Raw genomic sequence first — 72,089 nt, 5'->3', positions numbered from 1 at the left:
CATAACTGTCATTAACTGCAACTAGATTCAGACCCACGTACATTTGAGGAAATCAGTATTAATGCTCTGGCTGAGGTTATTGACACAGTAAGTTATCTGGTGTCACACAACACTTGGTCTCAGCTGTATGAGGAACTATGCTGATCAACAACGTGTAATCATCACCCACATGTCATCAGACAGTTCCTGGCAACTTTTTTCCCAGCTAGGGCTGGATGTGGACTGATGACATGCCTGGTTTTTGCTCCCTATCTCTTGGAAAGCCACTTCTATGGACAGTTGATGGAACTGCTAGTGACGTTTCTATTTCTAATTTTCCTTTTTGTTCCTTTCCAGGTTTACTTAGCTGAAGTTTTGTAAAGTTGTTGAGTAGGCACAGGAATGAGAGATACCCTTATGTTCCAGCACCCTGCCCAATCACCTGCAGAGCTTTAAGTGATATTACACTGTAATTACATTAGCTGCAGTATTGGATGCTCATTATCATGCCTTAATTGTGCAATAATTTTGATCAATGCGTAACTTCCTTGGTGCTGACTCTTGTGATTGCAAAACAAAAACACAGTTTAGGAGTTGTTACACGTACATCTGTTCAGTGATTCCTCCAGTGCCTTTGGTTGTACAGACACACGTGTTTGTGTGTGTGAAAGACAAAGTGTGAGCCGTCTGGGAAGCTGCCTGCCAAAATGTTACCTGCTTGCAGCTGGAGAGAACTGGCAAAGGAGCCCTGGCTAATCTTTGGTTTAAGAAGTCACCTCTGTCAATCATCAGCACGTGATCAAATCGTCACCTCGAAGGCAGTCAGTAGGATGGATGCCTGTGCCCACACCTCGGTTACTGCAGTGTGAAATCTGGCATTTTGCCTTTGCTGTCTGCTCCCGAGTGGCTGCAGCTTGGAGGACGGACTTGAGACGGAAGACCTGTGTTTCTTACTGTAAGCCCTGCTATGGGTGCAGAATGGCGGAGGAAGGCAGCACCAAGCTGTCGCAGAAAGATCTGGCAGAGCTTATTTGTCAATTCCTGTGTTCTCCCCGGGGAAAACACTCTGTCTATTATGTGCTATGCTCATATCCAGGCAAAAACACTGATAAGCAAAGAGGGGAACGGGTGGTAATGAGGAATAAATGAGGGTAGGCACTGCAATAGGATAGTCACAGGACACTGGCCTTGAAAGGAGGAGAGAGCTAAGCATGAGAATCAGCCAAGAATGGTTTACACGCCTTTAAAGGTGAAACACCAGGTGGATGCACTAATTCTCACCTGTTGCAGCTTCTCTGCAGAAAGTTAATGGTACCTGCTCAGTTACAGGATATTCGGTGGCAAGAGAATGTAAATGTAACCTAAAAAACGTCCTTTCCCTCAGAACAGCATCTCACTACAGCTCAGTATAATGTTTGAAAGAGGAGCACCATCCTTGATTAAAACATCCCGCTTCCCCTTAAACTAAAGAGCCAACACTCATTTCTCAATCTACTTATTAGAGCTGAGAGAAATTCAGTATATCCTTTGTATGATAAATGCTGACCTGTTTTGAAGCAAATCATCATTCCAGACTGGAATGAATGTTTACAATGAAAGTATAAAACTTTAAAAGGGAAAAAGAAAGTTTGGAAAATGGATGGTTGTTTTGTTTTTTTTTTTCAATTTCAACTTTGTAACGTGATAAATCATATCCTTACGTGTCGTGCATTATAATGAGCAGCACACATTTCAAAATGAGAACTAATTACAAAACAAGAACAAACAAATCCTGCAATGAGCTGTTAAGGCTGAAAATCTTCCAGCACAGTGTTTTCAAACAGCTGTAGTGCTAAATTGCCTGTTCCCTTGATAGAAAAGAACAGAGAGAAAACTCCTCCTAGAGAGTTCAACCAGCACAGCCTCAGGTAAAGTGCAACCACCAGAAAGAAAGTGAGAGAGACATAGCTATAGAAAACAGGCTGTTCAAACGCATGGACTTGCATCCAGGTGCATAGGAGTTACTTGAGAAGTGGTATCCAGCAAACCAAATGGATCCACAAAGGAAATCTTTTTAGGGAGGATGTTACTGATATGCATCAAAAGACAAAAATAACGACGAGAAGACATTATCTTCTTAATCCAGGAAACAGATCTTTTCTAGGTCTGTATTGACAACGATCACTTCTCTGCTGGAGGGATTTGGTCTTTAGACATCAGATGTATCTGTTCGCCATCATACGTTAGGATAAGCCCCGTGTCGGATTCCCTGTTGCAATGGCCCAGCTTACTGCAGGGCAAAAGTCTGAACATCTTCCCTCACTCCAGAGTACCTGATGGATGCTGCTCAGACACCACACCTTTGCTTGTGCCATGATGATTTGTTCATGCGTCCATGCTCTAGAAAATACCAACAAAAGTGTGAACAAGCTTGGTGGAGAACACTGAACCAGATAAATGAGGAAGAATTAATAATGCTAACACTTAGAGTGAAATTTAATTGTTTGCAGATACCTGAGCTGAAATAGCTTACATCAAATACTGAAAGAGAGGAAAATCAAATCTTTCATCTCTATTGTTTCACTTGGCAGGACCTTAGTTTTCAGCACAGGCTAATGTGACAGGAAATCAATGTAATGACATCCTGGAAGATCATTTTCTTTACAACAACAACAACAACAAAGAGGAATGTACAAGGAATGTACAAGGAATGAAGGCTAAATTTTGCACTAGGACTGTTTGATTCATGTGCTGCACAGGTTGTATTCTTTTAACTCTTCCTTGAAATCCTGACCCCTTTCAGGTCTTGTAATTCTGTCTTCTCACAGCGCTCTCAATAATTTTCCGGTCTGCCTTATGGGCTCATCATCTGCCCTTCAGGGGCAAGCCTCCAAGGAGGTTCACAGGATTCATCCTTCTGCTTCTCTTTCCCTGGGTATTCCCACACCCAATCACAGGATCCCCCCCTTTTTTTTTTTTATTATTATTATTTGACATTGATGACTCAACAGATCATCCCCACTATTCTGGGTCTGTCTCAACACTACACTGTCCCACAGCTCAGCCCATCCTTAGCTCAGCCCATCCTTGACATTACCCTTTCAATTTCCAGCAAGGACATTAACATCGCCAATCCCAGTCCTTGATTAATTTTTGTTCCATGGAGGTGTTGAGAATCTCTTCTACTATTGACAAAAACAACATTATAATTACCCAAGCCAAAAAATCCATTGATTGTGTTCAGATTAATTTTCTAGGAAAGCAAACAACAGGAAAATCTCATGTTTATTTCCTTTGTTGAACTTCTACGATCAGTCTTTATTATGTGCCTATATCACATCTTACCCATTAGAAACAGATCTCAGTTGAAAAAAATTCTGTTATTTAGAAAATGCAAATTTTCTGAACTTTTTATGTGAAATTAAAATTTCAGCATAAACGTGATCAAGTGGATCATTTCACTGTTTCTTTTCATTTTGCTAAGTTGAAGGAATTAATCTGAGCTATCACTTATGATGTCTGTATTATGTTTCATATAATTGTAAGGCTATATTTATATACTGTAATAAAAGCAATGTACATTACTGCATTATGACAATATCAAAAGGATTCTTGTCCAGATGAAAGGAAAAATGATCTGTTATTACCTCCTAATACATTTTCATATTTCCAAGTCAGTCTTCTCCCACCCTTATGATTTTGTCCATATTGTCAGTACTTTGCCTACACATTCCAATGCCCAGCCAGGACAGATGGCAAGGTCTTGGAGTTCCTTATGGTATGAAAATTCAGTTTTATGACCACATTAAATTACAGTCTTTTCTTTGACCTAACTTTCTGATATTTTGTCCTCTCAGCTTTCCTTAGACCCTCTGTCTACAATATCTTTGTGGCTAATTGCTCTGATTTCCTAACTTGTCTAATGGGGGTTATGAAGGACCCCTATGTTGGCTCCTCCTGTAACCCATCAAAGATTCAGTTTTTCCTCATTATCTCTAAGGACATTAGAGCTTAGATCTTTTTTTAACTTAGCTGTTTTATTAACTCATTGTTGCAGGAGCTGCAACATGTCTCCTGATGGTCTTCTCACCATCTCTGTCTCTATTTTACCTTCACTTTTTCTTTTTCTCCAGCCCTTATGCATAAGATTGTCACTCCAGCGCTGGCAAAAATATCCCAGGCTACTTTTGAGATCTCTTAAATTTCAGACCTTTGCCTTTAGGCATTTACTAGAGCATGGATGGATAACAAAAATCTCACATGCACCAAGCAAATAAAAACACATGACTGGGAACATATTTTGAGGTAGTCTTTAGTTATGCGATTACATTAACCCCCAGAGTCATACTTTGTTCTGTGCACAGAACATAGTGATAACTGAGAAAGAAGACAGCCAATATGTTGGTTTTGTCTTCCTGTTCAGAGACTGGCAGCAAGTCTATCCTTGAACCTTACTCAACCCTGTTCTAAAGATAAAACTAAAAATACCAGATTGGGTTCTTCTCTTATGTTCATTACTGTGTCTTCTGAGAGTTTTGCAAACACTTAGGAGCTAATTTTCAAAATGTTACTATTTTTGGCATCATACTAATTTGAAAGATATTTGATGCACAAAATTAAAGCCAAATATTTCCTCCAATTTTTGGGTGCTGAATTCAAGTTGCCCTGTTGTGTCAATAACTGCAGTTGAGATCCCAAAGTAATAAGATTTCTAGCACAGACTTACTGTGCCCCAGTGATAAAGGAGTTGGTTCCTCTCTGATTTGTAGGGGTAGCACTAGAGAGCTGGCACCAGAACCACGGGTTAAGGACAGGGACATGTCTCTTCCAATGAAGATGTCTTCCAGATGCTGGAAGCATTCTGATATGCAGAACATATGGGGTTATATCCATGAATCTCACTTATAATGCGAAGGTTTTACTATACTGAAAGTGAAAGATTGCCAACACCTTGGCACTTGTTATTTGCTATATATAACTTTGGTCAAGACCTTGAAATTTAGGGGAAGGCGAACTTTACTCATAGCATACAGTGCAACGAGTAGAATTTGGAAGAAATACTCCTTTCTGCCCTCTGCAAGAGTCCTTTTGTTCTAGTCAGTTTACTGAACCCAGATGGGTGATGAATACATATCCTGAGGCATGTTTTCTAACATACCTGAGGCTTCCAGTCCAATAAGTAAAGTGATCCACAAGCAATTCCCACTGGATAGGATTTTTAACAGCTTGGAAGTGATTTAGGGTCCAAGTGCCATGAACAAGTTGAGTGGAGAAGCTGTTGCAGTTCCTCCATTGTCAGAAGGTTTCAAGACTGGATTGGATAAAGCTGTGAGCAACTAGGCCTGACCTCATAGCTGATCCTGCTTTGAATAGGGTATTAGGGTATACATTTTAATTCTTTATAATTTGTGGGGAAACACACTTTTGTAGACAGTCAGAAGCTAACCTTCTACTTGGAACCAACCTTGTAAGAAACTGTTCCTCTTCAATGACTACAAGGCTAAACCGACTATTGTAACTACTTTCCTCAGATATATTTTCATCCTCCTCCTACCCAGTGTAGCATAGATTTGAGATTAGACTCTTTCTCTCTTTAGCTTCTGTGTCAGTATTTTGGTGCTGGACTTCAGAAACCACTACAGAAATCCTCGTTCCCCAACAGTCCCTAAACAAACAGCATCATTGTATATTTGGAATTAGGTTTCTTTGTGGAAAGCTAGAAGCAGCTGCCAGCCTTATATTCCTGGGGAAAAGAACTGGGATGCTATTTGTGGATTTGTATTCTCCTGTCTTCAATAGATCTTAATGGATTATACACAAAATTTGGACCCAGGCGCACCACTTTTTCTTCTATTTATAGAACTAGAGCTCTATATTCTCTTCTTTCAAATCACAATTTGAAGAATACTCTAAAGAGGAAGTCCCAGAGAAAAGTTTTCTTTTTTTATGCTTTTCATTTGGTTTTCTCTGGAGGAGGTCCCACTGTCTAGTCTCCCCAGTTGATAACTCTGGACGAAATTTTCCTGAACTTCAGTGCCATTTTACAACCCCTCAAGAAAGCTGAATGACTTCGTACAGTTCTAGTCCTTTGTTATCATGAGTGTAACTACCCTGCTGTGTTTAATTGCAGTAACTGATGAAAATAGCCAATTTGCAACTTCTTGAGAGAACAATAAAAGGAATGAAAAGACTAATGACAACAGCCAAGTTTTGTGGCCCAGGGAAAGGAGGGCAACATCATTTTCCCATATTCAAAGTTGGACAACATGAATCCAATTTTCTTCCTTTCATCATCAGCAAATAATTCGGATGTTTTCCATCCCTTAATTGTGCCTTTGTTTCTGTGACGAGGGGAAATCATTATCATGATGATCTGTTGCCTAACTTTTCTCCACATCTGCAGAGTGTTTCACCAAGTAGGCCATTTGCCCATTTGCAGGCTAATGAACAAGCGGCATTTTGGATTCTTGAGATGAAGTATATACCAGGAGGTTGGGAAATATCACATTTCAGAAAGCAGCCTGGGTTGGACTAGGAGAAAGATTTTATAGATCCTGCTAGAATCGGGGTGAATGATGACAGATAATCTTCCTGTGTAAATCTTCGTGAAAATATTGCCTGCTTTTATGACTATGAGACCTTTTTCTTTCAGAGTTCACAATAGGCCATTGCACCATTCCCTGTTTGACACAAAAGCCTTGAAGAACTCACTTAGTTGTCACTCTCTTAAGGCAGAGAGCCACCCCCAACAACTCTTTCAACAGCCAGCATTAACAACATAATGTTTCAATGACATCTGCACTTGTAGCAACCAAAGCAACAGACCTCTCCAGGCTTAATTTCCCTCACTAAGGCTTTCACACACAATAGCCTTCCATTTATCTACTCTGGGACAAAAAGAGCTGGCTCAAGGTCAAATTTCAGTGAGTTGAACTCCGTAGCCCTTTGCTCTCTACCCTCAGAGCTGCTGGAGAGCCTCAGGAGCCCACAGTCTCAAAAAAGGAACAAGCCTCAGGAAGTTAGCTGCTAGACTGGGCTTTAGGGTGTTGAAGCCAGTCATATCCACCCAACCCAGACTGCAGGAAAGGGAACATGGGGCTACACTAAGCCACGGGCGAGCCAGAGCACAGGCTGAGGGTTTGCAGTCTGGTGGAAGGGTAAAACAGGTCTTCACTGTGGTAAGGAAATGTGCTTATGGAGGTACAGTGGGCACAGGGAAAGCAAAGCCCCTGGTAGCTCTCTGATCCTTTCCTGGTCAATGTGGGGATTACATACTCGATCACAGCCTCTTTTACAGTTTAGCAACAAAGCAACTTCTTTGGGTATGTGTTATGGCTGCGGGCCAAGACAGATCTTCAGTGAGAAAGTCCCTTTCAATCTTATTCTCTTATATACCCATAAGCACTTCCATATTGCAATCAATATTGCGCGTTGCAAATAAATCACTAAGTAGGTGTGCATCATTACACTAAATGGGAGGGATCAGTTCTTTCTGTGGACCAGAGAGATATAGGGATATAGAAACACAAGGTCCTCTCTGGGATTGCTTAACACAGATAGAATTTAGTCCTTCTTTTAAATTCTTTTCAAACCTGAATCAAAACTCATCATGGTAAAAAACAAGGAAATAAACAAACCCTCTGTGCATGGTATTGTTCCATGTTCTCTTTTGGGTGGCAGGTGGTTTTGAAGTCATAATTACATGAATTAAGAGTTCAAAGTGGCAAACATTTAAAAGCATGGTCTTCATCTCTGCATGCCTTTCATTTGTTCTTTAGCCCTGGGATATAAAAGAGTATTACCTGCAAGACAATACTATGCCAGACTACTGCATGTGGCTTTGCATCTGGGGTTACACATACTGATCTCACGTTCTGATATTCTCTACAGGATATTGCAAATATTTCCTTCCAGGTTTTTAATATGCTAGGATATCTTGTATATTATTTTTTTCCCTCTTTATAGACCTTGGTGTGTGTTCTTTCATCTTGGAGGCTTGGATTGACATTTCAGCCAGGAGGGAAAAGTCATGGGAAGTCATTCATTTCACAAGAGAGAAAACTAATTTCCTACTATTTTAAATTCGTGAGACTGTTTCCAAGAAATGTACCAACCGACCTCCAATTTTTCAGGCAGCAACAACTGTTTTCAGGCACGCCTGATCTCAGATTTGCATCTTCATCAGTATTTGAACCCGGATGCTTCTCTACTGAATCACTGCCATACAACGAAGAGAGCTACTTTGCTCATGTAGCTAATAGGCTGTTATCCTGTAGCAAACTGATCATTAGAAGTAAACACGCTATTCTCTCTGATCATCTGCACTCTGAATACATCCACCCTGTTAAATCTGTGAGTACTTACCTTTGAATTTAGAAATGGCGACTTTAAGATCCTAGTTAGCAAGCTTTATAAGAGAAAAGAGAATCAGATCTCAAGCTTTAATTTGAAGATGATTTTCACTAAAAAAAAAACCCTTAAAAAAATAATTATAATTTGAATGTGTCTTCCTGCATTTAGAAAAAAATTAACAGCTATCTGAAATATCATAACACACAGAAATATGAATTTGAACACCTAGAAATATGAATTTGGTGGTATTGTGTTGTATTTCTGCCCTGTGGCTCCTAGCAGTGATGGGAACACTTTAAGCATACAGACTTCTGATGCAGCAATGCCCATTTTGGGGTGTTTTACTCTAGCACCACTAGTAGCATGAAAAACATGATCACATCTCCCACTTTGTAAGGCTTGATGAATCTCCTGGGGATGTGTGATAGAAAGAGTATGATCAGGAAAGAATTATTTATTGTCTTGCTCATTGCAAGAATTAGGGGCTGACCAGTGAAACTGTCAGATCAAGCAAAGAGAAGTAGTTTCTCAGGCAGCATGCAAGTGATACATATATCTCTTTCCCACATAATACTGTCAAGTCAAAAAAGCCCTTGTAAGGCAATGAAGAAACTCAGACCAAATGAAGTGGTGACTGGCTGCTAAACACTAAAATCTCCACGTGACTTATGCATGGAGCAACCTGCCAGAAGGTGAGAGGAAGAATTACTCTTATTTTCCTGTTTATTATATCAAAACAGCCATTCCTGTCTTTTGCTGGTGAAAGTATGCTGTCTAGCTAGACCATCAGTTCATTAAATACTTGTATTTTCTAAGATAATTAATTTTGTCCCATGTGAGTGTCTCATTCTGTCAGGGGCAAAGCACTCTCGGTTTGTGACAGAGATCTTCAGCAACCACTGATGGGAAGTGTAGGACATCCATGACCACTGAGCAACTGTAACCAACTGTTATGCTGAGAGGGATAGTGGTGAGGAGGCCAAACTTTCATCGCCATGACTGCAAAACACATGAAAAATATTCCAAAGCATAAAAGAGTGGGAAAGAAATGAGGCTGAGGAAAACGAAGCCCTAGTTCCTCAGTCACTAGAAACTATATCATAAACATTACCATTAATTAGCAATACTTAAGAGTCTTGGTAGTGAATCATCTTGTCAGTAGCTTTAGTGGGCTGAATGGCTGAATGGTGACAGATCTTAAATCTGAGCACCTCCACCTGTTTGCAGTTGTTCCATCCAGATTTTACTGGGCTGCAGCTCCTGGCAGTGTACCTTTGCTGTGGAAAAACAGCAGCATTCTCCCTTCAGGGCCATCAATACTAGGTCTTTTAAGCAGCATTATATTAATTTTAAATAATTTTTTTAAAAGTCTACAAAGTAAATAATAAAAAACAACACAGAAGAAATCAATGTTTGGGGACAAGCTAATTAGCCAAGAGAGAAGCAGCTTTGTGTATGTGTAGCCACAACCGGAAGAATGCACACACATCCATGAACACACACGAATAAATGTCAACTGTTTAAGGATTAGAGTGTAAAGAAATGATACTTGATAGTGCACCAGACTGCAAAACTTGTCATAACCCTGTGAAAACCACTTACACTTTAATGGCTGAAAAGAATAAAACTGACAAAAGAATAAATTCCCTGTGCACTCTGACATCAGAATAAATTTCCTATAGAAATAGTTCTGTTTTCCTCATTGACTTCCAAAAGGCCACCAAATAGGATGACTTTCAAGGTATCTGTGCTTGGTTTGGTAGGGCAGTATATCTTGCCTTAAAGAAGGCTGGAGAAATGTTTTCCAGTGAGAGCTTAAAAGCTGAGGATAAGAAGTGAGCAAGAAAATGCTGTCACCACTGGCAGAACAAGTAGGATACTTGGCGCGGAGAATTTTGGTTGTCAAGTGCCTTGGGTAAAATCTACATATTTAGGAGCTGGAATGGGAGTTTATTAACACCTTAGTAGCAGAAGGGACCATGCTGTTTATTGAAATGGAAATCATTCTGTGGATGCTGGATCCCAAAAAATTTGCTGTGTACACCCTCAAATACCATAAAGCAGCCTCCTCAATGCACTGTAACAAGCTAAACTTGATGCATTTAAATATTTTAAAAGACCAAAACCTACGTAAATAACAAGGTTCCTAAGGAAGCAAGCAGGAGAGACTGAGGACATTGCATTTGGACTTTTCAACAATTGGAAATTTGTAAAGTGGAAAATGGCCAGATGTGGCTCGTGCCCTAAGGAAGAAGGTGACCTCTCCTTTCCACCTGTTCCTCAAAATCCATTGTTCTTTGGTGTATGATATGGATTTAAGGTCTTAATAATATGATGGGAGGAATAAAGGACATCTTTAGTTAGAAAAGAATACTCTTCAAATCATTAAACATTGACATTCCCATTAACCTAAGCTCACCTAAGTCAGTAGAGGGATAATTAATATAATCCCTATATCTAAGGATAAGAGTCATGTCTTCCTAAGGTCTAACATAGGTAATAGGGCAGATGAATGAAGTCCATAAAACACCCAGTTCTGTCTATTTACTATAGAAGAAGTCAAGGGTGACAAGCTCAGCAGTAGATTTTGTATTACAGACATCTAAACGTAAGTGAGATGAATGACACGGTAAATGCCCTAACAGTGAGGACGCTTATTATTCTTACATGGAATATTTGACCATGGAAAGGGGGAGAAACCTGCCCATTGATACTTTTAAGCAAGAATGGATACAATATCCTACAAGCAACAACGCTACAGACATCTACTGTACCAGGTTTCCTTGATCTCTAATTTTTATTACGTTATCAATGCAGGTGATACAGTATGTTGGCATTATCAGACAGAATCACAGAATCACTAGGTTGGAAAGGACCTTCAAGATCATCAAGTCCAACCATTAATCCAGCGCCACCATGCCCCCTAAACCATGTCCTGAAGCACCACATCCACACGTTTTTTGAACACTTCCAGAGATGGCGACTCCACCACCTCCCTGGGCAGCCTGTGCCAATGCCTGACCACTCTCTCAGTGAAGAAATTTTTCCTGATATCCAATCTAAACCTCCCCTGGCGCAACTTGAGGCCATTTCCTCTCGTCCTATCACTAGTTACTTGGGAGAAGAGGCCAACACCCTCGTCGCCACAACCCCCTTTCAGGTAGTTGTAGAGAGCGATAAGGTCTCCTCTCAGCCTCCTCTTCTCCAGACTAAACAACCCCAGTTCCCTCAGCTGCTCCTCATAAGACTTGTGCTCCAGACCCCTCACCAGCTTTGTTGCCCTTCTCTAGACACGCTCCAGCACCTCAACATCTTTCTTGCAGGGAGGGGCCCAAAACTGAACACAGGATTCGAGGTGCGGCCTCACTAGTGCCAAGTACAGGGGTACAGTCACTGCCCTACTCCTGCTGGCCACACTAGTGCTGATACAGGCCAGGACGCTGTTGGCCTTCTTGGCCACCTGGGCACACTGCCGGCTCATATTCAGCCGGCTGTCAACCAGCACCCCCAGGTCCTTTTCTGCTGGGCAGCTCTCCAGCCACTCCTCCCCAAGCCTGTAGCGTTGCATGGGGTTGTTGTGGCCAAAGTGCAGGACCCTGCACTTGGCCTTATTAAACCTCATACAGTTGGCCTCTGCCCATCAATCCAGCCTGTCCAGATCCCTCTGCAGAGCCCTCCTACCCTCCAGCAGATCAACACTCCCACCCAGCTTGGTGTCATCTGCAAACTTACTGAGGGAGCACTCGATCCCCTCATCCAGATCATGTATAAAGATATTGAACAAGACCGGCCCCAGAACTGAGCCCTGGGGAACACCGCTTGTGACCGGCCGCCAGCCGGATTTAACGCCGTTCACCACAACTCTCTGGGCTCGGCCCTCCAGCCAGTTCCTCACCCAGCGAAGAGTAAACCTGCCTAAATAACTCTAAATATGAGTCTTACATGCATTCTTCATATTTCCATCATTCTTGTGTTAACTCCCTCAACTGACCCAATGCTGACAAGACCTGAGTAAATGCCATAATACAGTGTCACTGCACACTTAAGTGAAGCAGCAGTAAAAACGCATGAAGTCATGCTTATACTTGCAACTCCTCCTTCATCATCATGAGCCCTTGAACCTTTCTAGCATCCTGAAGATCTGAGTGGGGCTTACTGCGACATCCTGCTAGATGTGAATGTATCCTTCCTAAGCAATCTTACATGAATTATCTGTCTTTAAATCTTGTCTTCCTTTCCTTCACACGTTCCCTGACACAGGTAGCAGACCTGCAGGCAAAGAGAAGTAGTAACAAAGCAGGAGGTTTCAGTGTTGTTTTCGCCAGAACTGCAAGTCCCTTTTCCAGATAAAAGATGCAGAGCCAGCACATCAACACCTGCATGGCTCCAGGGCTCTCCACCTGCAGTGTCATTTATTCTCCAGTCTCATTGACATTAAGAGCACTGCCAAAAGACAAACTAAAGGCATAAAGCAGCCTTCAAGGAATTAATCAACTCTTCTTTCATCAACCTTTTTTTCTTGTTTTTTCTAGCTACAGGTATTACACCTTCATTCATCTATCTATTCCTGCCAGAGTCAGGATGCTCATGTACCATGCAATCATGTATTACTATAGAATGACTGTATTGACACCATGAGTCAGGGGATGAAATTTGTTTTTGAGTGTGCCAGGAGACTAGTCTTCTGTTTCTGCATCCAACAGATGTCAGGTGAGTCTAAAATGTGCCTCAACTTCCCTATTTTACCAAAAGAAATTTCTTTCACAAGTCCTCTGATGTTGTCAAAAGCTGTGTCAGTGCTACTGGAGCTGCTAAATTTGCACTTGTAATAGTATGATGCACGTCGTGTTTCAAAGAGTTGGGTAATGGGCATTACGTTATCTGGACAATTACATGGTCCAGATGAACTGGGACTACCTGATCAACTAATTAGTGTGAGGAACTAACTGATGAAGGCATGTTGAAGATTGCAAGGGTCCTAGGACCTCACACATGTTTTGAAATCTGACTTTTTTACAAAGCAAATATTTTCATCTTTCTTGGGATGGGGACACTTGAGGCCATGCCATGAAGTGTAGTGCTGACCCTGAACTTGCTCCAAACATATGAGTACATGCAAACTATGGTATTTCAAGTCCAGTGAAGGTCATCAGGCCCAAAGGCTGTATGGGTAAACCCAGAACTGATGAAAGCATTTCACTGTCCTCCCATATAGCTCTGGAGTATCCTACTAATCCCATCCTTTCTTCCCATCCCTATTGCAAACTCACAGTCCCCTCTGTAACTTTCCGACTTTTTTCCCAATAAAAAAAATTAATAGAGTGATACAGGCATTTTGGTTGCTCTTTGGTGACTCTAAGGCGATTGCTGGAGAAAATGCTTGACCCTTAAAGCAGTTCTAATGTCTGCTGTGAGGTGGTCCTCAAAGGATCTAACATGGCCCATCCATGGGTTCCCATTCTGGTGCCAGCTCAGATAGGGTTGGTCTGCAGAAGCTCTGCTCTATCCTTCATTAAATGCCCCCTGGCTGGCATGTTCAAAACAAAAGGGCAATGACACAAGGAACAATAGCTCTCCTAGAGCCCCAATTTCAATCTCCTATTCCATCCACTTGATTCCACTCTTTTGTGCTCATTTGACTGATTCTCAGCTCCCACCTGTGCAAAGTGCAATGGAAAACTTTTCCTCCCATAACCTCTTACAGGTTGCCTACAGGCAATGTGTCAGGGTTCACAGACTGGAAAACAATGACTTTTCAAAACTTGGTAAAACTGTTGTGTGAGTTACATAGCCACTTTAAAATTTCAGATGTTAGGTGAAGGAGGCAAAAAAAGTACATACTGGAAACAGATGGAGATAAGTGAATATTTCTTTTCACTGTGAGGCAGCTTAATCTGTAGTTTCTGAGAGCTTTTTCCCCATAACTCTTTTAACAGTTTTGGAAGTTCCATCGAAATCAGGAAGATTGTTTCTGGCTGTCCACCACAAAAGTTCATACCATGACCAAAAGAACAACTGTAGTATAGTGATAAACCAGACAGTCAGGCAGAACGACTGGTAAGACCCCAAGTCACAGTGAACGCCACGGTGAACCCAGAACTGTGCCAGGGGACTCTAGCTGACTAGGACAGTCTCCAAGAATTTCTGAGAAGACCCCAAAGGCTGGCACTGGCCAGATCTGCTCCCACTAGGGAAGAGTTTTGAATGAGGCAAATGTTTCTTAGATATTTGGACACAACTGCACCACTGACTTTGGGACCGGAGAACAATCATGGGACCAGAGAATGGCTCCAAGACCGTTTTATTTACAAGTATAGATACAACTCATGAGTCTAATGTTAACTCTTATTCCTATCTCTGAGAATGCCCAGAGAATGACAGAAAAGTGAGGACTCACGCTTCACTGTCCTCTGATTGGCAAACGAAGCTCCACTCCCAAATTATTCAGCAATATTTGTTTTCAGTGGGGATGACAGGAGGAAATATGCTTTTATGCAGTCTCACGAATAGCTGTGGTCAAGGTTACAGCCAGGACCAGGGCAGATCTCTGTATGACACACGTCCACATGCATCCTTACTGCGCTTCGGCATCCAGCAGCCAGCTGACTGTGAGTGACGCTCCGGGGAAGGAGAGGGAAAGCCTGTCTTGCTGACTCTGTGCCAGCAGCTGTTGCCTTTCTAGAGTCAAATGCATGGGCTGCAAACTGCTCTTCCCTCTGAGGTGTTTGGGGGGTAGCAGAGCTCAGCTCTTGAGCTCAAGTCTGTTTCAGACCATGACAAATTTGTTCCCTGAATCCATACTCTTTTTAATCTAAATGTCAGGTAGGAAATTAAAGCCCTGCTGAAATGGAGTGTATTACCAGCATTTTATTAGATCACAAACAATTTAATAACCAGATAGAGGGAGAAGGTCATTTTGTTGTCAGTCCAGCTTATCTCATAAATTAGGCATCAGGTTTTTCACAAAAGCATCTCTCAGCAAATAAAATTATCTGGTTTGACGAAGGACCTCTCTTCGTGGAAAACAGATAACACAGATGAAAGAGGGAACCCTGTAATAAAATTATTATCCAGGAATGTATGAAAGGGCATGGATTCTTTAAAAATACTTATCACACATTTGCCCTATTAACAGTAAGTAAATGCCAAAGTAGCACAGGACACACCTTCTTGATGAATTAATGTGAAATAGTTTCAAGGTCAGTAAATAAAAGGGATAGCAAACAAAAAATATTGATTATAAATAGTGTAGCTCTTAGTGACCTCACTGGCTGAAAAGGGAAGAAACCCAGAGCATTATCTCTTCACTAGAAATATTTATGGCCCAGAAATGACAGTCTTCTGAGTAGGTGCAGGGCAGTGAGTGATGCGTACCACCATGGCATTGATTTCAATGTGTCATGCCGCAAAGCTGTTTCTGGGGTGGGGGAGAGGAGCGATGAAGCAAAAGTATGACTACAGAAAATTTTTTTCAGAGAATATGAAGGTCTGGTGTTGCTCAGATTTGTCTGCCTGAAGCTCTCTCATGCACAGGGGTTTCTACCCCCCTGCCTGTCTCAAGCTGCCTTCCGTTTTTTGCCTCATTAGAGTGAAGTTAGACTAGAGCATTGAGTGTCCTGCTGACACTTGAGCGCAAGGTGTGGTGCTTTGTCCCCGGAGAGGTGCTGCAAGACAAATGTGGCACCGGCAGCAGAAGGAACTTCCTGCATGACAGCTCACTTGTGCTGCCACCATGGAGTTGAGAAACCACCATGGTGAGGATAGGAAAGGGCCTTTCCCTCTTGTGACAGCAGTTGACTTGCATCTCTTTTCCCTTTTTCTCTGCATAATGTGACATCAATCTCTCCTCAAAACGTACACGTGCAAATCTTCTACCCCTTCTTCATGTGGGCCTGGGAATGCAGCAAGCCAATGGCCTTCAGAAAATGAAGAACTGGAACAAAATTCTGCAGAAAAGGAATGTTTAAAATCACTGCTACCCTCCGATATAGTGGTCTCTGAACTTAGTATGCAAACCAATGTTTCTTCTCGAAATCTCTTGATGACTGTGTCTGAGAGCCAGGTCTGGTCCATGTGCCAGAGTTCACAGCTCCCCTAGCAATACTTGTGGAACAGCCCATCCATCTTATTATTCTGCTTCACTCAAAATTATTTTGATTAATGCCTACTCTGATGTGATTCTATCTGCCTGAACTCAAGCTCTGAGAGGAAGCACCACACCTGGTAATCTAAGGTCTATTTTTCTTCATGCAGTAAAGCTGGGATAACCTCACCTGATATTCTTCTGTTAATGAAGTGCCTCTATTCCCCTTTTTAATTCTGCAGTGTATAGCTGATGAGTCTGGCCTAACGATCACTTAAAGCAGATAAAACAGACACGGGCAGTGTAAGAACTGTTTAGGAAAAAGCTGGAGAAGCTTTCCAGTGCAATGATTCCAACGGTGTGAAATCAGTCTATTTCCAAACACTTCGACCCTTTCCCTGTGCAGCCCAACGTGAGAGATAAATGTATTCTGGGTAAGCTGTTTAACTTCTGGTTGTGAGGAATAAAACAGCAGAAAGCATTTTTTTTTTTTTGACAGAGAAAGAGTGGGAGTAAGGACAAAGAGTATTTTTGTTCTGGTTTTGATAAGGGCATAAAAACTGGTTAGTGAAGAAACAGGAATACTTAACTGACACCTTTTGCTTTGGGTAGTGGACTTCTGTTTTTTCTTCTGGCTGAGAAGCCAGAAGCTGGCGCTACAAATAGCAATGTGTTTCTAATGGGGTTCCAGTGCTATTGACCCAACGTCATCCAATTTTTGTGCTGTTAATAAACTACAGCCTTGTTCCTGATAATAGTTTAGCCATTATGCATGGATTGATGGAGTGCAAAATCCTAGATAATTTGTTTTTAGAATATGGGGTCTCTTAATGTGGATAACATTAGACAAGGACAGGCTTTTTATTGCCAAATGCAAAGTGATATGCTTTCACTGAATCATAGAATGGTTTGTGTTGGAAGGGACCTTAAAGATCGTCATCCTGATCATTCTCAGGACATGAAATGGTTGGCCATCTCAACACGAAAGGAAAGCTGTGTCTCAGGAGAGATTTATGGGCCACTCAAGATTAAAAAGAAGAAAAACTCACAACATGGTATTTTAGCTGAACATTTAATCCAATGCTTGGGTTTATTTACTGTCTTTATTAGACAGTATCTAGATTATCTAGATAATTATCTAGACAGACTATCTAGATTATTTTAGCATTGGTGTCAGCACGGCTGTAGACCTCAATAAGATCTTATAAACCTGTTGCTGATGAAGTGTGTCATTAAGCAAAAGACTTGTAAGAGGAAAGTAAAGGTTAGGACAGGACACTCATGCTACGTAGTCTGGACCCATTGGTAAGTGGAGTACATTTAAACATGTGCTTTAAGGCCATCAAATACAAAATCCTATACGTGGGCAGAACAAATGCAACCCTTACTGACTCGACAGGGGTCAGTACAATTTCCCTAGAAAGGTTGAAACAGTATTTCTGGGGGAAAAAAAAAAAAAAAAAAAAAGATGATCTGTTATAAACAAAAACCTGGAACAAAATTGAGTTCCTAATTAGATGTTATGGCCAAAAGGTAACATAGCCCATGGGTTTATTCAGAAAACTTTGCTGAGCTGGGGTTAACAGAAGACTGCGCCAGGGGAGGGTTAGATTGGATATTAGGAAAGATTTCTTCACCGAGAGGGTGGTCAGGCATTGGAACAGGCTGCCCAGGGAGGTGGTGGAGTCGCCATCTCTGGAAGTGTTCAAAAAACGTGTAGATGTGGTGCTTCAGGACATGGTTTAGGGAACATGGTGGCATTGGGTTGATGGTTGGACTTGATGATCTTGAAGGTCCTTTCCAACCTTAGTGATTCTGTGATTTTTTACCTATATGCTATGAAACTGCAGGCACTGGGATGCCACAACAGTTCTGGAGTGCCAGCCACTTATAAAGGATGTGCAAATCACGGAGAAGGTGCACGGAAGGGTCACAAGGTATTGCTCTCAAAGTGAAGGTCTTTAAGTACCAGTTAGCTTATTGCAAAGATGGTGAGAACTGACTTGATGGTACTGGGGAGAAAACAACAGACTCTACAGGGGCTATTTAAACCAGTGGAAAAATCCACGATAATTTTCATGTCAGACAAGTTCAACAGAGGGATATGCTTCTTATTAAAAGGTGAGAAGGATTTGTTCCAGTGGTTAAGCCACCACAGAAAGTAATGGAATTTTCATTTCTTGATATCTTTTCAAAAAAGTGTACAGCTTTCCTATGAGACAGTGCTGTAGCCAAACACCCATGGTTTCTTTTCTGTAGGAGCAACTTGGTAAAAGGCTGTGTACTGTATGATATGAGAGGTCAGGTTATGTTGCCAGTGTACTCTTTTTGGCATTAAAATCTCTGCATCTAAAAATCCTTGTGTGATCCAGGGCTACAGACTCTACATGCCACGGAGAGTGGTGCAGCGGAAGGAAACATACCCGGAGGCTAATCTTGTGTAAAGCAATACCTGTTCTCCCCCATGTTATCACCTTGGGAGGTGATCACACAACTTTACTCACCGGGGTTTACTCACTTTTTCATTTCTTGCTTACTTTTTGAAATTTTTTCTTTTCTTTTTACTTTTTTAAAAATGAATTTTTAATTAATTTCTCTGTTGGATATAGCCATAAAAATGGTAGACATTAAGGTACATAAGCAGATGGCTAGGCTCTGGTCTGAGGTTAAGCTAGCCAAACAGGTTGTGTAAAAATTTGGACATGACATGAGAAATTGGAAAGCATAACATATAACAGAATGAGAAGCCGATAAAAGTTACAAGTAGCACTGTGAGAAATGGCCAGGATTCACAGGTGGAGTTATGTGAAAGACAACCAAACTTAATCACTACTTGGAGGGGAATACTGGGGACCTTTAGCTCTTGCAAGGCCAGAAGTGCCTAGATGACCACATAAGTAATATTAAATAAAGCTTGGATTACATAGGTAACAGTATCAGAAATACCGAATTTCGGAATGGCTATAGCAAAACTGGGACAAATGATGAAAAAATAATTAAGAGTGAGTTGTTTATCTAGGAGTGCACAAGGGCAGAGAGAAGGAGGGGTCAGGATGGATGGGAAAGGGAAAGTACGGGAGAATGGAGAGGAGATGAGGGTAAAGGGCTGGCTGCATGGAAGTGGTTCAATAATCCTGCCTGGCCAAGTCCACCACCTGAACAATGTTGTCTGTCCTATTGTGTATCAAAGTCTACTGACTATTGTCCTGTGTGAACGTGCATATGTGGGAGCAGGTCAATGGAGAGACCGTAGGTCTAGGAGCTGAGTACTAGAGAAAACAGGGGTCTGAGAGTCTGTGTTTTGTGGGGTTGTTTCAAGGGGATTCAGCTGGGACACCAGGTGCCCACCTTCAGATTTCATCTGGAATGGGAAATGTAAAGACTAAAATCCTGTAAAAATGGTAATTCCCCTGTTCTGAGCATGAAATCAAGTAGACTAAGAGAAATCCTAATCGGGTTTTTTTTTTCACAGCTCCTCTGAGGAAAAATTCAAATAAATCCAGCCATGGGGTCTCCTACAGCTAGTTATTACTGCAAATAAGCTTCAAATCAGATGCCAATATCCCAACCCTGACAGTTTTTGAGAACTTTAATCCATTAAGAAATTAGGTAATTTCTCAAATTGACACCATGCCAAGATCCAGTGTCTGGTCTTGCATAATATTGGGAAAGATTGCATTCTGACCGGTCCCAAGAACCATCTAATTAAAGGCTAATCAAAGTAATACTGATGAAAGTTTTTTAGTTTGCTCTACAACTTTTGGTAGCACTTTGACTTCAGCACGGTGCCAATAGTGGAGCTGGTTAATTACTGGGGCTTATTGCTGCAGATGTTTGATGGAAATGGAAGGCAGAACTGCTAGATTTATGAAATACTCTTTCATTGTTGTTGAAAGACAAATACAGAAAACCATACGGAAAATATAGACAGGTGATATTTAATAAAATAGCCTTTTCAGAGATCTAAATATCCATTGCTGTGGAGGTAATGGTTAACAGGATAAAGAATTCAATCCATCTCAATTTATGCACTTAGGCAGAGCTATATCCCTGTTGTTATTTACCTGCTGAAATTTATCTTCTTATTTGCCTTCTTATTGATACATAAATCTCTCTCTACTGTTTTTCTAAAGCACTTGGAATCCTGTGATCTGAGTGCTTAGCGTCTGCTTTTGAGATCATCCTGTACAAAAGGAGACACAGAGGCCGTGGAGGCAATGGCTGGGCGGTAAAGCTCCATGGTGCCAATGGAGATGAACCTTGCAGAGGTAGCTCTGAGAGTTTTTTTAAACTTAGGATCCACAGGATGAAAATAGGGTGTGAATCCTGGGTCACTGTGTTCAGTCCTTTCTATGGCAGACACTTACAACACAGAAAGCTATCCAAAACTAGCAAGCACCAGCAGAAAACTGGGAGTTTGGGGCTGGAAATCTATGGGGAAGCCTTGTTCTAATAATCAAAAACATGTGCTGTGCAGTGCCCTCAGGTTGGCTTTCTGGTTTTATCTATCTCCGTTTTCTTATGAAGTTATTTGTCTGCATATGGATTCATTTATTCATTTTGGGGTTTTTTCTGAGACATTTACCACCTCAGCAATTGTATTCTCCTGTGAGCTCATGACAGTGTTTTTCTTCTGTTTAAATCACTCTTTTCCTCTACAGAAAGCAACCATTTACCCCCCACAAGTACAGCAGAAGGCGGAGAGGAATTTTTTGCTATGCCTATTTGTTTAAACAAGTTGCTTCACATATCAACAGAAAAGGCTCTACTGTGTGGTGAATGGGGTGAGTAGATGAAGCCATCAGGTGTCTCAAAGGGGTTTTGTAGCAGCAAAAGTACTACATAGAGTGACATGAGGTCCTTAGCTCACTGTGGCACACTATGGCAGGCTACAGTATCGACCTTCAAAACAACAATTTTGTGCATCTGTCTCTCAAAAGCTAACCAAAAAGAGGCCTAGGTTCTTCATAAAAGGTTTATTGTTGTTATTATTGCCCGCTACAGCTTCCCCCTTGAGGACCTCTTTATCACTCAACCCAGGCAGCAGATTAATTTTCTCTTAAACGCAAAATCTGATGACATTTTTTCCATAAATCGAGACACTATCAGGGGATTTACTCCAGAGCAGTAGCTCTCAGCCCTGACTTTACAGCGATTTCAGTTTAGAAAGGTTTCCAACGGAAGCTGTCCCTGTCCCCAAAATCTTTCTGTTGCTGGAAGGCAGTGCCAGCGAAATAATTCTGTCTGACAATTCCTCCACAGCTGGTTTTAGGGTGAGAAATGAGAACAGATGGAGTAGCTGTGGCAGAAACAATCTCCAAGGTGGAAAACTCATGTCGTCTTAGTGTGAGCTGATGAACTGAAGCTGGTGTCTGTGTCAGATTTTTCTCTCCTGCATAAGTGGAATCAAGCAGGGGATATTAAATATGCAGTTTTTCCAAGGGAAATATCAAAGTACCGAACAAATAAGATAGAGGAATGGATTTGGATGATGTGTTAAATATCAGTTTTAGGTAGGCTCCTAGCATGTATACTAGAGAGAACTGTGTGCATTTAACACTGATGTCCCCAATCAATTTGAAGCCTCAGCATTATTGTTAGTGTCCATCCCTGTTTGTAGAGAGTGGGGCTACATAAATGCTTTATTGAGCACGTACGTTTTACAAGACAAAATCCTCTTGCTTTCTGAAACATTATATTTGATAAAACAGAGATGATGGACAAGTTTCCAATAATTCAATCTTTAGCTTTCATTGTTCTGAAGAGTAAATTCTCCTTCAGGGATTCGTTCAGCAGAGACAACAAGAACAGCTGGGGAATATCATGGCAATCTCCCATCTCCATGTGAGGAGGACCATGTTTGCAATATCACAGTCCTTACCCAGAAGGAGCAAAGTGCCCAGGACAAGGAATTATCCAGCCTGCCAGCCTGCAGAAATCAATGAACCCAAGCATAGTTTCAAAATTACATTGTTTATGGTGAACTCCATTAATGCCCCATGTATTTTCATCCTACCTCATACAAAAGATGGCACACAGCTGTATTACCCCGGGAAGGAAAAGCTAGCATCCTTACCGCCGTATAGTCATTTCCATTTTGTTTTTGTTTCCCCCAATAGATACTGATTTCCCACACTTCCCTGGGTTATGAGTGCTGGAAGACCTAAAAAGAGAAAGAGATGCAGCCAAGCAGCAAAGGAAAGCTATTCTCTTTACCTGGCTCTTTACCTCTGTCCCATGAGGGCATCCCCGTGTTTGAAGGGCTGGCCTTCAATTTATTCTTATCAACTGGCTACGTCACTGTGAGTAGATGTGGTGGGTTGACCCCGGCTAGGTGCCAGGTGCCCACCAAAGCTGCTCTATCACTCCCCTCTTCAGGTAGACAGGGGAGAGAAAATATAATGACACACTTGTGGGTTGAGATGAGGACAGGGAGAGCTCAGTCAGCAATTACCATCAGGGGCAAAATAGACCTGACTTGGGGAAATTAATTTAACTTATTAGCAGTCAAAATCAGTAGGGCAAAAGTAAAAAAATAAATCTTAAAACACCTTCCCCCCACCCCCTCCTTCTTCCCAGGCTCAACTTTACTCCTGATTTTCTTTACCTCCTCCCCCCGAGCGGCGCAGGGGGATGGGGAATGGGGGTTGTGGTCAGTCCATCACACACTGTCTCTGCCGCTCCTTCCTCCTCAGGGGGAGGACTCCTCACCCTCTGCCCTGCTCCAGCCTGGGGTCCCTCCCACGGGACACAGTCCTGCATGGACTTCTCCAACGTGAGTCCTTCCCACGGGCTGCAGTTCTTCACGAGCTGCTCCAGCCTGGGTCCCCCCACGGGTGCCGTCCTTCAGGAACAGGCTGCTCCAGCCCGGGTCCCCCCACGGGCGCCATCCCGAGAGAGAGAGACCTTAAGCCAATTTGGGGTCAAAATATCACAGCTATTTCAGAATTAAGTGGAGGGATTAACTCCACCACAAACAAAAAAAGAAAAAAAAAGGAAGTGCCTGCAGTTATAAAGATTTTTTAATTTTTCTGGTTGTTGGAGTAGGATAAATGTTTTATTCTGGATATAATTACTGTTTTAATAGATAAAGTTAAAGGAGGTTGTTAAGGAGAGGCATCTGGTGAGACAAAAAACCCCACAGTCAACCCCCTAAATAAAATTATTTTTACAAGCACGTTGTAAAGAGCTAGAAAAAAAGAAAAGATGCAGTAGAATGAGCATTGCCTAGAATATCACCGAAGGCACAAGCAAAATGTCTGGGATACACTCTTAAGTGCAAAGCAATTATCATTGATTTTATGTTTCAATTATCTCAGACTCATTTGCTCCCTTATGCCTTTAAAAAAAATATATTAGGTGAAAGTCTTTTGGGATTTCATGCATCCTGAAATCAACTAATGTCTTTAACAAGCCTCTTCCCTACAGAACCGCTAGCATGAGAAAATCTCAAAAGACCTGAAGAAGGGAAAAGTAGTCTTGTTAGAGAAATTGGTCAAAGAACATAGCCCACTCACATGCAAAACTAAGCAATTTGGAAATTAAATAAATCAGTGCTATGTGTAAATTAAAGCAGCAATACAGGTTCAGATTTAACCGCTTTCTGCATATGCTGCAAATGACACTTCTCTAGAAGGATTTGGGTGGGCTGGTAGAACAGTGACGGTAAGAGAGCAGGCAGCTTGCAGGGGTGCTAATTGCAACACCTTAATTGCTTTATCTTTGTGATTTCTGTTAGTGTGCCAAATAAGCCAAACCTGCCGATGGTCATGTTCTTGGCTGCTGAAATCAAACATGGGCCCAGCTCTTCAGTCACGTGGCCTTGTTTGTCAAAGATAGCAACCCATCTCTGTGAACTGCGTTTAATTAGATTTTGTGATTCCCACTTGAAGAAGACCAAATGAAAAAATTTTATATAAACTGTGTTGTCATATAAACTCCCATATTTTTTATCAGTCAGAATTTACGGCTTTATGACATCCCTCAGAAAACTGTATGTAGGACTTATAATCAAATTCAGAAAAACTTTCAAGGTTTCTTTGTCACAGTGTGTTTCGCTTTCATGAATTAGGTGCTTGGTGGGAAAAAGGAGACAGTGACTCTCTAACTCAGGACTCTGCCAAACAGCTAATCGATGACATCTTGTCCTTGAGTGGGCAAAAGCTTCTCTTGAGTTAGAAACTCACTCAAAGGCAGAAGTTATCAGCTGCTGCCTGTCTTGGATGCCTTGAGAAGATATGACAGATCTAAGCCTTCTTTTATGCATTTAAAATCTGCCCATGTACAGCAGGACACTGGTCCTAGCTTTCATAACTTGGAGTCAGGGGGTGGATGCAAGCTGCAACCTAACAGAAAGAGGAAGTGCAAAAATAACTAGTAATTAACATTGCTAGCTGCTGGGGCAATAGATATTTTGAGTAATCTGGGGTACTGGGTAATATTTTCCTGTTCCAAATATTGCCATGTTAGAAATGATGAAACAAAGCTCCTTCTGTGGATCTGTGAGTTATTCCCTGGTAATTTGTTTCTCCTGTTGCCTTCAGAAGAAGGATGATTTCTTTGCAAGTCTGGAATTGAACTAATGGTGCAAGAAGTGCATCCACCTGATAAAGGACATTCAAGTGGCTTGCTTTCTCAGGCTCCTTAAGAGAAAGATAGATAAGCAAAGAGGAGAAAAGCAATTATTTCCATTCCCATGATACTACTGTGAAGTATCAGTCATTGCAGATGTGTTCATTGGGGCTGTCGTGGTTTAGCCCCAGCCAGCAACTACGCACCATGCAGCCGCTCGCTCACTCCCCCACGGTGGCACGGGGGAGAGAATTGGAAGAGTAAAAGTGAGGAAACTCATGGTTTGAGATAAAGACAGTTTAATAAGTAAAGCAAAAGCCGTGCACGCAAGCAAAGCAAAACAAGGAATTTGTTCACCACTCCCCATGGGCAGGCAGGGGTTCAGCCATCTCCAGGGAAGTAGGGCTCTGTCACGCGTAATGGTTTCTTGGGAAGACAGATGCCATAACTCTGAATGTCCCTCCATCCCTTCCTTCTTCTTTGTCCCAGCTTTATATACTGAGCATGACGTTATATGGTATGGAATATCTCTTTGGCCAGCCTGGGTCAGCTGTCCCAGCTGTGTCCCCTCCCAGCTTCCTGTGCACCCCCAGCCTGCTCGCTGCAGGCCAGCACGAGAAGCTGGACTGTCCTTGAGTACTTAGCAACAACTCAAAACATCAGCACCTTATCAACATTTTCTCATCCCAAATCTAAAACATAGCCTCACACTAGCTTCTATGAAGAAAATTAACTCTACCCTGGCTGAAACCAGGACAGGGGCAGACATAATATACTTGGGGCAAATTTTGATATAATCTTCAAGAGCTGACAGTCCTTCTACCAAAGGAAGTATGTAGCACTCCGTTTTCCTTAACTGAAATGCGCATATTTAAAGAGGAGGAGTTGATTCTTACAGTTCAAAAATAAAATATATTATCACCATATTTTTACCCCACCAAAATAGAAAACTGAACGGGATATGGATATGCAATGGCTTGCAACAAAAGGGCCTTTGGATTGAGTGCTTATTTGGAGTCCAGGAGAGTTGTGTTCTTGTCTGAAATCCACATCTTAGACCTCCTTGGTTTCTTCTTTGGCAAAGCTGGTATTCTTTGATTTTTCTTATTTTTCTCTCTCTCTTTACTCAAATTGTGAAATATGTACTCTGCTTAAAAATTACGAATCATAGGTTAGGTGATTTAAAGAGAGACTTTGATGTTTGTAACATATATGATTGTTACAGCTTAGGGATCATAGGATCATAGAATAGTTTGGGTCGGAAGGGACCTTTAAAGGCCATCTAGTCCAACCCCCTGCAATGAGCAGGGACATCTTCAAAACAGCTCAGGTTGCTCAGAGCCCCGTCCAACCTGAACGGTTCCAGGGATGGGGCATCTACCACCTCTCTGGGCAACCTCTGCCACTGTTTAACCACCCTCATTGTCAAAAATTTATTTTTTCTATCTAGTCTGAATCTGCCCTCTTTTAGTTTAAAGCTGTTACCCCTTATCCTATTGCAACAGGCCCTGCTCAAATGTCTGTCCCCATCTTTCTTCTAAGCCCTCTTTAAGTCCTGGCAGGCTGCAAGGTCTCCCCAGAGCCTTCTCTTCTCCAGGCAGGTAATTAGATTACCAAGACGGTAATTGGATTCCAGTCTTTCCTTTCCAGCATTGTCTATGTAAGTGGCAAAAACCATCCTTTTGTGTTCTTTGAGGAAACTTCACAGAAGCAAAATAAATAACTGTTACGATAGTGGTAAGTAAACAAAGAAAATTAAACCTTACCATCTGACAACTGCACACCATGCCAGTTGGAAAAAAAAAACCCAAACATTCAAATAACCTAAGCCTTAGCTGCATAATTTCTAAGAAGAAAAATTTTCACCTTGTTTTTCACCCTTCTTTTAATAAAAAGAAACTGAGGTGCATATACATCCAAATCAACATTTTCAAAAACCTTTTTTGTTGGTGAGTCTGCTTTTTAAAATTTTTTTTTTGTACTCTGGCCTCACACAACAAAGTACTTTGTGAAACTTAAGTAAGTTCTTAAAGTTGAGTGTGTCTTGAATGTAATTGTACTCACAGGAAGTGAGATAAACTTGTACTCATGCTGTGTTAAATTGGATCTTTGACTATCCATTCAGAAATGTAAAGTAAAAATGTCATTTTTTACAGAGTGCAAAATGATTAACAATTGGGAGAAGGGTAAGTGTAGGATAGGGGATCTGTTATAAATTATCCGTATATAAGAAATAACATTGCTTTAAAACATTAGACTGTAAGGCATTTCCAGCTTCTATGTTGCCAAGAATCTAAAAAGGCAAAAGCCTATTTTAAAAACAACAGAAGCAGAAAGGAAAAAAAAAAACCCACACCAAGCACAAACAGGAAAATAAAGATCTCTTTTTAGATTATTAATGTTGGTAGGATAAAAAGGTGCTTGGAGACATGGATTGAAAAGCTATTTCATTACCTACACTGCAATCCAATCCATGTGCTTATTTATCTGGATTTGAAAGAAGCTGAGAAATTCAAGGCAATATTAGAATGCAACAACACTCAAATTAGCCTTGACAGCATTAATAACAATGATGTGCCACCTGTATCTGCTAAATGTTTCACCACCTTAGATTAAGTTAATTGAAATTAATCAGCAGCACAGTGAGAAGAAAAAAAGCTGAGAGAGATTTTTAAGAGATATGGTGGATTCATGCACTCATAGACTTCACCTGATGTTAGCCAACAAAACTCACATGTTAAGCAATCCAAGACAATTAAAAGCCAGGAAGATGTTTCTTCACTTGTTTTAATAGGTTATAGAGAGAAACATGGACAAATGCTGCAAGAATTGTGTTGGTTCCTTCCATGCAGTATCCCCAAGGAGCTGACTGTAATATCTATCCATCCACCTGCATAAAGATAAATATCCAGGAAAGAAAAAACATTTATCTGTGTCATCAGTTAATTAACATCAACCCTGGATCACAAATTAGCTTGCTTTGTTTTCCAAACTTTTAATGTGCTATACATTTTGAGTAGGGATATTCTTTCCCATCTTCCTATGTGGCTGAAATCTGCCATTAACAGATACATTTTACACGTTATCTGTTTCATTCAGACAGAAAATCTCGTCTTCTGTCCTTCCACAATAGGGCAGTGGGGTTAGGAAGCTCACAGCAGTTATCTGGGGTTTCCTGGTGGGAAGCAGAAAGATCAATGGATCACCAGGTGACTCCCAACTGACAGGAAAACAGATGCATGAGCTGAATATACTAATTTCACCATTGAGTATTTTGGGGCATGAATCAATTCTGGAAATTTCATCTGTCTGAGCACCTGGAGTAATGTGTCCAGTTCTGGGCTCCCCAGTTCAAGAGGGACAGGGAACTCCTGGAAAGAGTCCAATGGAGGGCCAGAAGGATGTTTAAGGGACTGGAGGATCTCTTGTATCAGGAAAGGCTGAGAGACCTGGGGCTGTTTAGTCTGGAGAAGACAAGGCTGAGAGGGGACCTTATCAATGTCTATAAATATCTGCAGGGTGGCTCTCAGGAGGATGGAACCAGTCTCTTTTCACAGAATCACAGAATCACTAGGTTGGAAAGGACCTTCAAGATCACCAAGTCCAATCATTAATCCAGCGCCACCGCGTTCCCTAAACCATGTCCTGAAGCGCCACATCCACACGTTTTTTGAACACTTCCAGAGATGGTGACTCCACCACCTCCCTGGGCAGCCTGTTCCAATGCCTGACCACCCTCTCAGTGAAGAAATTTTTCCTAATAGCCAATCTAAACTTCCCCTGGCGCAACTTGAGGCCATTTCCTCTTGTCCTATCACTAGTTACTTGGGAGAAGAGACCAACACCTTCGTCGCCACAACCCCCTTTCAGGGAGTTGTAGAGAGCAATAAGGTCTCCCCTGAGCCTCCTCTTCTCCAGACTGAACAATCCCAGTTCCCTCAGCCGCTCCTCATAAGACTTGTGCTCCAGACCCCTCACCAACTTTGTTGCCCTTCTCTGGACACGCTCCAGCACCTCAACATCCTTCTTGTAGGGAGGGGCCCAACACTGAACACAGGATTCAAGGTGCGGCCTCACCAGTGCCGAGTACAGGGGCACAATCACTTCCCTACTCCTGCTGGCCACACTATTCCTGATACAGGCCAGGATGCTGTTGGCCTTCTTGGCCACCTGGGCACACTGCCGGCTCATGTTCAGCCGGCTGTCAACCAGCACCCCCAGGTCCCTTTCCGCCGGGCTGCTCTCCAGCCACTCCTCCCCAAGCCTGTAGCGTTGCATGGGGTTGTTGTGACCCAAATGCAGGACCCTGCACTTGGCCTTATTAAACCTCATACAGTTGGCCTCTGCCCATCGATCCAGCCTGTCCAGATCCCTCTGCAGAGCCCTCCTACCCTCCAGCAGATCAACACTCCCACCCAGCTTGGTGTCATCTGCAAACTTACTGAGGGAGCACTCAATTCCCTCATCCAGATCATTGATAAAGATATTGAACAAGACCAGACCCAGAACCGAGCCCTGGGGAACACCGCTTGTGACCGGCCGCCAGCCGGATTTAACACCATTCACCACAACTCTCTGGGCTCGGCCATCCAGCCAGTTCCTCACCCAGCTAAGAGTAAACCTGTCTAAGCCACGAGCCACCAGTTTCTCCAGGAGAATGCTGTGGGAGACACTGTCAAAGGCTTTACTAAAGTCCAGGCAGACAACATCCACTGCCTTTCCCTCATCCACTAGGGGGGTCACCTGGTCATAGAAGGAGATCAGGTTGGTCAAGCAGGACCTGCCTTTCATGAACCCATGCTGGCTGGGCCTGATCCCTTGGTTGTCCTGCAGGTGCCCTGTGAGCACTCTCAAGACCAACCGCTCCATGATCTTCCCCAGTATGGAGGTCAGGCTGACAGGCCTGTAGTTCCCAGGATCCTCCTTCCGGCCTTTCTTGTAGACAGGCGTCACATTGGCAAGCCTCCAGTCTTCTGGGACCTCCCCTGTTAACCAGGACTGCTGATAAATGATGGAAAGTGGCTTGGCAAGCTCCTCCGCCAGCTCTCTCAGTAATCCTGGGTGCATCCCATCAGGTCCCATAGACTTGTGGGTGTCCAGGTGGTTTAGCATGTCCTTGACTGCTTCCTCCTGGATTATGAGGAGTACATTGTGCTCTCCATCCCCATCTTCCAGCTCACGGGGCTGAATACCCTGTGGATACCTGGACTGGCTATTAAAGACTGAGGCAAAGAAGGCATTAAGTACCTCAGCCTTGTCCTCGTCCTTGGAGACAATATTCCCCGCCATATCCAGTCAGGGATGGAGGTTCTCCTTGCCTCTCTTTTTGTTGTTAATATATTTGTAAAAACATTTTTTATTATCCTTTATGACTGTGGCCAGACTGAGCTCTAGCTGGGCTTTTGCCTTTCTAATTTTGTCCCTGCTTGACCTAACGAGATCCTTGTACTCTTCGTGAGTTGCCTGCCCCTTCTTCCAGAGGTGATAAACTCTCCTCTTTTCCCTGAGTCCCAGCAAAATCTCCCTGTTCAGCCAGGCCGGTCGCCTTCCCCGACAGCTCTTCTTATGGCACATGGGGACCATCTGCTCCTGCGCCTTTAAGATTTCCTTCTTAAAGGCTGTCCAGCCTTCCTGGACCCCTTTGTCCTTCAGGACTGTCTCCCAAGGGATTCTCTCAGCCAGTGACCTGAACAGGCCAAAGTCTGCCCTCCGGAAGTCCATGATAGCAGTTTTGCTGACCCCTCTCCTTACTTTGCTCACAACTGAGAATTCTATCATGTCATGGTCGCTAAGCCCAGGACGGCCTCCGACCACCACATCTCTCACCAGTCCTTCTCTGTTTGTAAACAGCAGGTCCAGTAAGGCACCTCCCCTGGTGGGCTCACTCACGAGCTGCGTCAGGAATTTATCCTCCACACACTCCAGGAACCTCCCAGATTGTTTCCTCTCTGCCATGTTATACTTCCAGCAGATGTCCGGTAGGTTGAAGTCCCCCACAAGAACAAGGGCCAGCGAATGCGAGACTTCTGCCAGTCGCTTATAGAATGTCTCATCTGTCTCTTCGTCCTGGTTGGGTGGTCTGTAACAGACTCCCAGCAAGATATCTGCCTCATTGGCCTTCCCCCTCATCCTTACCCATAAGCACTCGACTTGATCCTCACGATCCTTGATTTCTATACAATCAAAATACTCCCTAACATACAGAGCCACCTCACCACCTCTCCTTCCTTGCCTATCCCTTCTTGAAGAGCTTATAGCCATCCATTGTAGCACTCCAGTCATGAGAAGCACCCCACCATGTTTCTGTGATGGCAACTACATCATAGCTGTCCCGCTGCACAATGGCTTCCAGCTCCTCCTGTTTGGTGCCCATGTTGCGTGCGTTGGTGTAGATGCACTTGAGCTGGGCTATCGATTTCAACTCTGGCACATGACCCCTAGGCTCAACTCTAGTGAGCCTGGTTTTACCCCCTCCTCCCTCCAAATCTAGTTTAAAGCCCTTTTCAGTAGTGCCCAGTGACAGGACGAGGGGCAATGGGCACAAACTGCAGCACAGGAAGTTGTACCTCACCATGAGGAAAAAATTTCTTTACTGTGAGGGTGATGGAGCACTGGAACAGGCTGCCCAGAGAGGTTGTGGAGTCTCCTTCTCTGGAGACCTGCAAAACCTGACTGGACGCGTTCCTGTGCAACCTGCCCTCGGTGATCCTGCCTTGGCAGGGGGGTTGGACCAGATGATCTTCAGAGGTTCCTTCCAACCCCTACCATTCTTTGATTCTGTGATTTTTTCTAAATCAGCTCTAAAGGGAGAAGGAGCGAGGTAAACACAAGTCATATGTCATTGACAGAAATCCTATTTTCAGTGCTGGGAAAATACCTCAGCATCTCATAGTTAAAGCTAAATAGAAGACTACTTTTTGTTTTTATCTTAAATTCCTCTTTCTAGAACTGATTAAGCTCCTTTGTCAAACATTTAAGGAACAATGAACTGCAAAGGTCATTGTATTCTTCCTTTTGCTATCAGAAGCAATGATATAATCCTGTGTGGGAAGTTCCACCTAAAAAATTTAAGATTTCTTTACCGTGACTGTTTCCTTCCCCTCATATGTTTCCTTAAAAGCCTAAGTGTCTTTGTCCAATATCCAGGCATAACCAGGAGTCTGGAGAACATAGAATAGAAGACATGATAGCAGAGACCATGAATTGCGTGATGCTGACTGTCCCCTGTGGTGCTGAGGGTTGGAGACTGCTTATGTCACATTACCTGTGACTTGTTTGATTAATGGAGTGGGGGACAGAAAGAATGATTGATGGGCAGCAGAGCACAGCAACATGGAGTAGGTGTTGTGAGGTCTTTTCTTGGTCAACATGACAAGACACAGGCTGGACTCTGCTCCTGAATTTTTGAAGTCCCTGTCTTGAATTGAGGCATTTTTTTCTGTGTCTTTTGTCAAATCAATGCAATGGAGGCATATTGTCATCATCCTCTGACGTGAATAAATACAGGTCTTGATCAGTGGGAAGGCAGTGCTGCCATGGTCCCTGCATATTCCTCAGTATCTGGGCACCATTTGCTCACTGATATGTTTATATTCTCCCACTTGGGGACACAGTTGTCCTCATTTTGCGTGTGAAAGTCCCTAGACTCAGCAGTTACATGACTTGACTGAAGTTTCCTAAGAAGTTGGAGCACAACCTGTGTAGATGAAATTTGATGTTTTAAATACCTGTTAACCTGTTAAGTTGAAGACACTGATCTTAATCTAAAAATACCACGCTAGAAAAGACTAGTGAGTGACTGAAATAGAAAAATTAGAACTGCAGTAACATTTTTATTGGCTTTATCCTGATACCTCTCTTCTCTTCTAATTTTTACTTCTTTTAAAAACTGCACATAAACTTTGCTTCAGTCTATTTTAAGCTGCTACATGTGTGCCAGCAGCATGGATGCTCGGGTCAGCAAAGAATCTTTTCAGAGCTGACATAGTGAACTTAAATGAAACCATCAGAAGCAGCTTCACACTCTCCTGTGCATATACAGCATGCTTAGTCGAACTTGACACATATTATCAGGCCAATTCATTTAGGCATTGGTCAAGGGATAACTTCCAACATTTAGAAAACTTAGTCTTCGGAGATCTGACAAAGATATAAAATACAAACAGCATGGGAGGAAGAGGTATTAATGCATGGTGCATGGAAGGGGATATTGTTTAATCAGGGGGATCATGAGAAGAGTTACATACTGAGCATCCTCCTGGCCTGGCAGCACAATAGTACTCTCTAACCTGGAGTGATTTTAAGGGAAAGAGAGAAAAAAAATACCAGTTTGTTTTTTAATAAGCCCTGTGAAAGATGTTCTTGGAGCTTCATTCCTCAGCATGCTTTTCCACAAATAGATTCAGATGTTGGGGTATCACTTGTTTGTGTCTGAAGAGCGGTATGTTCTTGAGCTAAAAATGAAACACTGAGCAGATGCTGACTTGAAGCTACACGTTCCTAAAAGCAGGCAAGTTGGATGCTGTCAACATTCAATAAACACATGCAAACAAGAAAGACAAAAAAGAAGAAGAAAGAAAAAGTAGTAATTAGACACAACACCCTTTGACAGGAGATTAATGAACAGGATTAATTAAACAGGTATCATTAACCCCACACACCAAATTCTCATTTCCAATTTACAAGTGGAGAAGGTAAGACACAAGTCGATGTCACCACATGCCTCACTGGGGGAATTGAGGTGTTTGCCCTTAACCCTCTCCTCTGTAGACATGTGCTTCTGCAGAGCTTTTCTTGCTGCTGAAGGCAACTTCTCTTCTGCTGAGTAATCTCCAGACTTATGGTGTCCTGGGTGTTGCAAGCCTGTGACTGCATGTCACGCAGTCAGATATAAGACACTGGGGTCCAAAATTCAACCAGAGCCCGTCGTAGAGATAGACATAAGAGAGAAACGGAAAGAACAAACAAAAAAACAAACAAACAAACAAACAAAACTAAAGCAGGGAATGATTGTTTATGTCCCTCTCCTTCCTGATGGAGTGATGTTGCTTTGGAGATGAGACCTGTCTCCTTCTTCTGCTGATCAGCGAACCATACAGGGAGAGCTACTCATGGCCTGGCCACAGGGCATCAAGAACTAGGTGGTGTAAAGCCAACAAACTAAGCTGGATAGGGCACAAATCCCATAATCTCCTAAGTGGGAGATTTTGGAAGAGTTAATATCATGGGAACAAATAAGTAGCCAGTCCCCGACGCAGTCATCAGAAATGTCATAAAAGCAGCTTGTTTGTCAAAAATTTATATTGTTATAGATACCTAATGGGAAAACTGGATGGTCATCTGAAGCTCTGCTGCACTTTCTCTGTATATTTTTGCAAAATTTGCTGATGCTATAATTTCAGACCAAGATGCTTTACCTGTGTAAATGCCATCTGTCATCTGACCTCCATGTAAACTTCTAAAGGAATTTTCTGCCAGGCACTGCCATTAGTTATTTGTAAAGATTAGCTTTCCTCTTTTTTAGAATAAGTCTTCTACTTAGGAGATTTCTATATTTTATCTTCACAGTATATTTTTTGACACTGCACCTCCAAGGATGTAAAAGTTTCTATGACCTTCAGTGTTCTTCTAAAATCTATTTCTATTGTACTTCTAAATTCTTCCATTCTTTGTCTATGTCTTAACAGGTAAGTGAACAGATGAACACTAATTAACCTGAAATTTGTTTATTCATTGTATCTCACTACATTACCATATTTTTCTTTTTCTAGCAAATGTGTAGCTACAGAGAAGTTTCTCTTTTCTTTATTTGTGCTTTTTGTTTAATTACTTTAGCATTGTTAGTGTTTTGTGGTCTTATGGCATCCTGTCATGATACCAGGGAAATTGAATTCCATTCACTTTTTTAAAGAAAGATATTTATATAATTTAAAAAAATGGCCATCTTTACTTGAAAGAAGAACGCTCTACAATGACTGACTGATTTTTTTAAGTTCATTTTAGATCTCCCATCATTAGCTGTAAATTTAGTTCCAATATGTTGGATTTTGGACTCTTCTCTAAGGAAAGAAAAAGATCAGAACTGGTAAATTAAGTTTGAAAACAAGGATGACATTTTCTACAAGCTGGTAGGAAATTATCACCAACTTCTTTTGAATTCTTTGTCAAAAGCAGAACCTCAAAAGAAAAACTGGAAAGTTTTGGACAGCTTTAGGGAATAATAATAGGTGAGATGTATAAATATAAGGGGTATGCCTTAAGATCAGACATACTTATCTTTTCTGTGTAACAAACTGTTCACTTTCATCAGTACTTGGTCACTCAGAAACATTTTGGTCTTCATGAGTATAGACTAAGCAGTTTTATAGCTTTCTTTACAACAGCAGACAGCACATTTCCAAGGACTGCACACATATCTTACTGGTCTACGATGGTCAGTCATTCTCTACTCTTCTGTAAATAAATGTTCCTTTTCTCTACCTCCAGTAAACAGTCACATCGCCAGTTCAGACTCCTTGATTAAATATGACAAGCAATTACTGAAGTGTCATTAGAAACAGAGACAGCACATCCTGGTATATCCTCAGATAATGCTATTATGGCTCTGCAGCTTGAGCGCAGCTCAGCTTTATGGTAAGTGGAATGTTACAATACAAAGCAAATATTTATGAATATCATCAATGGGTAGAGAAGTTATGCTCTACAATACATAAAGTAATCTGCATATGATGGAAAATTATGTGGGTGTAATTTCTGTTTTGAATTAGAACGTATTTTTTAAAATGTAATCTCTATCCATTGTATTGCCATGTATTACGTTTACTACAAGCTAGAATAAACAGTTAACATGTTGAAGGTTTCAATGGAATGAAAAGTTTGACAAAATTGATTGAGAACAAAACTTTCCATCTCAGAGGCATTTGCTCTCTGCTATGAGCTTCATAGAAGCCGTAGTCCTGGTCAGTCATTCTCCTTTCAAGTCTTATATACTGGCCAAACTAGAACTCCATGGATCATCTTCAGTGGCCTCCCCCAAAACCTTTTTGGTACATTTGAGGAGACATTTCAACTTTCCCAATGGAAAATTTTGGCAAAAATCACTCTTTCCTTCTAGAGCATTTCTATTTCTATAGAACAATTTTTTTCAATGGGACATTTCTGGCATTTTCAAACAGGCTGTGGTGACTACTACAGTAATGGCCAGTGCCTCAGGTTGGGGACAGCATAAGGTCAAAGGCAATTTTGTGATGATGATCACAAAAGAAGACATGCTTCACGCTTGAAGGAGCTGCCAGTCTGAAGTCCAGACCAATGCCTTAAATTCTTATATAAAATATTTAGCTTTCCATTAACTCATGCCACATGGCTTTTTGGAGGTGGGGGGCAGGGGAATAATAAACAGCAGGAATGAGGTGAAGTCAGGAGACAGACGGACAGTGGGTAGAACAGGGTTATTCTGACTGGGCAGCAGAGAGGTAGTGAATCGGAAGAAATGGCATTAAGCACGGATTGATTAATGGCAATGACAAGAGAGACAAACAGCTTACAGGCTACATCCTCTCCTCTGAGCACTTCACTGTTCCTCTGCTGCACATTGCAGAGATGTCACTACTTCTGCCTGGTGGCTGTTTCCCTCCTTTTTCTGTTGAAGCGTGAGCAGTTGTTGGCAGAGATGAGATGGCAGTATTCATTCAGCAACAGCTCCAGTGGGTGATCTCTTTCCTCCCCCCAGCACCACCATCATGATGCCCAAAGGGGTGGTGGAAGAAGGTAAATGACGTCATAGATATGAAAGATCACACAGGACCTTCCCATGTCCCTCTAGTCCAAATGCCTTTCTACTACACCATGGTTTTTATTTTCTTAATTAGGATGCAGTGGCATGACAAGAAAAAAAAAAAAAAAAGAAAATGTTGCTCCAAACAAAAAATTGTAGCAACTTGAGGTCTCTCCAGCATCTCAGCCAGCTGCAAGGTGGAAAGGTCTCTGTTTCCTTGCCTTGCACAGTCTTCTCTGGCTATAAGGGTGAGTTGTTTTTCACTCCTTGCCTAACCTGAAGTCTTCTGCTTCAGTGAACATGACAGTTGCATGTAAGGTTGTGAAACTCTGTTGTTTAACTTTGCAGTATGTATCCTCAGCTCAGGCACACTAAGTCCTCATGTGCACTTTTCTGTGGATATGTGGAAGTAAAAACTCCTTTTGGTGAATGCCTGTTTTGTTGGATGAGCAAGGAACTGTTGTTAAAGATGATGAGAGCCATGTGCAAGCTGGCTCTACAGTCTGATACTAAACTGTTTACACTTTCCTTCATAATGTTTTTCTTGGTGGTATTAATGGAGAAATTAGTGGCTGAACAGCAATGTACTTCCTTCCATTTTCATCCAAGGAAAAACAATTACTCCTGAAAGAAATCTCTGCTAAGCAAACAGTGCTGGGCAGCCTACAGATAAGAAACAAAACTTGACCTGTGAGAAGACAAATTGAAGCCATGAAGACCCCAAGTCCAACAAAGCCTGTAAGTCCCTGCTTTACTCCAACAGTAAGACTCAAAGTGCTGTATTTAAACCCCATCAAACATTTCACTGATGGTTAGAATGGTTTAGAACTGGATTTTTAGTCTGTAAAAGTCACATTTTTTCAAAGATGGAACTATAAAATTTTATAAAGAGCATGGAAGGAGTGACAGGATGAATTGTCCTTTGAAGGCTGAGGACCACATGGTGCCATTAAATTAAGAGCTCAGCACCTAAACTTGCAGTAACCAGCCACGTATCTCTGCCTACATTGGGTATTAATGTTAATATTCATAACCACATTAAATATGTATTAATGATATAACTGTGCGTAATATACTATATAACGTAGAGAGTACAAGCTATATATACCTAATGCAGTTGTCAAAATTAATATTAATAAATATCTCAATATATAAATATTTTCTTTATTTTTGAGACGTTGCACACACAATGCATGTCACATAAATTTAGCTAGACCGTGATGCACTTTTCTATCTAAAAAGCAGTTCTATTAATATTGAATCAGGGACAGTTATCATAAAGTTGTCACTATAACTATAACTCCTTATTACATATGTGGTATTGTGGCTCATTAAAAAAAAAAATGTCAGGATAATGTTTAGAAATGAGTTTATTCATTAAAAATCAGTAGAACATTTAAAATCCCTGAGAACGTTAATTCTGGATCAGAGCTCTCACCAGGACTCATGTTACCTCATGTTGGTTACTGAAAAGTTACGTGTCTCCTTGCAGCTACTTGTCCACACACCTTCAGTACAGAGACACAGAGACACAGAGATCCTCAGAGCACATTCTGCTGCATCCTTTTGTGCTGAAAATGTAGAAGTTAGCTTTCAGGGCTACATTAGATGAGGTATCATTTTCAGAGAGCTAAACTGATGTCAGAAAAATCCTGCCCACAAATCAGGAAAAAAACCAAACCAATCCCCACATGGTTTAACTTCTGTCTAAAGAAACAATTTATTTAAAATAATCGCCATCTGCTGTTAATAACTAGTTGAATTTAGGTATCTGGAGTTCAGTTTTCTCAGTACTGAACTTAGTCTATATGTACTATGTATGTGCTGCAGGTTACAGAACTACAAGTTTCCATCGCTATTTATGGAAATATGTGGAGATTTTTCTTAAGAATAAATAAATGCTTTTGTAAGAGAAAGAAAAAAGGGACCTCAATATCCATTTGACCTTATTACCTCCTGGAATGCCTGTGAGCTGAGAAGCTTTTCTGCTCTGTTTAGGAGTCTTAGACTCGAACTATTAAAAGGTCTAACCAAACAGATACATGGAAAAAGGACAACAGGGTAAGATGAATGCCAGCATAGAGCAAAAAAAGATTTAGTATTGAAAACACTATAAAAATGCAATTATGATGAGGAGAAAAAAAAAAACATATTTCTGAACATTCTAAATATATTAAATATCTATAGATATTCATTATGTATCCACCCCCCATACATATTCAAAATCCAAAGTCTCTGCTTTCATTAAGTGAATGTTACTGAAGATAAAAGTATGCTTAAAAGAATGAGAACAATTATTGTTGGACCAGTTGTAGTAATAAATCACAGCCAGGCAGGGAGTTTAGGTTCCAAAAATGGAAATAAATGCACATTCACACTGGAGTTCCAGCAAAGAAGGAAAGCAAGACGGAGAACAGAGGTTTGAAAACTGGTGCTATATAGCTAAAGAATTGAAAACAGAGTATTGCAAAATGATGGACAGATTTTACTTCAGGCTGATTTGGACGTTGACATTTTTGGAAACAAAAAGGAAGGACAGCAGTTTAAATTAATTAGTCCTTTAAATTACAATAGCAACTCAGGACTCCCGGCTATGCACTGTGAATCCTCTTCTTGTGCCATTGTTTCTTTGCTTTCCTGCCATCTATTGTCTCTTGTGTGAAAACAATTTGTTCTGTGTTAGAAAAGGTATCTTCCTAACCCAGAGATGAGTTTCTGAGGAATCACAACTTTGCAAACTTTGCATCACTTTTACAATACTGATTAATAGTATTACATTTTCATGTAGAAAGAGAAACAGATGCCTGATACAAACAGCAACATGGCTTACAGGCATGGTTGGAAACCACAGAAATTTGTCTTAAAATCATTGTTCCTCCAAACCTCCTCCTTCTCTGCAAAGATCCTAATTCCCATGAGCTCCTTTATCTTCTCTCATGGTGGTGCCTCATTTTTCTTCGGGCTAATTTGGGTGCAGGCTATTTGAGGTGCACATTATATATACCAAATTATACTCACAAGTAAAGCAGTTATAGCAAGACACAGACTATTTCCCAAAGAATAGATGCCTCTGCAACAAAGAAAAATAATGGTCAAAAAAGAAACTAAGATAGAGAATTTAAGGATTTGATCCACTAGGCTATTTAAGAGGGAGCCAACAGATGCAGCAGTCTGCAGAAGAGTTTGTGCAGAAGGATACAAAGAGGGGGGCATCTTTGATTGGTCATGGGGACTGGGAGAACTGCCTAAAGACTGGAGGAAAGCAAATATCACACCCACCTTCCAGAAGGGCAAGAAGGAGAACCCAGGGAATTACAGGCTGGCCAGCCTCACCTCGATTCCTGGGAAGGTGGTGGAGCAGCTAATTCTGGAAAACATTTTCAGGCACATTAAGTACAAGCAAATCATCAGCAGTAGTCAGCATGGCTTCACCAAGGAGAAATCATGCTTGACCAACTTGATAACCTTCTGTGATGAAGTGACTGGCCTGGCAGATCAGGGAACAGGGGTGGATGTTGTCTACCCAGACTTCAGGAAGGCCACTGACAGTGTGTCACATAAAATCCTCATAGTAAAGCTGTTGATGATAATAAGGTGGATTGAAAACTGGCCGAACGGACATCGCCCCAGAGGGCGATGATCAGTGACGCAAAGTCTCTTTGAAGGCCAATAATGACTGGTGTACCCCACAGGGTCCAGTCATGTTTAACATCTTCATTAATGATCTGGATGATGGGGAAGGGTGTACCTTCAGGAAGTTTACAGATGACACCAAACTGGGAGGAGTGGCTGATAGGCCAGAGGGTCATGTTACCACCCAGAGGGACCTCAACAGGCTGGAGAAATGAACTGACAGAAACATCATGAATTTCAACAAGGGGTAGTGCAAAGACCTGCACTTGGAGAAGAAGAACGCTATGCACCAGTATATGCTGCAGACTACTCAGCTGGAAAGCAGCTTAACAGAAAAGGGTATGGGGGTCCTGGTGGACACCAGGTTGGACATGAGACAGCATCGTACCTATGCTGCAAAGCAGAATGGTATCCTTAGCTGCATTAGGCAAAGTACTTCAACCAGGTCAAGGTAGGTAATCCTTCCTACCAGGTAATTCCTCTGTATTGGTTTTGCATGGCAAGATTTTGTAGTGGGGAAGGCTACAGGGGCGGCTTCTGTGAGAAGCTGCTAGAAGCTTTCCCTGTGTCCAATACAGCCAATGCCAGCTAGCTCCAAGATGGACTCGCTGTTGGCCAAGGCCGAGCCCATCAGCGACGGTAGAGCCTCGGGGATGACATAATTAAGAACGGGAAAAAATATGGTATGCTGCATTTGCAGCTGGGGAGAAGAGTGAAGATATGTAAAAAAAAAAACCTCTGCAGACACCCAGGTCAGTGAAGAAGGAGGGGCAGGAGGTGCTGCAGGTGCCAGAGCAGAGGGTCCCCTGCAGCCCATGGTGAAGACCATGGCGAGGCCGGCTGTGCCCCTGCACCTCACAGAAGTTAACGGTGGAGCAGATCTCCACCTGCAGCCCGGGGAGGACCCCACACCGGTGCAGGTGAGTGCCTGAAGGAGGCTGTGACCCCACATGGGAAGCCCACACTGGAGCCGGCTCTTGGCAGGACCTGAGAACCAATGGAGAGAGGAGTCCCGGCTGGAGCAGGTTTGCTGGCAGGACCTGGGACCCCGCGGGGGCCGGGCTGGAGCAGCCTGTTCCTGAAGGACGGTACCCGTGGGGGGCCCAGGCTGGAGCAGCTCGTGAAGAACTGCAGCCTGTGGGAAGGACTCATGCTGGAGAAGTCCTTGCAGGACTGCCTGCCGTGGGAGGGACCCCAGGCTGGAGCAGGGCAGAGGGTGAGGAGTCCTCCCCTGAGGAGGAAGAATCGGCAGAGACAGCGTGTGATGAACTGATCGCAACCTCCATTCACCGTCCCCATATACTGCTCGGGGGGTGAGGAGGTAGAAAATCGTGAGTGAAGTGGAGCCTGGGAAGAAGGGAGGGGTGGGGGGAAGGTGTTTTAAGGTTCTTTATTTTTCATTATCCTACTCTGATTTCTATGGGCAATAAATTAAATTAATTTCCCCAAGTTGAGTCTATTTTGACCCTGATGGTAGTTAGTGAATGATCTCTCCCCATCCTTATCTCGACCCACAATCTTCTCATTATAATCTTTCTCTCCCTGTCTTGCTGAGGAAGGGGAGTGATAGAGCGGCTTTGGTGGGCACCTGGCATCTAGTCAAGGTCAACCTACCACACCCTCTATTCAGCACTGGTGAGGCCACACTTGCAGTGCTGTGTCCAGTTCTGGGCTCTTCTGTACACCAGAGACATGGACATACTGGAGAGAGTCCAACGAAGGGCCGCAAAAATGATTACGGGACTGGAACACCTTGCATATAAGGAAAGACTGAGAGAGCTGGAACTGTTGGCTCAGGGGGGATCTGATTAATGTGTATAAATACATTTTGCACCTCCTCCTGAAGGGAGGGTGTAGAGAGGACAGAGCCAGGCTCTTTTCAGTGGTGCCCAGTGCCAGGACAAGACGCAATGGGCACAAACTGAAACACAGGTACCATCTAAACAGGAAACACTTTTTTACTGTGAGGGTGTCTGAGCACTGGCACACGCTGCCCAAGGAGGTTGTGAAGGTCCTTGGAGATATTAAAAAAACAATCTAGACATAGTCCTTGGCAAGTGGCTCTAGGTGGCTCTGTTTGAGCAGGGATGTGGGACATGATGACTCCCCAGAGATTCCTTCCAAAGTCAACCACTCTGTCATTCTGTGAAAACCTCTCTCTGGGCCAGTCTAAGGTGCTATTGAGTCCACTATTTAGTTTCAAGTGATGTCTAATAGTAGACACTTACGGAAAAATACAGAAATACAGAAATCAAAAAGTTCCCTCCATGCTCATGCAGTTTCTTGACAGCTGCACCTAGGACTGCTTAAACTGTGATGGCATTGCTTATTTTGGTGAAATTCAGATGTCCAAATTTCCTTTAAATCTGGGCCTCATTAGTTTGTTGAGGAAGGTATCTTTCTGAGGCAGCACCATGATGAATTGAAAAGGCTCAGTGTGACACCATGCAGATTTATCGGTTAGCCTGTGCTTCTGGTGACCTCCACCACTTATGGGACCACTGCTATCAAGAGCCCTAGAAGCGAGCTGAGAAACATGGGAAGTTCCAGAGAGGTAAATGACTATGAAGAAAAAATTCAGTTGGAAAAGTAATGTTAAAACTCTCTTAGTATTTGTATTTCAGTGCTACATATTTTATTAAGACACAGAAAAATATTTTCTCAGAGAATTAAAAATAAATTGCACTTTTCATCAGTGCAGTTCCCTGATTGAGAAGTTATGAATTGGGTGGATTGATATTTCTTTTCTAGTTAGTTCCAGCATCTAATAACTCTATGGTCATTAATGCTAACAATGTTAATTAATGTTAATTAATGAATCACTTTCTCATATTTCTAAAAAGAAATTTTTGCTGCATTTGGAAATACTGTGAAAAATCAATCTAGTTTTTAAAAGCAAACAATGGTTGTCTGAAGCTCAAAATACTGTCAAGCACATGTCTAATCAGAGTATTTCGGACTTTTGTTCTGATGTGACTGTTTAAAACACTTGACGGTATTAAAGGCTTACGATAAGCACTTTAAAAGTTGTGGCAAAGTGGATTGGATTCTGAATATTATATTAGGTATGCAATAGGTCAATAAATAAATATATTAAGAAATATAATCAAGAAAACATTACTCTAAGAAAAAGAGAGATAGAGAAACTTATTAAAGAAGTACAGACTACTGATTGCTTTGTAGAAAAACAAAAAGGAATGTTTTTTCAAAGCAAAAAATAGACTTCCAGCCTCCAAACCAAATGGAAGTGATTCCAGGGAGCTTCATGTTCTTCTGTCAAGAATGGCTTGAACTCTACAATGTTAGTAATGCTTGAGTTACTTTTCTATTTTCTTGATATGAAAAGAATCCTTCATTTGCTGTGTTTTAATATCTTTTTCTTCAGGGATTTGTTCCTAACATATATAACGGAGTCCTTCAGAATTACTTTAATGGATAATAGCGTAAAGAAGTAGTGGTGGGTTGACCCTGACTGGACAAGAGGTGCCCACCAGGCCACTCTATCATTCCCTTTCCTCAGCAAGACAGGGGAGAGAAAAGATAATGAAAGGGCCCTGGGTCGAGACAGGGACAGGAAGAGATCAATCACCCATTACCGTCATGGGCAAAACACTCAATTTGGGGAAATTAATTTAATTTATTAATAATCAATTCAGAGTAAGGTAATGAGAAATAAAAAATAAATTCTATAACACTTTCCCCCCACCCCTCCCTTCTTCTCAGGCTGAACTTCATTCCTGATTTTCTACCTCCTCACCCCCCGAGCAGTGTATGGGGACAGGGAACAGAGGTTGCGGTCAGTTCATCACACGCGGTCTCTGCCGCTCCTTCCTTCTCAGGGGAGGACTCCTCACCCTCTGCCCTGCTCCAGTGTGGGGTCCCTCCCACGGGAAACCATCCTCCATGAAGTTCTCCAACGTGAGTCCTTCCCACAGGCTTCAGTTCTTCACAAACTGTTCCAGCCCAGGTCCCCCCACGGGTGCCGTCCTTCAGGCACAGGCTGCTCCAGCCCAGGTCCCCCCACGGGTGCCGTCCTTCAGGAACAGGCTGCTCCAGCCCGGGTCCCCCCACAGATGCTGTCCTTCAGGAACAGTCTGCTCCAGCCTGGCCCCGCGGGGTCACACAGGTCCTGACAGCAAACCTGCTCCAGCCGGGGCTCCTCTCTCCATTGGTTCTCAGGTCCTGCCAAGAGCCGGCTCCAGTGTGGGCTTCCCATGTGGGGTCACAGCCTCCTTCAGGCACTCACCTGCACCAGTGTGGGGTCCTCCCCGGGCTGCAGGTGGAGATCTGCTCCACCGTTAACTTCTGTGAGGTGCAGGGGCACAGCCGGCCTCGCCATGGTCTTCACCATGGGCTGCAGGGGACCCTCTGCTCTGGCACCTGCAGCACCTCCTGCCCCTCCTTCTTCACTGACCTGGGTGTCTGCAGAGCTGTTGCTCTCACATATTCTCACTCCTCTCTCTTCTGCTGCTGTTCTGCTGCGGGGTTTTTTTCCCCTTCCTTAAATATGTTGTCACAGAGTCTCTACCAACATTCCTGATAGGCTTGACCTTGGCCAGTGGTGGGTCTGTCTTGGGGCTGGCTGGCATTACCTCTATTGGACACAGGGTAAGCTTCTAGCAGCTTCTCACAGGAACCACACCTGGAGCCCTCCCTGCTACCAAAACCTTGCCACATAAACCCAGTACAGAAGTGAAACCGGGTGTCTCTCTACACAGTGATAAAGAATTAGTAAGTCTGAATTCCCTTAATGAGAGGGTTTTTTTGTGCAATACAATTGGTACCTGCTTCCAGGTCTGTCTCTGACATCATCCCCATGTCATTGGAGAAAAACAATGACCTTCTGCGCTGCCATGTATCACCATGATAGTCACAATCGGTGATGTGGGACAGAAGAAAGTATGTGTGTGAGTATGTAGCCCTTTGGTAGTCATGGCCCATAAGCTTTGTACTGAGATTGCAAGGCCTTGTCAGGTTTGCTCTGTCTGAAATTTTCTTGACCTGCCTGCAGCTTTGTTTTATATGGTTTAGCTATAGCAGCAATATTTCTAAGAAGTGACCAGATGTCTATGGCTAATCTGTTCTGCTTGTTTTTGTATGGTGCAACCTCAGTTCTGCATAGACGGCAGTAACAAGGAATTATTCCACGTAGAATGAGATATTTATAGCTCTAACACAGTGAGGTAGTGTAGAGAAATACAGGCTTGTCATGGCAGCAGAGGCCTTGAGAAGTAAATACACAGGATATGGCACAAAGAAGTATAAGTATGGGATGATAAAAGAAGGGACATGGGCTTGGCACTGGAGACCCAAATGGTCACTTAAAGACATAAAGACTTGAAGTGATATAAAACTGTGTTTAGGGGTAACAAAGAGTACAAAGAGTAATATCTAACCTACGTCAGAGGCACCATATATAGCACACTGGGTTGTAACATGGAGCTGTAGAGCAATGAAGAAAGAGAATAGCAAGCGTGCAAAAATGAGCCCAGGTGAATCCTAGAGTGAGGGAGAAGAAACCATCAATATCCTACTCCTCTCAGAGAAAGACCCCAGAAACCCTCCAGACTCAACATAACAACAATCCCTCTCAGCCATCTGAAGTTAACAATTTTAAGACCCAGAGAAACAGTGTAAGAATGAGCATAACACCAGGAAAAAGGCATAAAAATTAAGAACTGGATGTATTAAATTTTTCATTGCATTGTTACTGTTATTGAGACTTTTTCTAAAGTATTTCTTTTTTTTTTCCTGCAATCATTAAATCTAGACAAGTAATGATTCTTGAATTAGACTGTTATGATTTCAATTATATGAACAACAAATTCTTGGCTTTACATATAAGATGTGTTTTCTTTATGCATAGACAACATTGGTACCTCATATCGCATCTCTGGAGAAAGAAGAAAATGGAGGAAGTCTCTCTGTAAGGGGGACAGCCTGTGGTAGTGACCCCTAATGATTTCTCACATCTAGAACAGTGAAGTGTATGCCTTTCCCTTCTCAGACTGAGAATGAACGATGGTTTTATGGAAGTGTGACCTGTTTTGGCAAAGTCCTCAGCATTCACTGATTAGCATTTTGCTTGCTTGATCTTATTGCAAAGAGGAAGACCTGAAGAGGAAGAACCACTGATCACATCACATGGAGGAGACAGCGAAGCCTCTTTTCTCCACTGCCCAGGAAATGCTAGCTGAGTGCCAGGGGACAAAACTAGGAACATGTTCAGTTCTCCAGCCACCTGGCAATCGCAGAATCATAGAATGGTTTGGGTTGGAAGAGATCTTTAAAGATCACCTAGTCCAACACCTCTGCTACGGGCAGGGACATCTTTCACTAAATCAGGTCGCTCAGAGCCCCATCCGACCTGACCTTGAATACTTCTAGGAATGGGGCACCCATAACTTCTCTGTGCAACCTGTTCCTGTGTCTCACCACTCTCATAGTAAAAAATTTCTTCCTTATGTCCAGACTAAATCCACCCTCTTTCAGTGTAAACCCCTTGTCCCTTCTCCTGTCACTACAAGCTGTGGTAAAAAGTGTCTTTCTGTCTTTTTTATAAACCCCCTTTATATAATGAACAGTCATAATAAGGTCTCCCTAGAGCCTTCACTTCTCCAGACTGAACAACACGAACTCTCTCAGCTTTTCCTCATAGGGGAGGTGTTTTAGCCTTCTGATAATTTTCATGATCCTCCTCTGGGATGACCTCTAACAAGTCCATGTCTGTCTTGTGCTGGGGACCTCAGCTCTGGATGCAGTACTCCCAGTGGGGTCTCATGAGACTGGAGTAGAGAGGGAGAATCACCTCCCTCGTCCTGCTGGCCACACTACTGATGCAGCTCAGGATACAATCAGCTTCCTGGGATGCAAGCACACATTGCCGGCTTATGTGTAATTTTTCATCCACCAATACCCCCAGGTCCTTCCCCGAAAGGGCTGCTCTCAATACATTTATCCTCCAGTCTTTATTGATACTGGGAACAGCAAAGCCCAGCCATATAATAATGTACTGCAGCAGATAGAACCATTCCTGGACCATTAGTAGAGATGGCAACACAAAAATCTGCTGCCCTTACTGAATTTTTCCACCCTCAAATATATTCCTGTCAGGTTTTGGGGTATATTTTAATTTACACATCTGCTCTCTCTCAGACGTACTTGTGCAACCCACAGAAGTTGGCTCCTTCTAATGATCTACTGCTGTACCTTGTGAAAATACGTTTTCAATTTGGCTCCTGAAACATGGATCAAGTGATACTGCCAACACAAATATCCTTTGCTGTCAAACATTTTTCTCCTCTGGAGAGTGGAACACCTGCACAGCATCTCAGAAAAAAAAGTTAAAGAAAAAAAAAGAAAAAGCAAGCTGTGTGGTGTTTCCTTTTGCTTTCAATTTTTCACTTGAATTTCATTTAGCAGTTAGTTAAGGCAGCCATGAAAGACTTTTACATATTGGCTTTACATATTAACTGCATATGCACGGACAAATTCCCAGCTGGTGATTTATATCTGCTGCATGACTGGCCTTGGGCATTGCCTTGCTAAAAAACTCTTTACAGACATGTCACCTTTTTCTAGACCACAGGACTTGAGCTGTGGTCCTCTGACATAAACCAGACCGGCAGCATGCCTCCTTCTGCCTTTGTGTTGAACCAAAGACCCAGGTCAGTTAGCAGAAACCAGAAATGTTAAGAAGTACTGTAAGAATTGTGATATTTGTGAGTTCCAAATTTTTCATAATTAAACCTTAGGGCAACCACACATAAATTCCTGATATGTCGGTTGTCACTAACGCACTACTTAGCTTTCAGACTGGGCGTGTTCTTTCAGTTTCTCCAAGAAAGAAACATTAAAACAGGTCAAAAGAAGGGATTACAAAATGCTATTGATCAAAAGCCATTGCAGTGAGAAAATACTGGTGATTCTCCCAGCGAATTCCCTATTTCCTTGAAGTTTATGTATTGATCTACAATACATAAATGTACACACATACACAGGGACATTATATAAATATATGTTAAATATAATGCAATAATATATATAATTATGTATGTAAAATATAAATATTTTACATATTTCTTGGGCTGCTCAGATCTTAACAAGAATAAGAGGCTCTGTTTCCCAACTATTCTACAGCACCAACACCAGCAGATTACTTCAGGAGTAGATAGATTTAGATTTAGACTAGATATTAGGGAAAATTTCTTTACTGAGAGAGTGGTCAAGCATTGGAACAGGCTGCCCAGGGAGGTGGTGGAGTCACCATCCCTGGAGATGTTCAAAAAATGTGTAGAGGTGGCACTTCAGGACATGGTTTAGTGGGATGGTGGTTTTGGGTTGATGGTTGGACTTGATGATCTTAAAGGTCTTTTCCAACCTTAATGATTCTGTGATTCTGTGAATAGTCTCAGCTATTCATGCTCTTGGACTAAAAGTAACGGATCCACAGCTGTTGGCAAAACCAGAACCAGTATCCAAATGGGGGCTGGAATCTCAGGGGGATTATCCAGAAGGAATCTACACACTGTTATATTCCTTCCACGAGCACTGCTAAATTGGGCAGGATGATGCAGGCTATGAGGCTGGAGGACAGTGTAGTAAGTCATGTATCTTTAAACTGCATGGCAGCTCGGTTGTATGCACACAACCAAAACATGCCTATATGAAGAAGCTAGTGAGGGTGGTGGTGGTGATTTCACAGAAATATGAAATACCCCTCAGCTTCATAGAAAATCTGGAAAGTTTATTTTATCAGGAATAAAACCAGAATAGCTCTTTGCTATAGGTAATATCATATCAAGGTAATGACTTAATTCTCAAGGCATGCATGTTTCATCAGGTTTTCTTCTATGTCTACAAATTTGCTGTGGCAAAGTGGATTTAAATAGTTTCCATCTTTCCCTGCGCCCAATTATTTGTTCGTGTCCAGGACTATATTTTACTAACACCTTATGTATGTCAATGCACCTGTAATACAGGTCAATGAAATAAGCTGGCTCTAAAAATGAGAGACTGATGCAGTTTAGGGAATTTGTGGGTAGGTTTTTGTTTTTTCCTCCCTAGCAGATCTTCAGTTAATTCCATTTGTAACACGGCTCCATGAAGACATGGAATTTAAACTTCTGCTTGCTGTCAGAAGGGAGATGGAAGTTTTTGACACTGATTATGCTGCCAGATGTGGGCAGTGCTCTCAGTCCTGCAGAAATGGGATGCTGGAAACATCTGCATACTCAGGACTCAGTGGTTGAGAGTCTTACCTTCCCATGCAGACATTGGCTGGCAGTCAGGGAAGGATAGCTAACTGGGTATGGATTGACGACAATAACTTTTAAGGCACACCTAGTAACTGCCAGCTCCTGTTACAGGATGTTTCTGGCCCCACCAGCTGAATTATCCTGCCCTGCTCTCTTATACAGAGACACAGGCGGGGGTTTTTCAGACATTGTTCAGGTCTCCTTTCTGCTCTTTGCTCTTCCTTTTGGACCAAAGTCACAGTTTAGTTCCAGCAGTAAGAAGATCTACCCCAATAACCTTGGCCATTCAAATTCAGTAGTGATGGTCTGTTCTTGTTGGAATCAGAAGCCGCAGCCTTCATACTCTCACTAAATGCACTTTACTTGATTTAATTATCTCGATCTCATTTCCCATCTCTTGTTGCAAGAACATAAAAATATTCTTCAGTTCCTATTCAAGCTATGCCATGGCATTACTGACTGCCCTAAAATTCCTCCTGGAAGTAGTTGCATTTCTGCAGAACTAATAGAAAAATCAACATCACACTGAAGCTGTTGGTATTGAAAAATAACATAAGAAAGACTGAGTGAGAACATTGGATCTTGTCCTTCAGCATCCTGTCCCTGATGTTGACCAGTTGCAGATGGTTAGGCAGGAATATAAGGAGAGGTCAGTCAAGTGCTATTTCCCCATGACAGCCTCCCAGTCTCTAGTGACTTGTGACTCTTAACTGTCTGAGCAGAGGCATCTTCTGGATCTTAGTGAATTCTTCTTCTTCTTAATTTGTTCTGTTTTCTGAGGCCAGACATTAAAGGTGGTAAAAAGGACATTCAATTGTGTACACAGCAGAAGCTTTCATATGATGGAATGTGACTGAAGTAAAATTGAAGTTTGAAATTTTTTTCCCCAAGTTTTCCTTTTGTTTCACTACATATCCCTTGCTTGCTTAGGGAACAGCCAATTCCCTTTCAAAAACAGGGCTTAACTGTCGCGAAGGCATCATCAGTGTTCAGGTTAACCTAAAGCAGAGGCACAGTTTTCCCTTCGCCTGAGAAAGTGAATTTCAGGGTAAAGTGGGGGGGAAGGTTAGCCTTTTATGCTTATTAAATCTCCCCCAGACTTCTAGGTCTGTCATGAAATCCCATTAAGAGGCACCCTACATACAGCAAACCGGGCAAACAGCATCCCAGCTCCCCTCTGCAAGGAGGTATCCTTGAGGAAGGTCATCGGAGACACTCGTTAAAGGCTGTGACATTTGTGCTCAGGCGGCACCAAGGGCAGGCTGCTCCTGCAGCCGAGGAAAGCTGCACCCTTTCGGCTCTTCCCAGTGATCCAGCAGTTCCCAGCGGTGAGGAACATTTTGTTGTCACCGTGAATAAACATCTTTTTAAACCGCAAAGACTGTCTCAAGTATGAGAGATCAAACCCAGCTTCTTCAGCTCATGACTGGATACAGACTGATGAGCATGAATAATAAAGAGAAATATTCTAATTTATGGTATATTTCTCCTTCCCTTTCCCCTGTAGCTTAAAGATATATTTAAAAACAATAAAACTTTTTTTTGTTGTGTTTAATTACACTGATTACCGAGGCTGGTACTGGAGGGCGTCCGTTTTGCTGAAAAATAATCCCACATTGACAATAGAAACTTGAGAGACTGGTGGAACAGATTGCAAACCATTTCCATGCCTGGTTTAACTGCTTGACTGCCAGCCTGTGTAACTAATTTTCAGTAGGCATTTACTTACGTATACAGCGCTCTCTAGTTTCACATTGCTGTTGGGCTAAAGCTGCATCGAAGAAAAATTCCTGTGTGCTACCCTGCACAGGAACAGATAAGACACAGGGAGATAACAAGTGACTGCAGAGACAAAGGTTCCTGCACTCCCCATCACAAAAAGAACAAAAAGTGTGAAAAGATAGATATTTGAACAAAATCATATTAATACTAATACTGATACTAATAAACAAAAATAAAACAGGAATCTGTAGTACGTTGTCTTAATAATTGCTCACACATCCCTATTGACTGAGGGAGCTGGGGGAAGGGGAACGTCAGTTGTAACCAGGAACTGTTTTCAATTTCATACAAATCTCTTGAATTTAGATTCATTGCACTGAATTTTGGTCAGGTAGAAGATAGGCAGCTCGTCTGACCGAGATGTTAATTTAGTTCTCAGCAGCAGCTCACTGAAGGCTGAGAAGGTTGTCCACAAGGCAAATGATTTGCTTATTGCTGACAGTCTGCTCCAGAAGTGTCTCTCTCCACTGATACTTGTGGGGGTTCAGTTGCCCAAAACCATCATAAAAATTGTATGAACTGCTAAAGTGAAGGGAGATGAAACTTCCCATAAGTGTCTATGTCAATCTTGCACACTTGCACAATCTCACAATCTTGCACTGAGAGCAAGTTTGGCTGTAACAGCCTAGTCCACACCTGGAGGAGCGCCAAGCTTCATCTTTACCTTTGGGCTGTAGAAATTGCGTCTGCCCACTGAGTTCAGAGTGAAAGATGAGCAACATGTCTACATGGTGGTGAAGCAGTGATTCTGGCTGTGGTGGATACGTAAAGAAACTGGTATTCGGTGTTGTGGATACCAGGTGCCCATCAAAGCCACTTTATCACTCCCCTTCTCAGCTGGGCAGGGGAGAGCAGATGTAACGAAAAACTTGTAGGTTGAGATAAGGATGGTGAGAGATCGTTCTGCAGTTACCACCATGGGCAAACCAGGCTCGACTTGGGGAAATTAATTTAATTTATTACCAACCAGATAAGAGTAGGATAAGGAGAAATAAAAAGTAAATATTAAAACATCTTCACCCCCACCCCTCCCTCCTTCCTGGGCTCAACTGCACTGCTGATGTTCTCTACCTCCTCCCCTCCAGCAGTGCAGCGGGACGGGGAATGGGGGCTGTGCTCAGTTCATCACACGTTTCTGCTGCTCCTTCCTCCTCAGGGGGAGAACTCTTTACACTCTTGCCCTGCTCCAGCCTGGGGTCCCTCCCACAGGAGACAGTCCTCCAGGGACTTCTCCAATGTGAGTCCTTCCCACAGGCTGCAGTTCTTCACGAGCTGCTCCAGCCCGGGTCCCCCCATGGGTGCCGTCCTTCAGGAACAGGCTGCTCCAGCCTGGGTCCCCTCACGGGTGCCGTCCTTCAGGAACAGGCTGCTCCAGCCTGGGTCCCCCCACGGGTGCCGTCCTTCAGGAACAGGCTGCTCCAGCCTGGGTCCCCTCATGGGTGCCGTCCTTCAGGAACAGGCTGCTCCAGCCTGGGTCCCCCCACGGGTGCCGTCCTTCAGGAACAGGCTGCTCCAGCCTGGGTCCCCCCACGGGTGCTGTCCTTCAGGAACAGGCTGCTCCAGCCTGGGTCCCCCCACGGGTGCCGTCCTTCAGGAACAGGCTGCTCCAGCCTGGGTCCCCCCACGGGTGCCGTCCTTCAGGAACAGGCTGCTCCAGCCTGGGTCCCCTCATGGGTGCCGTCCTTCAGGAACAGGCTGCTCCAGCCTGGGTCCCCCCACGGGTGCCGTCCTTCAGGAACAGGCTGCTCCAGCCTGGCCCCCACAGGGCCACAGGCCCTGCCAGGAGCCGGCCCCAGCGCGGGCTGCCCACGGGGTCACGGCCTCCTTCGGGCATCCCCCTGCTCCGGCGTGGGGCCCTCCCCGGGTGCGGGTGCAGATCTGCTCCCCCGTGGAGCTCCATGGCCGCAGGGGCACAGCCGGCCTCCCCGTGGGCTTCCCCAAGGGCTGCCGGGGACCCTCTGCTCCGGCGCCTGGAGCCCTCCTGCCCCTCCTGCTCTGGGCCGGGGGCTGCGGGGCTGCTGCTCTCGCATACCCTCACTCCTCTCTCCGGCTGCAAATAGCGTGTGCAGGTTTTTCCCCTGTTTCACTCCGTTCCCCAGAGGTGCTGCCACCATCACTGATGGGCTCGGCCTTGGCCAGCGGTGGGTCCGTCCTGTAGCCGGCTGGCATTGGCTCTGTTGGACACAGGGGAAGCTTCTGGCAGCTTCTCACAGAAGCCGTCCCTGTAGCCCCCCACTACAAAAACCTGGCCACGCAAACCCAGTCCAAGAGTATTGCCATGGGACATATGCCACGCTCCAGAAAACCTTACACAATGTTACAGTAACCTGCTCAAGACACCAGTGAAATGGATTTTTTGGAACTCTTGCTTTTGAGGAGTGAAATAAAGATCCTCATGGGCTTGTGATCTCTCAGACCTTCCCGTCTCACCGTCCTTCTGTTCATCCTTGTTTTCTCCCTGCACGGGCAGCAGAAGTGAAGTCAGACAAGGTATGAAAATCTGACTCCTGTGCTGTGCGAATGATGTAATGTTAATGTAGGTTTAGTTTGATTTTCAAATAAAAGAAACTATTATCACTACATTCCACTTCCCTCATCACCACAACACTTATTTGGACCTTTAACAGTTTGATGGGCACCTGTAGCAGAATGCTGCTGGTCTCTGAGCTGACACCACTGAAGCACAAGATAATGGTTTTCTGGATAGGAAGAAAAGTAAATTTTGAGTCCCGCAGGCTCTTGTGTGCTTTATGAACTTGCTTCAAACTTTCCAGCATGCAAAGTGTGAGCACATGAAGTAGGAAGAATAAGTATTTCTAGTGTGAAATTACTCAGAGAAACAGGGTGAAAATTGACAGAGCAACGCACAAGTGTGCAGAGCAAAGCACGTGTCAAGGGAAATTTCTGCCTTCTGATAGCAGCCCCCAAACAACCCTTTCATTAGTTATAAACACTCTCCAGCTTTAACAATTCTCAGTCTGTATATATTTTTTTTCATCTTGCCTTGTAACTGAGAACTAGGTTACAAAATATAAATGTAGCATGTCCCTTTGCTGGGGTCTTCCTCAGTGTGAAGCGACTTTCTGGGTTATTTTCATTCTTATTTTCTTTCCCTAGCCATTTCCTTCTCCTTCAATAGCTTCCTCAGTATTCACAGCTTTTTCAAGTATGTTACTGGCTTTTAAAAAACCTGTACCATGAGAACATGCCACTGTACATGTCATATGAAACTGTCTTTAACTCATAAACAGTTTCCAGATACTGAACATACCATAAAAGCAGGATTGATGTTAGGGCTGGTTTAAGAGTGTGGAAAACTTTCTCTAAACTCTCCTATGTTCTGTCTATCATAGAATTTTTTATTTTAAAGAGGATGTATGTAAGTACATGTGTGTGTATTTAAGATATGAATCAGTTTATGGTGGAACCTAACATCTAAAGAAACGAGGTTTTAGAGGAACAAGATTCAGCTTCTCTGCAAAACAGAACACTTAAATACTGTAAGATGGAACTCGAAGTGGCTTCAGAAGGGGATATATGATATGTGACTTAGGTCTTGGTGACTTAGGTTGTCCCTTCAAGTTGCCAGTCTATCCAAAGAGGAAATATCAGAAGGCTGTGTCTGGTTTCTATAGGAATGAGTTGAACAGTGAACTTAGATATATCCTTGGGAAAATCCAGAACCCCCTGAGCAATAGAAAAGATCATAAATTTCTACATTTTGTTACATCCCTGACTGCAGGATTCAGGTGGACTTCTTCAGTTCTCTTAGTTTGCATGCACAAAGCTTCAGAAAGCTACTCCCTCAACTTCTTACTTTTGAAACTTGCAAGAAATTATAAATGAAAATGACAAAATCTCTACCTTGAAGGATTATATATTTCTCGTTAAACTTTAACTTCATTTAAAATCCATCCTTGATCCTCTTAAAGTATTTGCGTAAGTGAATGAGGGCTGTAAAGCACAACTGAAGCTTTCCTCCTTGGGGAAGCAGCTTGACCAATTTACATATTTATTAAATATTTTATATTTTACCAGATTGTAGGCACTTCAAAATGTTATATCTTATTTTTGGACTGAGCACTGCATAACAGTAATGGCTATTTCCAGTTGCAGGAGAAAAAAAAAAATAAAATCTGCATCTCCTGATTTGACCACATCTCAAGAATTTGAGTTTTTTATTTCTATGTTTTAGTCTGTTGTGCAAAAATTTATCTTTTAGTGTTATGAAGTTGTACTAGTCTTGTGCAAATGAATCTCCTGTGGGGCTACACAACCAGCCTCTCATTTTTCCTCTGGAATGAGATTCAGCTTTCTAATCATCCGAACTGAACTCCTGAACCTGTTTGATGGTAATTTTGACTTTAAAGAAAATAAACACAAAGCTGTTGCAAGCCAGAAATGCTTATGAAGATGTGCTTTCCCTAGGGGTACAAGGATATATCAAAGCAGTGTTGATATTTCTGGTGTAATTCCCTCACGCCTTGCAGTTCAGCTGTCAACATCTGGAGCAGAGACTGTTTCCTTTGTGCATTACAAGATCAGGGCATGAATGAGATGTCATAACCGGGGGTTCCTATGAGCCTGGAGTCTGGAGACAGAATGGAGTAAGACTCCATACAGGATGCACAAGATGAGGGCACATACCCAGTTTTTCTGCTGGACTCCTGAGTGTTGTGAAAAAAACTCCTTTCCTCTGCTTGTCCCCATTTCTAATGCAACCAGTCTCCTTACAGAGTGCTTTGAGGTGCAGCTGCTGAGAAGAGAATTAGAAAAGAAGCCAGGAGGAATTTCTGTGACTATGTTTTCTGACCACTTCCGTAACACATGACTTCTATCGGCTTAGCCCTGATTCAAGTATATTAATTTTGCCTGTAGCAGGGTAAAGTTTTCCAGGAAAAAAACCCACAAAAAAACCCAAATCAACCAAACAAAAAAACCCAAACCACAGCACACCAATAAACAGATTTAGAGATGAAAATAACTAACAGTGAGAGCATTTGGTACATTGTTCCAGTGGCCAATTATTTTAAGGTCATATTGGCCTTGTCTACATTTTCAGGCACTGGATTCTGCTGTATTATATTTTCTGTAGAAGACAGTATTACTATTGTAAGTTTTGTCCCGTTTGGCCATGTTATGCCATTCCTTGACGTTGCCTTGACAAAATACAGAGATCAAGGTCCTCACTGAAATCTTTTTTATTTCAAATGTAGAATCACAGAATATTTTATGTTGCTGCAACTGGGCAACATACTTGAAGCACAAATATTAGTAAATGGAAAAGATTTTCCAGTTGCAGCCACAGTAAATAAAAATTCATAGGTTATAGACATTTTCTAACCCTAAAAAAACCCTTTGAGCATTCAAAGAACCTTTTGCCCTTTTAGCCATCATAGTTGTGTTTACAGAGAGGGTAGAAACTCTGAACATGTCCTAGATGTTTAGTGGAATAAGCTGTGGTCTGAAATATCCCTCTTTGAAGGAAAAGCCGGGCAAGGGTTAGAACTCGTTACTATTTCCTTAGCCTGGCTGAGGGAGGGACAAATCTTTTTCAGAGACGTCTTCCCAGGGGAGAGTCCACATTATTCATCCTTTCCTCTTCATGGATCCTCTGACAGCCTTCTCAGTAAGGATTTCTTCCAGGTCACTGAACAACAAGCATGAAAGACAGTCTTTAAGACTCCACTAGAAGCGTACCATGCTAAAAATAATTTTGCATTATAATTGCAATATATGAACTATTTGCTGACCAACAATTGCTCCATCTGATCTGTGCCATGTTGCTTTCTGAATTTTCTACTTTCTTATTCAAATGTTACAATTAAATACCTTACAGGACTTACATAGGAGATGTGAAAAAAACCCTATGGGGTGATACCAGTGTTCCATTTAGCCCAGGAGTCTGTCTTTAACAGAGGCACTGGCAGGTGTTATTTAAACACGTATTGTAGATTAAGCTCTATTAGTTTTCTCGCATTATAAACACACATTAAATTGATGGCATTTCTTTTACATAGATTTATAATCTTGTTATTATCTGTTTTTAACTACAGACGCTGCATGACTTTGACTGGAGCTGACACAGGTCTTTTAATGTAAGAGTTAGTCAGGTGTGGATCTACACTCACAACTTCTTTCAATGATAAAGGTAAATCACATGCTAACTGAGCAGAACCAGACAGTCTCTCACAGTGCCAGAGAAAGTAAAAAGAAAGAATATTTCAGATGTTCCTTTCCACCGCCCCCTAATTGCCTTCAAACTGATATGATATGTTGCTCTCAGGAGATGGCAAAGGACAGAACAAAAATTTAGACCTCTTTGAGGGCATGAAAGAGCCTAAGCCACTTTTGTAAAAAGAAGCCATTCAGCTATTCTAAGGACCTTGTGAGTAGTTACGGATACTCTGCTTGCTAAACGCTGTCTATGCTTTCAAGTCAACATATGCAGGAGCATGGGCAAAAGGGGATATTGGGAAGGATCACCTCCTAGGCAGCACCACTGTGGAAAGGCTTAAAGGAAGGCTGCTGCTTTCCATTTTGGAGGAGAAGCCATGGCCATTACAAGGTTAAATTACCATGTACGTGAGCCTTGCACCCTCCCAACAGAGTAGGGGGTTCTGCTTTTGGGATTTTTTTTTTTTTTTTTTGGTTGTGTGGGGTTTTTTTGTCTGCGCCAGTTCCAAAAAAGTCTATTTTTTGCCAACAAATCTTTTTGCTGACACCATGCTTAGTAAACCTTCATCGCTTTAGTGTTGGCAAAATATGGACAGAAAGGATAAATGGAAGCTGTTGATATATGGTCTCCCCTCTCTGACAGGCAAGGCAGCCTCAGGCCATAAGCTCAGGCCAGGGCATCACTGCCAGAAGCACTGCTGAAGGGAAGGGAGTTTCCCTCGTTGTCGCATAAAAGGAGTTATTCCTTTGCATTTAATACCTCACTACTAACGGAGGAGGTGGAAAGATCAAGTTCTTTTAATTGCCGAGCATGCAAAAAGCACAGTGTCTCCTAGTGAGCTGGGTAGTCGATGTCGACAAGCATTCACCTTTGCCACCGTACACAGCATCTGACTGGTGATCCTTCCAGGTGTTGCTTTTGGCACACAATTTGCAACCTTAGTGTCGTGGTTTAGCCCCAGCCGACAGCTAAGCCCCACGCAGCCGCTCACTCACTCCCCCATGGTGGGACAGGAGAGAGAATCGGAAGAGTAAAAGTGAGGAAACTCATGGGTTGAAGTAAAGACAGTTCAATAGGTAAAGCAAAAGCTGCACATGCAACCAGAGCAGAACAAGGAATTCACTCACCACTCCCCATGGGCAGGCAGGGGTTCAGCCATGTCCGGGGAAGCAGGGCTGCATCACGCATAATGGTTTCTTGGAAAGACAGACGCCATCACTCCGAACGTCCCTCAAACCCTTCCTTCTTTTTCATTCCAACTTTATATACCGAGCATGATGTCATATGTTATGGAATATCCCTTGGCCAGCCTGGGTCAGCTGTCCTGGTTGTGTCCCCTCCCAGCCTCCTGTGCACCCCCAGCCTCCTCGCTGGCAGCCCAGCACGAGAAGCTGGACTGTCCTTGACTGCTTAGCAAACAACCCAACACATCAGCACATTATCAACATTTTCTCATCCCAAACCCAAAACATAGTCTCATACTAACTTCTATGAAGAAAATTAACTTTATCCCATCTGAAACCAAGACACTTAGGAATGATAAAATGATCTTGTTCAGCCCTACAGCTCTATGCAAAGGAAGTACCTAAGATTGTGGTTGTGTTTCATGACTCCTTCTTCATTTACCACAGCAGGAACGTAACACGGTTTTTAGACTTTCCACAGCTGGCATTGAAAATGTTCCAACTGGTGGTGACCACAGGTTTTAAAAAAAGAAAAAGCAAAAAACCCACAGGATTGCCATACATCAATACTAAATTAATTTATAATCCTGATTTAGGAAAGCATTTATATATTTGTGTGACAACAGCCATGCCAAATGCCTAAAGTTGTGCAACTACTGAAGGAAGATCTGAATTAGGGCCTATTAAATTAATCTACAAATTGGGAAAACATGATCAGCATCAAACAGTTATGTAAAGTATCTTCTCTACTGTAAGAAAATTTATTCAACTTGTGTTTCTCCTGCAGACAACAGATTGGTCAGATTCTTTTCCTGACTGAGAGGTGTAATTAAACTTTACCATGTCTCCCAGTAGAGCAATGCCACTTTTCTCAGAGCATTCATTCCCCAATGGTGGAAGATCCACACTCCCCTTAGGTTTCCCAGGTATTTCTATATAAATAATAAAGAGAGGTTGTATCTCCTCCAGCCTTGGAGAGCCCATGAATTAATCGTCAGTATATGACTTGATTTTTCTTCTTACCTGACTGAAAGGCAGCCAAGGCTTTGATAAAAGGATTGTTGTCTTCTTTTTAGGAGGCCTCTTCCAACAGTACCACCATAAAATCGGAGGATATAAAATGCATGATCTATTTATCCAGTCTCATATGTATCAGAAACTTCAGCACTTTTGCCTATGTGGAGAGTGTTGAAAGCACTCATTGGACTCACTCCTCAGTCAAAACCATTTCTGGTGAACTTTCTGGGGAAAAAGATTTTTTTCTGTTTCTAATTAACTTTCTGTCAACCACTAGCAAGGCAAAAGGATAAGTACATTTTTTCTTCCACCGAAGATAAAGCTGAGAAACTGAGAACACAGCTTATGCTGACAGACATTAGGCACTATTAGACTGATCTATCAGCCTGAGTGATGATGGGCCCATGGAAGCAGTGAACATATCACTGCTTAAAGCATTTAAAACTGATCTGGACACAGCACCAGGGAATATTCTGTCAGAAATGATCCCAGACTCGATTGAGGAATAAAGTAGGTGGTTTAGTGATGTTCGTGTGGGGGTGTTTTGCTTTGGGGTGTTTTTGTTTCATTTTTAGGGGTATTCTTTTTTGCGTCTCTCAATGCCAGGAGCCACATCTGGAGAAGTACTGAGCTCCTGCACCTTTCACAGAAAGACACTGAGCACCATGAATTTGTAACAGATGCAAGAGCTAAGGAAACCCTCCACCATGGGGTTAACTGCAAGCATGTTAGACATCCCAGTGGAGGTTATTTTATTACCAGATTTAATTGACTGTGTCACAGATCATTTATGAAAGAAAATGAGAAGAACAGACAGATTAATCACTCTGATGATATTTGGGGATAGTTTTCAAAACATATGTTAACACGTAAAAACCCTGCATGCACACTTTCTTAGCATTAACATCTACACATCATGTCATTCCCAGGCACAAAAACCATCACCTGCAATGCAACTGTGATACAAATTTTGTATTTGGCCTAGATAAAAAAGGTACAGATACACAGGAATAATCGACACTGGGGCCTGAAAACACTGTGGGCAAGAACAGCTACCAGGAGCACTGTATTTCTCAAAAATATTATGATTATGTTAAAAGGAGTTCAAGAAAAACAGTTGCCTCAAATTTAGCTGTAACAGGGTCAACTTCCCAATCTTATTTTGTTGAGCTTTATATCATTGCCTGAAAGAACAGGAAAATGAAGCAGGCAAAATGGTTTATCTGGTGAGGAGTTTTGCTTATGAAGGCAGGCTGAGTTAGCCTGAGGACACCTCAGTACAACCCCATATAACATGATAGATATTATTAAGGCAAGAAGATTTTTCCCTCTAATATTCACAGGTTTCTTTTGCTCATCAGAGCAAAAGATGAGACTTTGTTAGTCGTTTTTTCCAGATATAAGGGATATTAAAATAATTATAATGTAAAGCTCTGGGCAAAATGTCTGGGTCAGCTCCTGATAACCACCTGACAATAGGCTTGTTCCCTAATAGGTGGTGTTCGGAGCAGATTTTCAGTGTGTTTTGTGAATTTCAAACAGGATTCTGGACAAATACAGTACCGAGGCTCATTTCCTGTGCTGACAGTTTTTAAAGGGAAGAGATACACCGGAACACAAATTAGTGTGTGGGTGAATAACCCAGATCCAACTGATGGCTCTCATTGGCAGCCCAAAGAGAGTAAGGTAACCAACCCCAATATTTGGAAGTCCAGAATGAAAAAGAGAGAGAAAAAAAATGACCTTTTCCAAACTGGCATCCTCTGTGCCAGCCCAGGCAGCAGCCACAGATGATGAGAAAGCTTTCCAGGTTACCTCCTGAAATTACAGGAGCAAAGGTGAAAGTAGGTATTTTGGAAAGAGGAAGTGTCAGACTGGCTCAGATTCAGTGAACTGCAACCAGTAGGATCAGGAACAGATGTTCCTGATCAAACCGGGGAAGACAAGATGCGCACTAAGGCCTGGAGCTATTGCTCTAAGAGAAGAGTTGAGTGTAGCCATGAGAGGACACACAGGAGAGACATGGGCTCAGAAGAGATGAGCAGCAACATGGAAAAGCAAAAGATGGTCATATTCAAAGACCTTGAGGAAGTCCTGCCATGTTTTCTGCAGACACTGGCAAAAATGATGACATTCCTTCTGTTCCTTATGTCAGAACTAGCAGCCATGTTGCACAGAGAGTTGAGAAATAGCAGTTGAGATTTTTTTTTCTTTCTCAAAAATTCAGGTTTCTGTGAACTCAGGAGCTCATGCTTTTGTCCATAGCTTTAAGACAATCTTTCAGAAATGCAGATAAAAATTATAGAAAATCTGCCTAGAAAGCACCTTCCCTGAAATTTTTCCACGTGGCACTTACTGGATGTAAATGCTTGTTCTGGGTTTGATTTAGAGATCAGATTTAATATCACAATGCTGATTTTTTTCTTAAATGTCTGCCAAGCTTTATTAACATAGATTGTATTATTTACAATACATTGCAGGTATGTGTCAGAGAGGTGTTAATTGTGAGAAGGCTGTGTGCGTGCCTCTTCTTCCATCAGCACCTGCCTGTGCCTGAGGGCTACTGTTATCATTCTGTTATTCTGCCATTCAGCAATATTATTCCTCAGGCCAGTAATCATTTTTGCCTTGAGCAGATGAGCCTCTGTTTAGGCATCAGACCATGGAGAAAGGTGAACTCCAAAAAAGTTTTAAAAAAAAAAGCATTCAGGGCTAACTATGGTCTCACAGGAATTTGTTGTATTCAAGTGAAAAGAAATAGTGTAGGCTTTGTGAAGGAAAAAAAAAGGCATAATAAAGGTTACCAAGGTTTATCTGGGAAGGATTCCTCACATAATGATTTATTACACAATGGTACAGCTGGAAGATGAAACACATTTGCCTGAGGATGCTACTTAGGAGAGTCTGATGGAGGTTGAGTAAAGGGATGCAGGCAACGTCTGGGGTTGTGCCAGGGAGAGGATGGTGTAGGAGACAGTCAGATATAGTCACTCAGAGCTGTCCTGGGACAAGTTCATGCCACACTGCCTGGTGCATACTTTCAGTTTCACACTAGAAATATGTGCCTGTGGTGTGCTATAACAGAACTTTTATATTTTACACACTCTGGACTGAAAGTAAAACCACATCAAGTATGCTAATAGATCCTAAGACCAAAGAGGTCCATCAAAGGGCTCAGAGGAAACCTGAAATCAAGCATCGTCTAGTGTGGAGTAACCACTGTGCCCTGCAAAAAGTTGGCTCTGCGCAATGAGCACATGAGCACACTGCACTGCCAGACTTGAGGATCATCAAACACACCTGGTTGTGGTTGAAGTTAAACTAAAAAGTAGATGAGGACCCAGCCAAAGCCAAAAATATTCTGCAGCTCTCTGTAAATGACCTCCCCTAGTGCTATCCCATTTTCGCATATTTGTCTCTTGGTCCCCATGAGTATAGACAGAGCTTGCTGAAAGGTTTTTGATCAAGCATTTTTTCTTACATAAAAAAGGAATTTTGTTGAAATACTGCAATTTTGAATTGTTAAAACAGATCAAAACCCAATACTATTTATTTTCATAAAGCCTGTCTTATTTTGCTAAATGATTTTAATCATTCTAATTTTGTCTCAAAATTATGTTTAACGTCATTTCTTTTTCTGAATTAGCTGTAATATTTTACTTCATAAACTAAAAATGTTTGATGGTTGAATCAGTTTTGATGGGCAATTTACACTATGCGGTAAATTTTGAAATTTTCTTTGACAAATGAAAACTGCTTTCTGAGAGGCTGAAATTTCCCAGAGGACAAAAATTCTATTTCCCAGCCACCTCTGGAGGAAAACTCATGTGAAAATGACAACTTTCTCTGCACTGTAATAAAACATTGTCTCAACTGAGCGCTATTTATGACCAAGCTTACAAACAACGATTCTTTTGGGAACCATAAATAGCATCAAACAAAAAAAGGTCCTTTTTTCCTTAAAAGTGGACAACTTACTTCCAACTGGTTTTTTATTAGCATTTCTTTTTTAAAGAAAATCCCTTCTCTGCTGTGAATTGAATTCTAATTTCTCTGTGTTTGGTTTAACTATGTGAGCTGATACAAGTGAATAACACAAAAAATGGCCATACTTAGGTCAGATCAAAGGTTCATTTAGTCTTGTATCTTTTCTTTGATGTAGGCCACTAGTAGTGGCTTCAGAAGACAGCATAAGGACAGAAGATCTCAAGCTATTTAACCTTCCAGCTGTTAGTGCCTTGCACCACAGTTAAGAGAAAGTGCAAAGAGCGTGCAGCAAGAAAATCAACATCTCCTTCCTTTCCCCAAGCTCCAATTGCTTTATTTCACTTTCTTCCTCTGTTCAGGGTGAAACAGTTAGTGGAGAACATTTCTTACCTTTATTGGTACAATCCCACCATTTAAAGCTCCAATTCAGAAAGTGCCTAAGCACCTACTGAAGTCCCAGTTGCACGCTCAAAGTGGAGATCGTGCTCAGAAAAGGTTTCCGTAACTAATGCGCATAACAGAGGGAGTGTTCGTTATGAGGTCTGAACTACATACAAAGTCAAGAAGGGGTAATAGTAAGAAAATAAGTGCAGAGACAATGTTTGTAGAGGAGCGAATGAGGAATAAACTGCCCATGAATAAATTTAGGCTGGCAATTAGAAGAACGTTCCTAATCATTAACACACTCATGTTCCAGAAACAGATTTTCAGTAGGAACAATGGGGCAAAAAGAAGCCAAAATGGGGCTTCATGGAGCTTGATAAATGTCTGCAAGGAGTCAGGTGATATAGGCTTGCAATAACAGAACTAAATTTTGTTACGCTGAGGGTCTCAGGAAATTGCCAGAAACTTCACACAGAAACATCTCTTGGAGCAAATCAAGGTGGTACAATATGGTACCTGGATATTGAATGTGCATCAGCTGAGCTAAGTTTCAGTGAAGTGGCAAACAGTAACAATCCATATAAGCCAGTTTACAACAGCTGAGGATCCAATACTATAACTTTGAGTTTACAGACTCGGTAACAACTACATTGAAGAAGAAAAATACGGAACATATTTCCTTGAAGCTTTATTGATCTGCAGCCTTTTCTTAATTCAGTAGCCAATACAAATGGCACCTTACTGACAGGCACAGAAGAAACCAAAGTTGGCTTGATACAGAAAAGAAATTAACTTTCTCAGCTCTGTGTGTGGAACCTTTGGATCCCATAATTTACCTACCCAGGCTAGTTGCCTCTGAAGTCAACGATTTTTTTTACCAATGACTTCTTTTCCCAAGAATGGGACAGTAGAGGAGAAGTAAGTGTCATTTGCCTTCATTTGTCATATGCTTGAAGATCTGAACACGGATTTTCAAAGCATAAAGGTAAAATACGAGTGTTGGAGGTATGCCTAATGACCCGTCAAAAATCAGCCCACCTTTGTTTTCTCATGCAGGGGGAATAATGTAAGGATGGTTGCCTCATTTCTGTTAATAGTAGAGTTTGCAAGAATGGGCATATTGAGTAAAAGCAGTTTTGCTCGTTCTTTTGCTTCTGACAACATCAGAAGAGCACAAGCTCATACACTGTTTCCTCTGAGGGAATAGTCATTCATGTCTCATGGACTTTCTGGATTGAGTGTGACTTCTGTTATGTATTTACTACTTCGAAATTGATTTTTCTTTCTTCCATATATTGTGTCTCCCCTTAAGTTTGTACATCTTTTGCAATGACATCCTATATCAAGCCATTCCCTGGATGAATGATGCACATATGTAAAGAGGGCAGTGCATGGTTAAGGTAACACAGCACCCAAATCCCAGCCTCAGTCTTTGTCCTGAGTTTCTCAGCATGAATCTCCCAACAAATTTTTGTCTGGCCATTCACCATTAGAGAGTCTAGATAACTTATGCTATCTTCAAAGAGTTACGTGTGAAATTCACGTTTCTAGAGTCCAAATATCTTCATGGCACAGGTTTACATTCTGTATTTCTTCATAAACCGTGTAGTGCAATATCTGGTGATAGGAAGTACAGAGAGATTTTAGGAGCATCTGATCACACTGCGATCAAAGTGACTTGATATCCATTATAAAATGTACCATGGAGGGTCATGCCCCAAGTCACTTAATGAGCCTGAGGAAAAATCCTGCTGCAAGCCGGCCCTTTGTCCTCATTGCTGCAGCCTCTTCTCTCCCATGAAAAATCCTTTTGCTCAGGATTAGAAATAAATCCCAGAGTTGGGTGGAATAAAGCTATCGGGATCACAAAATGAACACAGTCTATGCGTAAAAGCAAAACCATAGCAGGTTTCCCCAGAATAGGATTATTTTACAGGCAAACACAGTACCAGATAAAACCTTGAATTCCCTCTAGCCTCTCTAGTTTAGTTTATGTATAATTCCTCTGCTGATTAGTAGAGTTAATAAAAAATAAAAATGTCTCCCTTTAAAGCAGGAACAGGCTCACATACTTGTATATACCTATCTCCAGGATAAAGATTTAATTACCTTGAGAAAAAGCCGGAAGAAAGATGAAACTCAGGCACCTGTTACAGCTGGGAAGATGGTAAGGAGGGCACGAATGCAATAATTAAATCTTTATCACACAGAAAGGAGTCTGCAGCCTGCAGTGTCTTCCTGGTGAATATCACCATGTTTATTTTTAAACCTACTCACTGCCAGCATGTCCCAAAGTCATTTCATATACACAGCTGGCTAGGAAGAGGCGGGCTGGAGCTTGAAAAAGCAAGATCTAAAAGGAGAGAGAAAGGGGCTAGCTAAAATTTATCAGAAAAAGGGCTGGGATGGAAGCCATCCAAGCCCAGCAATAGGTGACCTACATTTTCAGACCTGTTTGAAAAAGCCAGATTTTCCAAATCTTGGTGTCCCTGTTTCCTGAAGGTGCTGTATTTTTTCACTCCCTGATGTTCAGTTCTTTTGGAAATCATGCTGTTATAGATGACGTGACAAAATATGGAGTTAGGGACCGATGCCTCCCAGAGGAGGAGCAACATGGCCACAGTTGGGTGAATTTTGCAAATGGTGAAAAACTGGTCGGAGATCTTTTGCCATATGTGTGAGCAGTGACTGCACCATATGGCCCCATCATGCTCAGTGCTGCCTTCCGCAACATACCAATGTGAACCTGATCAGTCCACGGGGTTTTGGTCTGTTGGTGACCCTGGACCACAGCCAGTCACACAGTCTCTCTTTCATCTGGGTGCTGGTCTTCTTTTGTACAGAAAACCAAGTTGTAGAAGAGTTAATTATTCTGTTGATGTATATTAGGATAAGTGAACACGCGTGGCATTTATTTATTCATTTATTTGTGCATACATGTTCATCTGTCCTCAGAAGACACGTGAAGTTATGTCTGTATGCATGTACATTGATGTGTGAAAGTATGTTCTTGTTTAAAAACTCTGCTGGAGGAGACACAGCTAACCAGCTGCATTAAATAACTCAATGCCTTAGCACAAAGGGAGAGTTTATTCCCTCCTGCCTGTATTTAGCTCTTCTCATGGAACCAGGATGTGCCAAGGAGGGATGTGAGCTGCATACAACTTTGAGGCTGGCCCTACTTCATGTGGCAGGTTGCATCAGAGACCTCCAAAAATCCCTTACAACCCAAGCTATATGATTCTCTGGTTGTTTTTTTGATCAATTAAATTTGTATTAATGACAAGGGGGACCTTCATGAGACTGCATGGGCTGGAGGGACTGCTGAATAACTCTGGGATCCCTTGGACAACAGCCACCTTCATGGCCTGAGCATCTGAATCTTAGCCAGGTAATTACCCCCAAATTTGTTTTCTTCTGACACCTCCCCACTCCTTGCCCCTTGAGCACATCTTTCCTTCCTTCAATGATGCCTTCTACAGAGAGTGAGAGGAAGGTCCTAGGGCTGTATTTAGATTCAAACTGCAAATGGCAGCATGAATATATAATAAACCTCTACGGTGAGCTCTCTTCCCCCGCTCTAGTTTGGTCAGGTCTTTTAGCTCACCCCTCGTCCACAAGATGCCTGTGTTGGTTTTTGGTGGGGTTTGGATGTTCATTTATTTATTTTTCCTAGCAGAGTAGTAAAAAAAAATATTTTAAAATGTGCTTAAAAAAGGATGGGCAACTTACAAACTGGAGGGGTTAGCTGCAATCCTGAGTATATATTCCAAAAGCTGAATGTATTTTTAAGTATAGCTATGTTGTTTCATTCTTTACCGTTCTCTGCGTGTGTGTGTATGCGTGTTCTGCAGGGATTAGTCATGGATTCAAAAAATGGATTTTCTCAGAAAAGGTTCTTTCTGCATCTTATTCTTGTGATACAACTTCAACATCTTTTTTTCAGTATAAATTTTTCTCCTCTTCCTCTCTGTACATTTGTGTGTGTGCGCTTGTGGGTGTGTATAAATATGTACATATATTGTGGTTGGCTGGAAGTAGGGAAATACATTTTCTTTAACAGTCATATCTCTGAGAAGCAGACTCACAGAAAAGCTTTTAAATACTAAATTAAAGACTTGAACTTCTTGGCTTTTCTGGTCAGCCTCTCCTTAATTCTTCTCTCTCTTCCTCTTGCTCTCTCTCTCATTCTTACCCCTGTGCTGCATTTTCTGTTTAATTAGGGAGAGACAAAATAGTGACATCAAGTCAAGGACATAATCTCTTTCCAAACTGGCAAAGTCAGATTTTAATCCTCCTGGCATAGTCCCATCCAGAAAAAGGAAAATACCCTCTTAAGATATGAAGCTAAGAGTTAGGTCCTGATGTAGCACCTGTGGAAGACTGTGAAAACATTTCTTTCTATTTATATATGTTGCTTTAGATGCTGAATCCCTTTGCCTGTGAGTACCTCAGTCCCCTGTTGAAACCTCTGGAAGCTGAGGAACGACATAGCTGAGGTGTTTGCTGAGATGCCTGTAGGACCTTGGCATCAGAGGGCACAAGTTTTGTTGCTGAACCAGTAGACCATTTCCCTTAAGTAAACTCATAACATTGCTCTATGATTCGGCCACCTGGAGGGGGCAGGACTGTACTCCTGTGTAGTTTTCTGACTTCAGGGTGGGAGACCGCTGTCACCATTTACTCATGCTGTGCTACAGCAGGATCTTTTTTAATTTTAACACCCTGTGTTTTGATTCATATTCTAATTTTATCCATTCTGGGTACAACTCATCTCACCCAACATCAGCAATGAAGAGTCCAGCATCTTGCATAATTTATCTATAGTAATTTCAAGGATCGGACAGTATATTTACATTCTTAAGACACTCATCTTAAGAAGGGATAGTTTACCTATGGGACTCTTCCTTTCCATCGATGGCAGAGTAAAACTTGAAACCTACTTTACATTAGATGTAGATCTTTTAATTGTTTACAATTAGACAAGTTGCTCCCACTCCATAAGAGAATAAATTATGCAGATGAGGAACATAACCTCCACCTTGAATTCCCTGGAGACAATCTGAAAAGACACTGGGAGATCTCCTCTCATCATGCTCAACGTGAAGATGACTCAGATCTTGTCATAGGAATAAACAATTGTATCATGATGCACCTTGTGTTTATAGGAAAACATTTTTCGCTGAAGTCTCTATGGTCATTTTGCATTTCTGAACCATTCGTTACAATATTTTATCACAAACGGAATTAGTGACATAATCTGCCAACGCTATTTACCTCTAATTTCCTTGCTTCAAACCGTGGCAACCATGAAGTGCATATACAGCAAACGACAAATGGCTGCAGTTGCTGTCTTGTGAACTACAGCGCAATGTTCACTATCCTTCCTGTAGAATTCAGCTCTATACAGCGTTTTGAGAGCCTCACCCAGGTGCGTACGGCGAGCAGGCAGCTTGCGTAGTGTGTATTGGACTCAGGTGCGCAGTGTGGAAGCCTGAACGACAGCGAGTCTATAGAAAACACTTACTTGCACTAAAATGCAGCTATTTCCTCTCTGCAATGTGGCAGCTGAGATCACGGAGCAATCGTTTCCAGGCAGAGAAATGTGGAACAATGTCTCCAAATGAAATTATAGCTTCAGGAAAGGATTTCTTTGAGGCAGGATGGAATGTAATTACCCAAGTTGGACTTTTGCCAGGACACTGACGTTTAAAACACTTTCAGCTCTTGAGGAAAGTGCCACAGGATCTTTTAATGACTGCAGCGGAATGGGCTTTGGAATTCTTTTTTTTTGTGTGTGTGTGTGTGTTTGAGCATCTCATCCAAAAGGCAGAATAATAAAATGAGGAAAAAAAAGAAAACTATCAAAGAAAAAGCTAATCTTTGCAAAATGATGGAATATGTAAATCCCCCTTTGAAATGGTAATTTATTAACTTCTTTTTAAGATAAAAATGCAATTAGTTCATTCTTTCATTTCCCCCAGCCCCCAAAAATGCACATATATTGTTATCACGTCTTTTGCTCCTGTGTCAAATCTGTATCATTTAATATTGTTGCAGTGAAACTTGTGGGTTTTATAAAGGGGACTGGCGGGGGTTTTTTCTATCTTGTTTCACTCCTGACGGTAAATAAAAGAAAATATTACTAAATTCAGAAATGATTGCTGTCAAAAATCTGCACTTTGTTGTATTTTATAGAAGCTATGGGCTCTTTTTATATTAGATGCAGTGTCAGTAAAGAGTAATCAGATAGCGAAAGAAAGTTTTCATCATTCCCAGTTTATTCACAGAAATATTCTCTTGAGCTCGGAAGGAAAAAAAGCGAATATTATGTGTGATAGAATAGTAAGCGTGTCTTATTTTCCACTTGATCATTTGTGGTAAGGGAATGAATGTAGCTGCATCTATATCTATGCATATCTATACATAGCACACCATTTATTCCTACGTAGTTAATCCAGCATAACTTTTCTGAATTGATCTTATTTTTATTACCTTGTTTTTACATTTCATCAAGATTATTTAAAGCTCCATTTAACTCTCTGGTCATCTACATTTGGATAAATACCTGTACATGTTAAATAAAAGGTATAAATAAATAAATGTTAAATGGATGAATTATTGCAACAGTAGCAGACTTTATTTCATAACAATAAAATCTGGATATTCCTGTGTCTGCTAGTTTACTAACCTGGATGTTCATGGACGGTGAAGTAGGTGTCGGTTCAGATTGTTTTCTACCTGTGGGAACTTGAATTCATGTCTGGCTCTGAAGAGAGACCTGTCCTCACAAAACTGTTGAGCAGTCTATGCTACCGCTGTCATAGTTCTTCCTGTCAGCTGCTTCACATTATTTAGGATATTTAAATAGGTACCAAGTCTAAAAGAAAAAGAGTGAGAGGGAATCACTTATAAAGAATTAATACATTTCTTTGGCAGTGAAGACAAGGTGGGGTGGGACTTCCCTACCCTATTTTTACTTGTCTATAAAAAATAAATGTCTCCATTTGGATTAAGTTTTCCAGGCTCCCATTATAATCAATAGAAATCTAGTCCATAAACTTGAGGGACTGCAATTCATCTCATGCTGATGTAGTTCCTTGCGTTTAGAGCAGACACACACATCTTTTCCATTCTCCATGTCTCATTTTGAACTCCTACTCTTCACTGATGCTTTTAATCCTGAAACACAACGCAAAGAAATATTTATGTTACATGTGGTGATTGAAATGAAGAAAAATTAAAACTGGAGATGTGTCTCTGGGCTTGGGTGCTGAGCTACTACTGAATCGAGTAGAGAAGGTAACTTAAAGAGACTGCTTCTCACAGAGTTCTGAGGTGAAAGCCCAGATTTGGCAAGAAGTAACCCACAAGCCCATTGAGATCTCAGTTCAGCATATGCTTGGCTACACTACCAGTTCTGGCAGCAAGATGTTGTCTTTCGGAGCATCAGGGTTGGCTGGTTAGCAGCAGTGTCCTACCCAGAATTCACGAGAATCTCTTGACTTTCAGCCATGAGTCCTGGCAGCATCCAGTTACCTTCAGTCAGTTGACCTCTTTGAGCGGTCAGAAGAAAACAACAATTCACAGAGGTATTAAGTTAAAGATTTCTTCCCCCTCCTCTGGACATCTTGTGTCATCTCATGAACCAAAGCAAGTCCTGGATGGATGGTGTAAGATGCTCACCACCTGTCAGAAAGAAATCACACTAGGTTCAAGTCTACAGAGCCTCTCTTTCCTCAGTTTTCCTCCATGAAATTGCGCTTTCCAATTTATCCTGCTGCTGGAAGTTCATGATCCTGGTAATCTAACACATGATAATTGTCATTTCACAGGCAGGGTTTTTAACTTGCAGCATGATCTAAACATCCTATCTGCTTTCAGTGGTGTGACTAAGGCAGCAGAAGAGGAGTCGGGAGACAGCATT

This window comes from Phaethon aethereus, assembly GCF_964289735.1.
Source record: "Phaethon aethereus genome assembly, chromosome: 2".
Classification (NCBI taxonomy): Eukaryota; Metazoa; Chordata; class Aves; order Phaethontiformes; family Phaethontidae; genus Phaethon; species Phaethon aethereus.
The sequence above is the reverse complement of the archived record's forward strand: the minus strand, read 5'-3'. Positions refer to the sequence as shown.